Genomic DNA, 72089 nt, shown 5'->3' on the forward strand with positions numbered 1-72089 from the left:
ATACGTGCAATCTACGTATACTTATACATATTACTATCCTCGGTTGTGAAGGATACTTATACTTACTACTATCCTCGGTTGTGAAGGATACGCGCGTAAAACCTACGCGCATTTATACTTACTACTATCCTCAGTTGTGAAGGATACTCACGTAAAACCTACGTGTAATTATACTCACTACTATCCTCGGTTGTGAAGGATACTTATGCTTACGAATAGTCTAGTGGTTATACAACATGGGAAGCCCCCACCAATAGAACGTACTAACGGCCCAGTAGAGCCACCTGTTACAAACGAACTTACTATTACGCATTTACTTTCTGTGAACTCGCTCAACTAGTTGTTGATCCTCTGTTACATGCCTTGCAGGTCGTTAGGTATATGGAGCTTGCACAGGGAGAAGCTGGTCGTTGTGGGCTTGGATTGTGATTGTTTTCTTTAAACACTTATGACATTACATTATTAACTATGTTGGGTTTACGTACATGCTTCCGCTACTTAAACAAATGTTTGGTTTTGAACATCAATCATGTCTTATTGAATTACATTATCTATTTTTATTATTAAATGCTATGTTCGATATGGTTGATCGCTTGATCCTGGTCAGTCACGCTCCCAAGCGGTGATACTCCGCGTGTGGATTTTGTGGGGGTGTGACAGATTGGTATCAGAGCCATTGGTTATAGAGAACTTGGTTTTAATATGGGAAAACGTTTTCATTAAAACCAGACTATAACCAGAACAATGCTCTCAACGATCCACAACGACGCTTCGCTCCACGTGCAAGACTCAACATCCTAGGTAATATGGTCTATGTTTATTACCTGCTTGCTAGAATTTCATAGAACTTTGCTCGTAGTATGCTTAGATACACATGACACTATTACATGAGAATACCTATGTGCTTACACTCTTCTGTCATCGCACTAATCGCGAACCATTCACACTTATGCTACTTTTACTACTCGATCATGTTTGGGCGTGTTAACATGACTCAAGCCCAGTTGACGGCTCTCATTAACGAACAAGTTGCTGCGGCGCGTGCAGCCGCACAAGCAGGAGGTATAACCTGCTATTCCAAACCTATCCTAGGATGTTAGAATCCTACTCTCGTGACCCAACTCTCGCGCTTAACCTTGACCTATTTTCCTCGCACAACGGGTCAGAACGCACAGCAACCTATCTGCACATTCAATAACTTCATGGACTGTCGTTCAGGCACATTCAGTGGCACAGAAGGAGCGGTGGGACTCCTCCATTGGGTTGAGAAGCTCGAGTCGGTATTCGAGATGTGTGAATGCCCTGAGGCTCGCAGGGTGAAGTACTCCACTGGCACATTAGAAGGAATCGTGCTAACCTGGTGGAAAGCGCAAGTTCAGATTTTAGGGTTGGCAGCTGCTAACGCCACCCCTTGGAACGATTTTAAGGAACTCATTAAAAAGGGAACACTACACGCGTGATGACATCCACAAGTTGGAAGTGGAGCTTTACCATTTGAAAATGACGGGGTCAAAAATTGAAGCTTATACGAAACGGTCGAACGAACTATCTATCTTGCGTCCAACCATGGTAGACCCTCCAATCAAACGCATCGAATTGTACCTCAAGGGTCTAGCCTCAGAGATTCAGAGCCATGTGACATCGGCTCACCTCGACAATATCCAAGACATTCAGCGTTTTGCTCATCGCCTCACGGATCAGGCAGTGGAACAGAACAGGCAGCCTAGTTGTATCAGCGCTACTACTACCGCTACCACTTCTGCTACTCCCGCTACTCCTAGTGACAACTAGCGAAAATGGGATGGGTATTCCAGCAAGGGTTCTACTACCGTTCAGTCTCAAGCACAGCAGCAGCGCAAGAATAGCGATCACCAGGGCCCAGGTCAGCCAACTTCTGGTGGTCAGGGGCAGGGTGGATATCGGGGAATTCACCCACTGTGTAACAAATACAACAGACACCATAGTGGTTAGTGCAACGAGGGACATTCCCAGAGGTGTCTCAAGATGGGCCATGAAGCTAAGGATTTAGGAGCCCACGGCCTGCAGATCAGAATCGCCAGCAGCAACAGCAAGTAGAAATCCCATGCACAGAAAAGATTGTTCGCATTCCTCGTTCTGGTCAAGAACCTCTCGAAGTTCAAGGCGACAAGAGTGGTGCTGTGGTTGGCATCATCTCTTTCTTGAAGGCTCAGAAGTGTTTGCGTAAGGGCCACACTGCCATTCTGGCACTTGTCACCGATGCATCTGCAAAGGAAAAGAAATTGGAGGATATTCCAGTTGTATGGGATTTTCCTCAAGTGTTCCTGAAGATTTACCTGGTCTACCGCCTCATCGTTAGGTCGAGATTCAAGTCGAGCTAGCTCCAGGAGCAGCACCTATAGCTCGCGCGCCGTATCGATTAGCTCCAACTGAACTGGAGGAACTGTAAGAGCTCTTGGATAAGGGCTTTATTCGTCCTAGCTCTTCGCCTTGGGGAGCTCCAGTACTGTTTGTGTGAAGAAGAAAGATGGAATTTTCAGGATGTACATTGGTTACCGCGAACTGAACAAGGTCACAGTGAAGAACCGTTATCCTCTTCCTCGTATTGATGACTTATTCGACCAGTTGCAAGGGTCGAGCTACTACTCCAAGATTGATCTAAGGTCAGGTTACCATCAGCCGAGAGTCCTGGATGAGGATGTCTCTAAGACAACATTCAGAACTCGCTACGGCCACTACGAGTTCCTAGTTATGCCATTTGGGCTAACGAATGCGCCTGCAGTTCTCATGGATCTTATGAACAGGGTGTGCAAAACCCACTTAGACAAGTTCGTCATTGTTTTCATCGACGACATTCTGATCTACTCCAAGAGTCAGGAGGAACACGAGCAGCATTTACGTCTTATCTTGGAACTTCTTTGAAAGGAACAATTGTACGCCAAGTTTTCAAAATGCGACTTCTGGCTTTGTGAAGTCCACTTCTTAGGCCATGTGGTGAACAGGGATGGGATTCATGTCGATCCATCCAAGGTAGATTCGATACGGAACTGGCCTGCACCGCGTACACCAACAGAAATACGCCAATTCTTGGGTTTGGCGGGATACTACAGACGATTCATCAAAGACTTTTCTAAGATCGCACAGCCGCTTACGCTACCGACACAGAAAGGTGTCACCTACCGTTGGGGAGATTCCCAGGAAACCGCTTTCCAGTACCTAAAGGGTAGGCTTTGCAGCGCACCTATTCTCTTATTGCCAGAGGGCACGGGTGATTTTGTGGTCTATTGTGACGCGTCGATACAGGGACTTGGTTGTGTATTGATGCAGCGGGATAAGGTTATTGCTTACGCTTCTCGTCAACTCAAGGTTCACGAACGGAACTACACGACGCACGATTTAGAGCTGGGAGCTGTTGTTTTTGCGCTTAAGATATGGCGACACTACCTGTACGGTACCAGGTGCACTATTTACACCGATCACAGGAGTCTCGAGCATATCTTCAAGCAGAAGGAATTGAACATGCGTCAACGACGATGGGTCGAGTTACTTAATGATTACGATTGCACTATCAAGTACCATCCAGGCAAAGCCAATGTTGTGGCTGACGCTCTCAGCCGAAAAGACACTTTACCTAGGCGTGTACGAGCTTTGCAGCTCACTATTCAGTCCAGTCTTCCTGCACAGATACGAACTACTCAGATAGAAGCATTGAAACCTGAAAACGTCAAAGCTGAAGCCTTACGCGGCTCAAGGCAACGAATGGAACAAAAGGAAAACGGCGCATACTATGTAACGGGGCGTATTTGGGTCCCATTCTATGGCGGTCTACGCGAACTTATGATGGATGAAGCGCACAAGTCTCGCTACTCGGTACATCCAGGTTCGGATAAAATGTATCACGATATCAGAACTACATATTTGTGGCCTAGCATGAAGGCCCACATTGCTACTTACGTCGGCAAATGTTTGACTTGTGCGAGAGTCAAGACAGAGTACCAGGAGCCCTCACACCTACTCCAGCAACCCAGGATACCACAGTGGAAATGGGAAGAAATTTCCATGGATTTTGTTACAGGCCTGCCTAGATCTCAGTGGGGGAATGATACTATATGGGTGATTGTGGATCGACTCACCAAGCCTGCACACTTCCTGGCTATTATGGAAACGGATAAGTTCTCCACTCTCGCAGACGTTTATCTTAAAGAAGTTGTTTCGAGGCACGGGGTGCCCACCTCCATCATTTTAGATCGGGATGCACGATTCACCTCAGAACTATGGCAAGCGATGCACAAAGCGTTTGGCTCCCGTTTAGACATGAGCATAGCATATCACCCTCAGACGGATGGGCAGTCTGAGCGCACGATTCAAACCCTAGAAGACATGCTTCGGGCGTGTGTTATTGATTTCAGCTACAGCTGGGAAAAGCACCTCCCTTTAGTGGAGTTTTCGTACAATAACAGTTACCACATCAGCATACAAGCCGCTCCATTCGAGGCATTGTACGGGCGTAAATGCCGGTCACCTCTCTGTTGGGCAGAGGTGGGGGATAGTCAGATTACAGGTCCGGAAATGGTAGTTGACGCTACGGAAAAGATTGCGCAGATACGACAACGCATGGCGGCAGCACACGACCGTCAGAAAGCATACGCGGATAAGCGTAGGAAACCGTTGGAATTTCAGGTCGGGGACCGGGTTTTACTTACAGTCTCACCCTGGAAGGGTGTGGTTCGATTTGGTAAACGAGACAAGCTCAATCCACGGTATGTTGGACCGTTCGAAATCACTGAAAGAATAGGCAAAGTAGCCTACAGACTAAATCTACCAGCTGAACTCGGTGCAGTTAACAATGTTTTTCACGTGTCGAATCTGAAGAAGTGTCTGTCAGATGAGACCCTCATAGTTCCTTTTAAGGAACTCACTATCGACGAGCGGTTGCAGTTCGTCGAGGAACCAGCTGAAATCACGGACCGGGATGTTAAGGTCCTCAAGAATACTAGAATACCTCTTGTACGAGTTCAATGGAACTCCCGTCGTGGCCCAGAGTACACCTGGGAACGAGAAGATCCAATGGAACTCAAGTATCCCCAGTTATTCAAAAACCGTGCAACCACTACTGAGGCTGAAGCTACTACTACAGAATTTCGGGACGAAATTCCAAATCAACGGGGTGATGATGTGACACCCCAGGAAAACCAGTAAAAGATACAACTTACCTAGCTTCCTCAGTAACCGCATGCTAAATTTCGGGACGAAATTTCTTTCAACTTGGGGATAATGTGACAACTCGTATTTCCGAACCTTTCATGTATTTTGAAGTAACCGGTGTGAGCGCTATGTGATTAACTATTGTGATTGTTTGCGATAAAAATGTTATGTTTTATTATGATAAGTGTTATGAGATTATAGTGTGTTATGTTTATACGTGTAACATATGTGAATCGCACAATGAATAACCGATTTCACAATACACCTCCGAGTCACACAATATTCTTTCAATCATCTTGGGCTAGCCCTCGGCCCAAACGAAACCCGAGAATTGGGCTCGGCTCACAACCAGCGATTATGCATTGGGTTTTGTGAAAACCCTCTCATTAAAATAGGATTAGACATAATCGCAAAACCCTAAAGCTCATACTCCCTCCTTGAGATAGGGCGGCAACTGGAGAACCCCCCCCCCCCTCGTCGTGATCGCCATCATTATAGTTCCCTATATAAATCTCGGTTAGTGTTTGTTTCTTGTTGTGTTGTTTAACTTGTTGACCGAATTGATGATGATGTGATCTAGGGATAGCTTTTGTGGAAATAACATAAATATAGTATTGAACCTCATGTGATGCATGTGTAGTATCGATTGTTGTGATAAATCATGCTTGTGTCTATCTATGTTTGCATGTGAGGTTTAGATAGCCATCACATCTTTGTCAGCCACTATGCTTTAAATTGCATAAGGTGTCAAAATGTATGCATGTAAATGGCAGGCCACACACCACGACTTCACAATAAAATATATATATATTTATTAGATTTCACATTTGTCTACAATATGGGTTGAATGGTTGGATGCCATTGGTTCATTTGTTGGCTGAAACAAAAATGGTCCAATAGTCTCTTGAGGTGAATTACACTTGTCGGCCATGTTTGATTATTTTAATTGATTTACTGATTGAATGGAGGTGTTGGTCTTGCAATGTTTTGATAAATTATATGTTAATATATTGATGATCTACTGAATGATTTTATGACAAATTCGGTGTAACTGCTAGATGATTATTTAGAGTTCTGTGTGATTTGTGGATGTGAAATATGTCCGAGCTTTTGAAGTATATGAAGGTCCGAATGTCATAAATCATGAAAGGTCCAAATTTTTATATGATAGGCAAGGTCCGACTTTTTGCCAAGGGTTGATGTTGTCCGAGTTTTTTTAAGGGGGATGGTTGTCCGATTTTGTGAAAATGATACCTAGTCCGACTTTTACATGAGCAAGGGTAGTCCGAACTTTTTAGATGTCCCAAGGTCCGAATCTTTATGTGATATAGGGGATCCGAGTTGTTTACTATACAAGGTCTGAGTTTTTAGTATTGATTAAATGCATTACTAGATCTTATAGACTTACTCGTTTGATATTGGGCCGCAAGGGGGTAACAGGGCTGCATATGCTGGTTTCGGTTGCACATGTAATTAAAGATCACATGGAACTGTTGTCTTGGGCTATGGGATTGATCATGTGTGGCCGCCATTTTAGTTATTGAATCCAAGACACATTCTAATCACTTGAGTATTATGGACAAAGTCCTATTGAGTTTAACAATTTCATGTGATGTCTCTGACACGTTTTTATTATACTTGAATCAAATGATTGCTTGTGACAACCCACCAATTCATTCTAGTGGACAACTAAATCAACTAATGATTTTACATAATAGTGGCCATGCCATTAAATGGATATATGATGGCCCTAATATTGATGTCTACATAATTGTGCTACATGTTAAACTGTGACCGCGTGATAGACGCGAACCGTGTAGGATAAGTGACTGATGACTGATTGTATAATTGATATTGGTGGTAACCATTGTTGGAAACATGTGCTTGTGTTGTAAACGAGCATAAGATTTAAATGCTTACTATGTGATATGGGAAAATGGTATTAAGTGTGACTTATTGCATACATGAATTTGATACGTGATTGAGAAACTGACTACTCCTGGTAACCACTTTAGGATTTGGTTGATTAATATGGAACAAGTAGTTATCCTTACTGAGCAAATCAAGGTGAGTTCACACTCTTACTAAGGCATGGGATTCCCGGGGCTTGGGAATGGGTTTTAAAGGAATAAGGTTGAATAGATTCGTACTGACACTATTACTAGACTACCATACCATCGTCCTTGGTTGTGCAGGACACATACGTGCAATCTACGTATACTTATACATATTACTATCCTCGGTTGTGAAGGATACTTATACTTACTACTATCCTCGGTTGTGAAGGATACGCGCGTAAAACCTACGCGCATTTATACTTACTACTATCCTCGGTTGTGAAGGATACTCACGTAAAACCTACGTGTAATTATACTCACTACTATCCTCGGTTGTGAAGGATACTTATGGTTACGAATAGTCTAGTGGTTATACAACATGGGAAGCCCCCACCAATAGAACGTACTAACGGCCCAGTAGAGCCACCTGTTACAAACGAACTTACTATTACGCATTTACTTTCTGTGAACTCGCTCAACTAGTTGTTGATCCTCTGTTACATGCCTTGCAGGTCGTTAGGTATATGGAGCTTGCACAGGGAGAAGCTGGTCGTTGTGGGCTTGGATTGTGATTGTTTTCTTTAAACACTTATGACATTACATTATTAACTATGTTGGGTTTACGTACATGCTTCCGCTACTTAAACAAATGTTTGGTTTTGAACATCAATCATGTCTTGTTGAATTACATTATCTATTTTTATTATTAAATGCTATGTTCGATATGGTTGATGGCTTGATCCTGGTCAGTCACGCTCCCAAGCGGTGATACTCTGCGTGTGGATTTTGTGGGGGGTGTGACAGGTCATTTGAAGTTGATATTGGTCCAATCATCAATCAGTGGGAATTATTATAATTGTCGGCCACGAGATATAGAAAACAATTAACGTGAAAGTATTCTGCCCATATGATTGGTTCATATCAACGGCCCAATCAGTGATCGTTGCCGGTTGTAGTTGTTGTCTGCTTGTGAATCTAGTTACACCGCCCCATTTAATCCTTCGACCCAATAAACCAACTCTTGCACCGCCCCACTAATTTTAAAAGGATAAATCTTTTCCGTTGTGTTGAGTGTTATACCCAATCACTGTAGAGGCCCAATCAAAGTCCATGATTTGATGAGTTGTTCATAATATTTGGCTTAATCACAATTTGTTTGATAAAAGAATGTCAGGCCCATGAATTGTTGGTGACTAATATTTGTGTGACCCAATCATTGAGCTAGTAGCCCATGTGATAAAGAACAGGGGAATTTGAATTAAAAGTGTGCATTTATTGAAATGAGTTCGCAAATCTTCGACAACGAGTCTTAAGATTGATCTCATCAACTCACACTGTTACGTATTCAGTACGTTTAAACTGATTGTTTGTTCGTTTGAAATATCCATCAAGTCATTCAAAAGTCCGAAAGTTTGCACGTAAAAGAGTCAAGTCATCATATTTGATCTGGGTCAACCTTCAGTCTGCACAGAATAATCATCAGTTCGAGTACCAGTTCGTTTCTATTAACTGATAAATCTTTAAACTAATCATTTTGTTTGTGTGTTTCCAGGTATTTCCCGAAGCATCATCTGAGTTTTGAAACATGGCTGAAGAGTTCTACAATGCGTTCGCGACACCCGTTGCCCCTGTAACCCCTGCTGAAGCATTGTATAATGAGAATGAGACGGGCACTCACCAAAAACTGCCGAAACTCATGTACATTGAAGACTTTCAAGGTTGGAAGAACCGATTCGAGAATTGGGTTCAAGCCTACAGATTCGACGCATGGTGTTCTTTACTGAAAGACTACGAGAAACCAAAGAATGAACGTGGTTTGGAAAAGGGTTTCAATGATTTTACTGAAGCTGATAAGTTGAAGTACACTAGTGAGAAGATGATCAGCATCCTTCAGCAAGCAGTTAAAGAAGACATCTTTGTCTTAATTCAACATAACGGAACAGCTAGATCCATCTGGGAAGCTTTGATTTAGAAATTCAGAAGGAGTGCTGATATGATCAAAAACAAGAAGGCGTTATTGAAAAAATCATTTGATATGTTTACAGCTTTCGATCATGAAACTACGAAACAAACCATTGATAGCTATTGTCATTTGGTATTGGAAATGGGTAGGTTGGATATCAAGAAAGAGGACGATGAGTGGATCGACAAACTAGCTGAGGCGTTACCATAACATAGGTGGGGAACCTATTTGATAGTTGTGAAACTTATGAGAAAGTCCGAGAGCATGAATTTGGCTCAGTTTATTCAGAAAATCGAAGAACAGGAGCTAGATATTCAAAAGACAGCTATCATGACAAATCCAAATGCAAAGCAAGACGTTAGTCTGTACTATCGAGGGAACAAGTTTGAGACCACTCCCAGTCAAAGTCCAAAGATTAGTACTGCGTTCAGTGCTGATGGTTCTGCAAGTCCAAATGCAAGTACTACAACTCAAAGTGGTGGATCTACTTCATCATTCTCAAGCTTTGATCCAAACAACAACACACCTAGCCCTCAAAAGCAAAACTCTACAAATCTACAATGCAATGTGACACTGAACATCCAGAATGGTCAAAATCTTTCTCCTGAGGTGGCAAAGCAACACATGGCATCTCTTGTAGCCATGTTAAAGTCATATGAAAGCATGATAGCAGGAAGAATTGGTAATCTGATGCTCACAAAAGAAGATTTCGACCAAATCGATGCAGAAGAGCTAGAGCTGATGGATGTGAAGTGGTGCTTAGCTAGTTCCTGCAGGAGAGCTGAAAAATTTCAACAGATTACTGGCAGAGACGAGTTTCGAGGAATGGCTACCTCTCCACTTGGTTTTGACAAGTCAAAGGTAACCTGTTTCCGATGTAAAGGAAAAGGTCACTTTAAACGGGAGTGTAAAAACCAAGAGTCAACTGGAAGTCAAGTAAAGAGCAATTATTATCAGAAATCAATCTTTCATCAAATCGATCAAAAACCTCAACAAAAGGAACCGCAAACTGCTCATGGGAGAATGATTGAAGAAGCCAATAGGAAAGCTTATTATGGGATAATAGACCAAAGTGATGAGTTTGTTGCACAGGGGTTTAGCTGGGATAAGTATATACCCAGTGGAACTAAACCAGATGTGGCATTAGTTACCAGGATTTTTGATCAAAATGAGGATTGTCAGAAAAGGATTCCAATATTTCCAGATCTTGGAAGTGATGTTGATACGGATGATGAGGAAGAGTATCTTAACAAATGTAGAAAAAGCATTGATCCTGACAGTTTTAACTTTTTCTATGCAGATAAAGTTGAGATGCTGAATCAGAAGAAGATTGCTCGATTGCAGAGAGAGCTAGAAGCAGCTGTCACACCCCCAAAATCCACCTGCGGAGTACTACCGCTTGGAGGAGTGACTGACCAGGATCCAGCCACCAACCATATTGAACAAGCATATGAATAGTTATAAAAGTCTAACCAATACAATTGGTGTTCAAACAAAACATAGTTTAAGTTGCAAGCGGAAGCATAAATCTTAAAATTTAAAACATAAGTTCAATTGTTTTCAAGTTTAACATGGCACGCAGCTATCCATGTCCCACAACGACTCTCCTCCATGCAAGCTCCAGCTAAGTACCTATGGTCCTGCAAAGCATGTAGTAACGAGTCAACAACTAGTTGAGTGAGTTCACAGTTGGGTGTTCGTTTTAATTTATTTCGAAAACAGTTTCCTTTATCTGGCATCCTGCCCTGGGGGTTACCCCATAGTTGAAAACGTGACTTGTTTATTCCCAGTTACTCTGGATTCCAGCCGTGGGGGCTACCCCGTGTTAGTTATCTGGCATTTCGGCCGTGGGGGCTACCCCTTGTATGCACTAGACTTATTACCATATCGACTGCTGACTGTAGTCATGTTTATGTGCCCTGAAACTGTCAATGTCTATCATCATTGACGTGCCCCAGATCCATTAGTTCACGCCCGTCCTCTGCGGCACGGTGTGAGGTTTGTCAGACCTAAATAGCGCTATCTAACTAATGACCCGCTCGCCATTGGCCCGGCGATTAAGTCGATATAAAAGGAGGGACTTCGTGATAGAGTTTTGGTCTAGTATGAGTTATCTGTCCGTGAGGACGAGGAATTACATTCCTGAACCATTGCTGTCCTACCCAAGGAGGACGAGGAATCTACGTTCCTTAACCTCATTCCCAACCTAGGGAATCCCATGCTTTGTAGAGGGTGTGAACTCACCTTGGTTTGCTCGGCAGATACACAGAAAAGTCAATCAAGTTGTAAGTGGCCAACTACGTCCTAACATAGATACCATTCAAGTCAGGTTTGTATCCAAGTGGTGCACGTATGTTCTACACGTATTGTACACAAGTAACAATCATGGCATACATATCTAGTATGGCAGTTCAACAACAGTTCGCAACAAGTTCCATAGTAACATTCATGTAATAACCAAAGTCTAAGTGTGACCCAAACAGTTGGTCTCGTAATAGCACGCGATCCCAAAACACGCATTCAACAGTAACACAAGAAGCCCATAAGTTCGGCCCAATTACCCAAGCCCGTAGTAGTGTGGAAGTCCAAATAGTGTGTACATGCATATGGTCTCGAGTCGAGACTGTGTGGTCTCGAGTGTAGCTTACAAGATCTCGAGTCGCAACCGGACTCGCAAGCATGGTCTCGAGTCATGATGTTTGTGTGATGATCATGTGTGGTCTCGAGTCGAGACTAGGGGTTCTCGTCTCGCAATCTGTGTCGCAAACTGAGGTCTCGAGTTGTCATGTTCATGGTCTCGAGTCGAAACCAAAGGTCTCGACTGGACACCTGCTGATCCTTCACAGTGTACTATCCAATAGAATTTTGATTTCATGCAACAATTGTGTACTATCCACTAAACATGTTTTCTTGTCTAGTTATTAACCAAAATGGATCAAACAATCAGATTTCAAATATTCATAACACATTCATATCATACTCAACAAGTTCTTCATATATTCAAGTCATGTTCATGTTGATCATCAAACTTGTTCATCATATTTTAGGGTTTTTAGCATTAATCATAGTCATAACATGAATAACCATCAAAACACTTGAACATACTCATCTAATGGTTTCAAATCATCACATAACACCTCAACTCGACTCTACACTAATCCGATTAACATGATACTATCTAATACACATATGCAAGCCGGTTTCATGAACATTAACAACTAATGGTTTAAATCTCATTTAAACACAAGATATCATTAACCCATCATGCAATATATCCGAAATCAAGACATGTTAACCGATTATCATCATCATACACATTAAGAACATCATCATGCTATTTCATCAAGGCAAGTAGCATCATTTGTCACATAAACACCTAGTGAGCATCTAGAAACACTAACCGATTGTGAAAGGCACCGAGATGGTAAAGAAGATGGATAAAATGGAGTGTCCGAGTGTTGGTGATGAGCTTGACCGAGTTCTTGTTGATTCCGATTTGATCCGAGAGATAGGAGGGGAGGTGATGCTTGATTCTCTAGGGTTGAAGGTTTCTCTAGAGAGAGAGTGTGTAGGAGAAGGTGTGTGTGAGAGTGGGTGTGTATGGTTTGCCCAAGAAAATGGCAAGGATGGCTAGGAGTGTAATATATATACTAGTTCTACATGGTGCACCCTAATGGGTTTCGGGTGTGATTAAATGGCCCAACCGGCCCAACTGTTACTGTTCACTCGAGACCGCATGGTCTCGAGTCAGGTTCTTGGTTCTCGGCTCACTTATACATATATACATAATATACATACAAGCACACACATAATCACATAAAAGGTTCACTTCTATCATTTACTAAATTGACAAGTTAACTAGTCACATAATGTTCAAGCATGTTACATCGAGATACAATGAAGGGTTCTAAGTTACGAGTTGTCACATCATCCCCAAGTTGAAAGAAATTTCGTCCCGAAATTTGGTAAGCACTCACTGAGGAAGCTAGTTAAGTTGTATGGTTTTCCCGGTTTTCCTGGGGTGTCACATCCACCTCCCGTTGATCTGGAATTTCGTCTCGAAATTCCGTAGCTTCAGCCTCAGTAGTGGTTGTACTGTTTGCGAACAGTTGGGGATACTTTTGTTTCATCCGATCTTCGCGCTCCCAGGTGAACTCTGGCCGCGACGTGAGTTCCAACGAACTCGAACAAGAGGTATTCTAGTGCTCTTGAGGACCTTAACATCCTGGTCCGTGATTTCAACTGGTTCCTCGACGAATCGTAACTGCTCGTCGATAGTGAGTTCCTTCAGAGGAACTATGTGGGTCTCATCTGACAGACACTTCTTCAGATTCGACACATGAAAAACGTTGTGAACTGCACTGAGTTCTGCTAGTAAGTTCAGTCTGTAGGCCACCTTGCCTATTTTCTCGATGATTTCAGATGGTCCGACGTATCGTGGGTTAAGTTTGCCTCGTTTGCCAAAACGAATCACACCCTTCCAGGGTGAAACTTTGAGTAGTACCTGCTCCCCAACCTGGAGCTCAAGTGGTTTCCTGCCCTTATCGGCGTAGGCTTTCGGACGGTCTCGAGCTACCGCCATGCGTTGTTGTATTTGAGCAATCCGTTCAGTAGTGTCCACCACGTGTTCCGGACCAGTGATCTGACTATCCCCCACCTCTGCCCAACAAAGAGGTGACCGGCATTTACGTCCGTACAATGCCTCAAACGGAGCAGCTTTAATGCTGGTGTGGTAGCTATTATTGTACGAAAATTCCACAAGTGGCAGATGCTTTTCCCAGCTGTTGCCAAAGTCGATTACACATGCACGAAGCATGTCTTCTAAGGTCTGAATAGTACGCTCGGACTGCCCGTCCGTCTGAGGGTGATACGCTGTGCTCATATCTAAACGTGAGCCAAAGGATTTGTGCATTGCTTGCCACAACTCTGAAGTAAAACGCGCATCTCGATCCGAGATAATAGAGGTAGGCACCCCGTGCCTCGAAACAACTTCCTTGAGGTATATTTCCGCTAGAGTGGAGAATTTATCCGTTTCCTTGATCGCCAAGAAGTGTGCGGATTTTGTGAGTCGATCCACGATCACCCAAATAGTATCGTTACCTCGTTGAGATCTAGGTAGGCCGGTAACAAAATCCTGGAAATTTGCTCCCATTTCCATTGTGGTATTTCTGGTTGTTGAAGTAAACCTGAGGGCTTCTGATATTCTGTCTTGACTCTCGCACAAGTTAAACACTTGCTGACATAAGTTGCTATGTGGGCCTTCATGCTAGGCCACCAATACGTAGTTTTGATATCGTGGTACATCTTATCCGAACCAGGGTGCACCGAGTAGCGGGACTTGTGTGCCTCGTCCATCACAAGCTCTCGTAGGTTGCCATAGAGTGGGACCCAAATGCGTCCTGTTACGTAGTAAGCACCGTCTTCCCTCTGTTCTAAGCGTTGTCTTGACCCGCGTAGGGCTTCAGCCATGATGTTTTCTGGTTTCAGTGCTTCCATCTGAGCATCTCGTATTTGGGAAGGAAGACTAGAATGGATCGTGAGTTGTAAAGATCGCACGCGCTTAGGCGCAGTGTCCTTTCGACTGAGGGCGTCAGCCACAACATTGGCCTTACCCGGATGATACCTGATGGAGCACTCGTAGTCATTCAGTAGCTCGACCAATCGTCGTTGCCGCATATTTAGTTCCTTCTGCTTGAATATGTGCTCTAGGCTCCTGTGGTCGGTGTAGATGGCGCACTTGGTACCGTACAGGTAGTGTCGCCATAACTTAAGTGCGAAAACAACAGCTCCCAACTCTAAATCGTGTGTAGTGTAGTTCTTCTCGTGAACTTTGAGATGGCGTGAGGCGTAGGCTATGACTTTATCTCGTTGCATCAATACACAACCAAGGCCTTGAATTGATGCGTCGCAGTAAACCACAAAATCGTCTGTGCCCTCTGGCAGTGAGAGAATAGGTGCACTACAAAGTCTATCCTTTAGGTGCTGAAAGGCTAACTCCTGTGCATTTCCCCAGCGATAAACAACGCCTTTCTGCGTTAGCGAGGTGAGAGGCTGTGCGATCTTAGAAAAATCCTTAATGAATCTCCTGTAGTAACCCGCCAATCCCAAGAATTGGCGAATTTCCTTTGGTGTACGAGGTGCAGGCCAGTTCTTAATAGAGTCTACCTTGGATGGATCTACGTGAATCCCATCCTTGTTTACTACGTGGCCTAGGAAATGGACTTCTCGAAGCCAGAAGTCACATTTCGAGAACTTTGCGTAAAGCTGTTCGGTTCGAAGGAGTTCCAGAATAAGTCGTAGATGTTGTTCGTGTTCCTCCTGACTCTTAGAATAGATCAGGATGTCGTCGATGAAGACTATAACGAATTTGTCCAGATAAGGCTTGCACACTCGGTTCATCAAGTCCATGAAATCTGCAGGTGCGTTTGTCAGCCCAAACGACATGACCAAAAACTCATAATGCCCATAACGAGTTCTAAAGGCTGTCTTAGAGACATCCTCTTCTCGAACTCTCAGCTGGTGATATCTCGATCTCAGATCGATCTTTGAATAGTAGCTCGACCCCTGCAACTGGTCGAACAAGTCGTCAATACGCGGTAGAGGATAACGATTCTTCACAGTCACCTTGTTGAGTTCACGATAGTCGATACACATTCTGAAGGTACCGTCCTTCTTCTTCACAAATAGCACTGGAGCTCCCCAGGGCGATGAGCTTGGACGAATAAAACCCTTATCCAAGAGTTCTTGTAGTTGCGTAGAGAGTTCTTCCAACTCTGATGGGGCTAAACGATAAGGTGCACGAGCTATAGGCGCAGCTCCAGGAGCTAGTTCAATCTGAAACTCGACTTGGCGATGGGGTGGAAGACCAGGTAATTGATGTGTGTCGGTGTGTATATAATTTTTGATATATATTTTAGCCCCTTTTTACACTTTCAGCCAAGTTTTAAATTTATAAAACACGATATTTACTAACACTAAACACACATATGGGCAAGTGCACCCATCGTGGACGTAGTATAGTGTTGGTAAGATACCGAGGTCGTCCAAGGACACAAGAGCTTTTAATACCGGTTTATCCTCAACGTCTAATCAAATCAAAAAGTGAGAAAAATGTTTTAAACTAAGAAAAATAAAAACTAACTAAATGCTGAAAAATAAAAATAAAATAAAAACAGATAGACAAGATGAATCACTTGGATCCGACATGTGTATTAGTATAACCTTTGATTATTTTCGCACTTTTGCACTTGTTTAAGAGATTATCTTAGTTATTGTAGTAGGCCCCTCTTTTGAAGGCGACGTTACCCTCAACCCAGTAGTTTGAGTCAGCAAGGATAGAATCCTAAAGGGTCGGATTATTGAAAGATAATGAATTAAGTTATTAATGCAAATTGTGGTAGGCCCCGCTTTTGGCGGTGACGTTGCCCTCGGCTAAGTAGTCTGAGTCAGCAGGGATACAGTCCTAAATAGCCGGGTTATAGTATTAATAGTAGTTAACTTATGAGGGGGTCAAAGAGTTTGGATCCCCGCCATCCAATACCTATGGGCATTGAAGGAGATCCTACTAAAATTGACCCAGGTCCCAAGCAGGACCCCTAAACGCTGAACAAGGGCAAGACCCTTACCAAACCGTTCCCTTAACCCCCGACCAGGTAGCCAACATACCTCCATATAGACCGTGGAGATATGAATGGTGAAAATCTTTTATTTTATATAGACAGTAAAATAACGCCAAGACACCACGGACAAACGATAAGGAAAGATCACCTTCAACATAAGTAACTAATTATTAAAGTCATTAATACAAAACCAAATAAAAAGTGCAAAAGATTAAAAATAAAAAGTATTATACTAAACACTTGTCTTCACCAAGTGATGTAAGAGACTTAGGCAAACATGGCCTTGATTGTCAAGAACTCTTACTATCAATCTTGGATCCCGAGATGACTCACACACTCTACGATGGACAATGGATGATGGTGGTGGATGATGGTGTTATGGTGGTGGTGGGTGTTGGATGAAGTGTGAGAGAGGTGGTGTGCCAAGGGATGAGAGAGAATGAAACCAAGCTTCTCTATTTATAGGCTGAACAGAAGGCTGGACACGGCCCCGTGTCCGCTGGACACGGCCCCGTGCCCGTCTGACATTCTCTCTCTTCATTAATTGTAATTCGCAATTACAATTAATGCGCCTGCTGTACTTTCACCACGCCCCCGTGCCCGCTGGACACGGCCCCGTGGTGGGCAATGGAAGCTTCTACTGGTTTGTCTTTTCTGCTGCTTCCTGGGCACGCCCCCGTGTTCGCTGGACACGGGGCGTGTTCAAACTCTGTTTTATCTTCTTTGCCTTGGGAGGTGCCGTTGAGGGTCCGGGCAGTCTACTTTTGTTCCTTTTCTTGTATTTATGCTAGAATTAGTTGTCTTTTTGCTTCTTTTGTGTTTTTGAGCTCATTTCTTGAACTTTTGCTTGTCCTCAAGCAAAACTCTTTAAATGTGGCTTACACTCCCAAATGGAATAGGTAGAAGAGAAGTTTTTTTAGCTTGTCCTAGAGTGTCGGGAATCCAAGGTCTTTGTAAGCTTTATTTTTATTTATTTACAATCCTATTCGTTATGATTTATTTTGAACGTTTCATAAGATAAATTACTTATTTGGGCATAGCATGCCTTATTAAAATTCCATTTATATACAAGTTCACATACCTCACGGGGGATCACTCAACACTCGGCCGAAGGTGTATATTTTTAGTGAATCTCTCGAGAGCGGCATGGAACTTACGATGCCTATCAGATGAGACCCTCATAGTTCCTTTCAAGGAACTCACTATCGATGAGCGGTTGCAGTTCGTCGAGGAGCCAGTTGAAATCACGGACCGGGATGTTAAGGTCCTCAAACACAAGAGAATCCCTCTTGTTCGAGTTCGTTGGAACTCCCGACGTGGCCCAGAGTACACCTGGGAACGCGAAGACCAAATGAAAGAAAAGTACCCCCAGTTATTCGAAACCAATGCAACCACTACTGAGGCTGAAGCTACTACTGAATTTCGGGACGAAATTCCAAATCAACGGGGGGATGATGTGACACCCCAGGAAAACCAGTGAACAGTACAGCTTACCTAGCTTCCTCAGTGAGTGCGTACCAAATTTCGGGACGGAATTTCTTTTAAGTTGAGGATAATGTGACAACTCGAATTTCCAAGATTCTATTTCGCATTGATTGCACGTTCTTGTATTATTTAGTTGATTTATTTCACAGTTAGTTGTTATGGAATTGTATATGTTTTGATACAATGAAGTGTGTTGTGTGATTTTGCATCGTTACGTGCTAATTGTGATAAACTTGTCAAATATGTAAACTTGGTGGTGGAACTATGAAATGGTTATGAGGTGGTGTGCATGTGTAAAATATAATACTTAGGGAGGTAGAGAGTAATTAGTGAAATCCTAGATACTTAACCCTAATCTCATTTCACTAATCATTTGCACACAAAACCAAAACACGTACTTGTAACTCTCGAATTCCCTAGCAATCATCATCACCACCATCATTGGCACAAGGCACTCGATTCCTCTCTTTCTCTAGAACCATTCAAGGTCGCGATTGACTAACTGTGAGCGTGTGTATTCTTTAGCATACCGAGCAAACCAAGGTGAGTTCACACCCTTACTAAGGCATGGGATTCCCAGGGCACGGGAATGGGATTGAAGGAATAAGATGGAATAGATACGTATTGCCACTAATACTAGACTACCATACCACTGTCCTCGGTTGTGCAGGACACATACCTATGCTATTCACTGTCCTCGGTTGTGCAGGACACATACTTACCCTCTACGTAGACTTATACTTACTACTATCCTCGGATGTGAAGGATACCTATACTTACTACTATCCTCGGATGTGAAGGATACTTATACTTATTACTATCCTCGGATGTGAAGGATACTTATACTTACTACTATCCTCGGATGTGAAGGATACCTATACTTACTACTATCCTCGGATGTGAAGGATACTTATACTTACTACTATCCTCGGATGTGAAGGATACTTATACTTATTACTATCCTCGGATGTGAAGGATACTTATGCTTATTACTATCCTCGGATGTGAAGGATACTTATGTTTACGAGTAGTCTAGTGGTTATACAACATGGGAAGCCCCCACCAATAGAACGTACTATCGGCCCAGTAGAGCCACCTGTTACAAACGAACTTACTATTACGCATTTACTTTCTGTGAACTCGCTCAACTAGTTGTTGATCCTCTGTTACATGCCTTGCAGGTCGTTAGGTATATGGAGCTTGCACCCGGAGGAGCTGGTCGTTGTGGGGCTTGGACCATGATTATCTTGTTAAACACTTTTGATATTTGATACTTATTTACGATGGGTTTTTATTAATACGCTTCCGCTAAACAATGATAACTTTACTATGGTTTGGAACACCTTTCATATGGAATTGGTTTGGTTTAAATGACATTTACTTTTATTATATGTATTGTTCTGTATGATTGGTGGCTTGATCCTGGTCATGTCACGCTCCCAAGCGGTGGTACTCCGCGTGTGGATTTTGGGGGTGTGACACAAACAATCAGATTTCAAATATTCATAACACATTCATATCATACTCAACAAGTTCTTCATATATTCAAGTCATGTTCATGTTGATCATCAAACTTGTTCATCATATTTAGGGTTTTTAGCATTAATCATAGTCATAACATGAATAACCATCAAAACACTTGAACATACTCATCTAATAGTTTCAAATCATCACATAACACCTCAACTCGACTCTACACTAATCCGATTAACATGATACTATCTAATACACATATGCAAGCCGGTTTCATGAACATTAACAACTAATGGTTTAAATCTCATTTAAACACAAGATATCATTAACCCATCATGCAATATATCCGAAATCAAGACATGTTAACCGATTATCATCATCATAAACATTAAGAACATCATCATGCTATTTCATCAAGGCAAGTAGCATCATTTGTCACATAAACACCTAGTGAGCATCTAGAAACACTAACCGATTGTGAAAGGCACCGATATGGTAAAGAAGATGGATAAAATGGAGTGTCCGAGTGTTGGTGATGAGCTTGACCGAGTTCTTGTTGATTCTGATTTGATCCGAGAGATAGGAGGGGAGATGATGCTTGATTCTCTAGGGTTGAAGGTTTCTTTAGAGAGAGAGTGTGTAGGAGAAGGTGTGTGTGAGAGTGGGTGTGTATGGTTTGCCCAAGAAAATGGCAAGGATGGCTAGGAGTGTAATATATATACTAGTTCTACATGGTGCACCCTAATGGGTTTCGGGTGTGATTAAATGGCCCAACCGGCCCAACTGTTACTGTTCACTCGAGACCGCATGGTCTCGAGTCGGGTTCTTGGTTCTCGGCTCACTTATACATATATACATAATATATATACAAGCACACACATAATCACATAAAAGGTTCACTTCTATCATTTACTAAATTGACAAGTTAACTAGTCACATAATGTTCAAGCATGTTACATCGAGATACAATGAAGGGTTCTAAGTTTCGAGTTGTCACAGCAGCAAAGCTACTCGCTGATGAAAAGGCGAAGACTGAAGCTGTAGAAACAAAAGATGAAGAAATTGCTGAGATTGCACCAGAAAAGATTGTTGAAATAGAGAAAGTGGTCGAGAAAATTTTCGAAGTCGAGAAACTCGTGGAAGTTGAGAAAATTGTTGAAAAGATTGTCGAAATAGAAAAGATTGTCGAAGTTGAAAAACTTGTAGAAGTTGAAAAGACTGTTGAAGTCGAAAAGATAGTTGAAAAGGTGGTTGAAGTCACAAAGCCTTGTGAGAAATGTTCAGAATCTTGCAAAGAATGTAATGAGAAAGACAACAGGATTGCTGATTTAGAGAAAATGAAGGAAGATTTACTGTCTGATGTGAAGTATGTTAAAGAGTCATACGACGTATTGAACAAGACAGTTGACAGTTTGAAAAGAGCAAATGCAGAATTTGGAAAATCAAATGACAAGATGAGTACAACTTTGATGTCATTAATGACTACATTGAAGATTGTGCTAACTTGAAGAAGGAGTTGGAACTTGAGAGAATTGAGAGTGAAAGGATTAACCGATTACTTTTGAGTTATACTACATGTGATTATTTGATTGATCGGGTTTATCCTACTGTTGCAGGTCTTGAAGCGTTCAAGAAGAAAGAAAAAGAAGAGGATACTGGTAAGAAACCAAGTGTCAAGTATAACAGATGTCAGCCTCCTATCTTTGAGAGTTATTCCCCCAGGAAACCAAATGAGGAACTAGTAGACAAGGCTCTAAACATCAAATTAAAGTCTGAAATCACTGATGAATTACCAGACAATATTGATGTTACATTCACAGCGTCTGACACTGATCATGAGTCCGAGTTAGTTAAGAAAGTTGTCGATCAGGTGTTGGATATGGATGAAGAGTCAAAGTCGGAGTCTAAGTCAGATAGTTCGAGTTCGTCTGAGAAAAGTCCGAGTTCGCCGGTTAAGAGGGTTTACAATAAAGAATTCCTGTTATCAAAATCTAATTTGAATGACGAATCAACCAAAGTAGCATATACATTGAATGATTCAGACAAATTATATTCTGATGAGGAATTTCCAATAAGAAGTGTTAAAACTGAAATGATCAAAAAGGTTTTCAAATTAACAGAAATTAATATTTCTGAAATAAAAGATTTAATTCTTTCTGAAAAACCTAAACCTTACACTTCAAGGATTCAACAGAGATTGAACAAGAAAAAGGGTTACGGTTATGGTTCAGGTTATCGAAAGAAACCAAACCATAATGGTAATCTCAAAAAGAAAGGTTTTGGTTTCAATTCTTCAGAAAATGATAAAAATCAGAAAACTTATAAACCAAAAACAAAATTTGTTTCAGGAGGAAGTTTAGAGGATGAACAGAAGAAACCGTTCTGGAAGCAGTCAAATCAAGAGTTTCTTGCTAAAGTGAAGAAGAATGTGAGAAAATCTGCTCAAAAAGTTGACAGAAGAACTTGTTTCAAATGCTAGGAAGTTGGACACATAGCTTGGAATTGTCCCAAGACCAACTACCAAAAACAGGGAGTTTCTTCCAACTCTGTTTTGAGAAAGACTTGTGTTGATAAAAAAGAACAATCTGTAAAAATTGTTAAAAAGTTTGAAAATTCTACTTCTGAGGAAGGAGAAAGTTCAAAAAGGTTTTACAAAAGAAGTGGTGATTTAAGTAAACAAAAATGGGTTGTTAAATCTGAGGGTAATTCTGACAATGAATCTGATTCCGTTAAATCAGAGGAGTCATTGGTTGATAAAAAGATTGTGAATTCCGTTCCTGTGATGAACGATGAGAATTTTCCGTCACTGTCAAAGGAAAATTTGATGAAGAAAGTTGGAAAGGTTGAGATCTCAAATCAATTCTTCGCTGATAAAGGAGAATTTGATGTTGAGAAGGCTTTCAACGGGAAAGTCAAACACATTTTTGGGAAGATGGTTGATAAGAAGGTAAAGGGTGCTAAAGAATTTTATAAATCAAAATGTTGGTGGGACAGATGTGTTCCAAAGTCACCCAAGGCTGGTGAGGCTTGGGTGGAAATTATGTTTGAGTAAAACACCGGACTATGCCGGAGATCCCAAGTTTATATCGTGGATCAGGAATCGGCATCTTTCATGATTAATTAGGATGATTTGAAAATGTTTAAAATTGTAAAATTTTACAGGGTGAAGGACTATGCCGGAGCTTCCAGGTTGGTAAGTGAGGAGCAGGTATCGGCATCTTTTTTGAGGAATTTTCTACGGTAATGTCAATCATGCAAATGGTAAAAAGGTTTGTTTGTGTTTGTTTACAAGTGGTTAGAAGATTTGATTGTGCATAACTTGTGCATATGGTAAATCAAGGACATTAATTTGTACTTGCATTTTCCTACAAGTGATTGAGAGACAAGATGATGAACCACATCCCCGAACTTAATATTTCCGGAAAAATCATTTTGATTAAAACAAACTTAAGTGTTTTGAAATCTAAATGAGAAAATAGTTTGTTGATAGGGGGAGTTCTGATTTTTTATGCTAAGTGAATGGCGAATTGATGCGATTTGATATCGGTTGTCATGTTTCTGTACAGTTTGTTTTCAATTTTCGTTAATGTGTTTGCATTTTAGGGGGAGTAGAAAATTTTCAGAAAATCCAAAAACATTAGAAAATTTGAAAAAAAGCCAAAAACATGATAAAATAAAAAATGAGTTTTGTTGTGAAAAAGAGGAAATGATAGTACATCAGTGGACTATCACAACATGCTAAAGAATTGGAAAGTTTAAAAGTTATAAACAATCTTACTGCGGATGTGTCAGTAGGTTTTTGTACATTTAGTAAATTGAATCGAGATATAAACCTAATTCAAACTTGCTTGATTCGTGGGTAACTATTCTTGAATATATGGGTAACCCCTGAAATCTTGTTTGAAAGGTCCCGTATTCTGAGATACTAGGTCTTTATACTCAGTGATATCTGGGGTATTATCCCGGGACTTCTGCTGTATGGAAGTACTGACCTAGTCCCCGGATAATGCTTTCGGCAAAATGCTTGAAACATAGCATCGCCCTCAGCAAGCTGATGAAACAATAAAATTGATAGTCGCTGCTGTTGTAATCAAAAGATCCTCTAAAGGGGACCCACCAAAAGTCGAAGCCGTCATCTCTCTGCGTATACGGAAGTATCGACCTGAGCTCTCACGGGCCTCGCACATAACCCCTTTACAGATATCATCTGTGGTATACCCACCTGTAAGACTGAATATTGGGATCTGGATACATGAGTATATTCGAGTGGAGTGATACACAATTAAGTTTAAGTTTCTAAAACACTAATATCGTATCTCGAATCGATTGAAAATTGTGTGAAAATTTAAAGTGGACCAATATACTGACAATCTAGGTAAATTGTTTAGAACTGAGTATGTTTAAAGCTTAATGGTGTTAGTGATTTGTCACAAAACTGATATGATCCTCTTACACAAACTCACAAAAATATTATTTGTAAATATTTTGTTTTCTCTGCATTTCATTTTTATACATTCAAAAATCCAAAAAGATTTTTAGTGTGTTTTAGCATAAATTTTGAAAAATTCAAAAAGATTTTTGACAACTGATGTTGAAGAGCTAATTTTCAAAATTCCGAGTGCTAAACGTGATGAACAAATGGTTTGGGAGAGTGTGTTGTTTTGAAAATAAAAATGATATATCTTCAAGTGATTCTTCAAAGATTAACATTGTAAAATCATTCTTTGATTGTATTATTCCTGCAAGAGGTTCATAAGATGGTGAGACTGTTTTTACAAGTTATCACCAGAAAATTTATTTTTGGGTAGAGAATGTGCAGGTTATATGAAGATAGAGTGCCAGGTTCCGATACCTGAAGACTGTGTTGTGACAACTTGAATTTCCAAGATTTCTATTTCGCATTTATTGCACGTTATTGTATTATTTAGTTGATTGATTTCACAATTAGTTGCTATGGAATTGTATATGTGTTGATACAATGAAGTGTGTTGTGAGATTTTACATCGTTACGTGTTAATTGTGATAAACTTGTCAAATATGTAAACTTGGTGGTGGAACTATGAAATGGTTATGAGGTGGTGTGCATGTGTAAAATATAATACTTAGGGAGGTAGAGAGTAATTAGTGAAATCCTAGATACTTAACCCTAATCTCATTTCACTAATCATTTGCACACAAAACCAAAGCACGTACTTGTAACTCTCTAATCCCCTAGCAATCATCATCACCACCATCATTGGCACAAGGCATTCAATTCCTCTATTTCTCTAGAATCATTCAAGGAAAATGTTTATTGATCATTGTAATACTTGAAAACCCTAATTGATTGTTGATTGTATCCATCCTTGATTCCTGTGATTTTTGTAAACCCTAGTTTCTCATGATAGTTCTGTAATTGTTGATTTGTTCTAATGATTGTGAAATGATGTTGTATGTTGTGTAATTGTTGCCTGATGTTAAGATACATGAACTGTAGAATCGTGATTGACAATTGAGTTTCTATGATCGCACTGTATGAAGTTAGGGTTTTAAGCGTTATTACGTAACTGTTGTTTATGCGAACTATGTTTTGCTCGACGATTGAATTGCACATGATGTCTGAGTTTGTGATAATCTATGATCCGATGTTTATAATAAGTGTGGTGATCCGAGTTTGATGTTACCCTATAGTCCGACCTTTGAGCCTCGTCATGTCCGAGTTTCTTATATGAAAGCATGCCCGAGTTTTATCTAGTAACCAAGGCCCGACTTTGATTATCTCTAGTGGTTATACAACGTGGGAAAACCCCACCAATAGAATGTACTAACGGCCCAGTAGAGCCACCTGTTAGAAACGAACTTACTATTACGCATTTACTTTCCGTGAACTCGCTCAACTAGTTGTTGATCCTCTGTTACATGCCTTGCAGGTCGTTAGGTATATGGAGCTTGCACATGGGGGAGCGGGTCGTTGTGGGCTTGGATCGTGATTATCTTATTAAACACTTATGACATTTCGTACTTAATTATGTTGGGTTTTGATTATACGCTTCCGCTAAACAATGATAACTTACTTATGTTTTGGAAACACCTTTCATATGGATTTGGTTTGGTTTATATTGCAATTACTTTTACTTTGTACAATGTTCTATATGATTGGTGGCTTGATCCTGGTCAGTCACGCTCCCAAGCGGTGATACTCCGCAGGTGGATTTTGGGGGTGTGACAGATTGGTATCAGAGCCATTGGTTATAGAGAACTTGGTTTTAATATGGGAAAACGTTTTTATTAAAACCAGACTATAACCAGAACAGTGCTCTCAACAATCCACAACGACGCTTCGCTCCACGTGCAAGACTTAACATACTAGGTAATAAGGTTTATGTTTATTGCCTACATGCTAGAATTGCATAGAACTTTGCTCGTAGTATGCTTACATTACTTTGCTCACTACTTGTTATTGCTTAAGAACACCTATGTGCTTACACTCTTCTGTCATCGCACTATTCGCGAACCTTTCTCACTTATGTTGCCTTTGATGTGAAGATCAATGGCCAGACGAATCAACATGACTCAAGCCCAGCTAGAGGCTCTTGTTCAAGCTCAAGTTGCTGCGGCACTTGCAGCTGCTCAAGCAGGTAGTATACCCTGCAGATTAGACTCACACTAGGATCTTTAGATCCTACATTAACTCTCGTATTTAACTTTGTCCTATTCATACACAATAGGTCAACACGCGCAGCAGCCAGTGTGCACTTTCAAGAACTTTATGGATTGTCGTCCTAGCACATTTAGTGGCACTGAAGGAGCGGTTGGACTCCTCCACTGGTTTGAAAAGCTCGAGTCTGTGTTCGAGATGTGTGAATGCCCTGAGGCACGCAGGTTTAAGTATGCCACTGGTACTTTGGAAGGGATCGCGTTAACTTGGTGGAACGCGCAAGTGCAGATCCTAGGGTTGGCAGCTGCTAATGCCACCCCTTGGAATGACTTCAAGGAACTGATCAAACGGGAATACTGTACTCCGGAAGATATCCACAAGCTAGAGGATGAGTTTTATCATTTGAAGATGACTGGGTCAGAAATCGAGGCTTATACCAAGAGGTCGAACGAGTTGGCTGTGCTGTGTCCAACTATGGTGGACCCTCCATACAAGCGTATTGAGTTGTATCTCAAGGGTTTTGTGCCAGAAATCCAGAGCCACGTAACATCGGCTAATCTCGACAACATTCAGGCTATTCAGCGCCTCGCTCACCGCATCACAGACCAGGCAGTGGATCAGAACAGACTGCCAAAGCGTATCAGCGCTACTGCTACCGCTACCGCTTCTACTACACTTGCTACTCCCAGTGAAAACAAGAGAAAATGGGATGGGGACTCTAGCAAGGGATCAGCTTCAGTGCAGTCACAAGCTCAGCAACGAAAGACAGACAGTTACCAGAGTCCCAGTCAGCACTCTTCAGGCAGCCACAGACAGGGGGGATATCGAGGAAACCTCCCGAAGTGTAACACCTGCAACAAGCACCACAGTGGCCAGTGTAATAAGGGTCGCTGTCAAAGATGCCTCAAGATGGGTCACGAGGCCAAAGATTGTAGAAGCCCTCGACCTGCGAACCAGAATCAGCAGCAGCCTCAAGCACAGCAGAATCAGCAGCAGGGCAACAAAGGGTGTTTTCATTGCGGTGCAGAGGGTCACTTCAAACGGCACTGCCCTCAGCTGAACAGGAACCAGAACAACAACAACAACAACCATAACAACAACCAGGGCAACGGGAACAACAACAACAACAACGGGGGAAACAACAACAATGGCAATGATGCAAGGGGCCGTGTGTTTGTGTTGGGGCAGGGTGATGCCAGAAATGATCCCAACGTTGTTATGGGTAAGTTTCTTCTCGACGACATTTATGTTACTGTTTTATTTGATTCGGGTGCGGATACGAGTTATATGTCTCTGAAAATGAGTAAATTGTTAAAACGTACACCAACACCCCTAAACACCAAGCATGTCGTAGAACTAGCAAACGGTAAAAGTGTAAAGGCCACACAGATAGTTAAGGGTTGTAGCATTGTTTTAGCTGGTCAGACCTTCTCCATCGATCTTATTCCAATAGTTCTGGGAAGTTTCGACATCGTCATCGGCATGGATTGGTTATCCAAGCAGCAGGCAGAGATTCTATGTAAGGAGAAGATCATTCGTATTCCTCGTCCGGGAAAGGAACCTCTCGAAGTTCAAGGCGACAAGAGTGGTGCTGTGGTTGGCATCATCTCTTTCCTGAAGGCTCAGAAATGTTTACGAAAGGGTCATACTGCTATTTTGGCACTAGTTACTGATGCAGCGACGAAAGAGAAAAGAATAGAGGATATTCCAGTTGTACGAGAATTTCCTCAAGTGTTTCCCGAAGACTTACCTGGCCTACCGCCTCATCGTCAGGCCGAATTTCAAGTCGAGCTAGCTCCAGGAGCAGCACCTATAGCTCGCGCACCGTATCGTTTAGCTCCAACTGAACTGGAAGAACTTTCAAAGCAACTACAAAAGCTCTTGGAAAAGGGCTTTATTCGTCCAAGCTCTTCGCCTTGGGGAGCTCCAGTGTTATTTGTGAAGAAGAAAGACGGTACGTTCAGAATGTGCATCGACTACCGTGAACTCAACAAGGTGACGGTGAAGAACCGTTATCCTCTTCCACGCATTGACGACTTATTCGACCAGTTGCAAGGGTCGTGTTATTACTCCAAGATAGACTTGAGGTCAGGTTACCATCAGCTGAGAGTCCGAGATGAGGACGTCTCTAAAACTGCATTCAGAACTCGCTACAGTCACTACGAGTTTCTTGTCATGCCATTCGGGCTTACGAACGCGCCTGCAGTCTTCATGGATCTTATGAACAGGGTGTGCAAACCTTATCTTGACAAGTTCGTCATTGTCTTCATCGACGACATTCTGATCTACTCCAAGAGTCAGGAGGAACACGAGCAGCACTTACGTCTTATCTTGGAACTTCTTCGAAAGGAGCAACTGTACGCAAAGTTTTCAAAATGTGAATTCTGGCTTCATGAAGTCCACTTCTTAGGTCATGTGGTGAACAGGGATGGGATTCATGTCGATCCATCCAAGGTAGATTCGATCAGGAATTGGCCAGCACCGCGTACACCAACAGAAATACGCCAATTCCTGGGTTTGGCGGGATACTACAGGCGGTTTATCAAAGACTTCTCCAAGATTGCGCAGCCGCTTACTATGCTGACACAGAAAGGTGTTGTTTACAGATGGGGTAATACGCAGGAAACTGCTTTTCAGTACCTGAAGGATAGACTATGCAGTGCACCTATTCTCTCACTGCCCGAGGGCACGGATGACTTCGTGGTTTATTGTGACGCATCGATACAGGGGCTTGGTTGTGTATTGATGCAGCGGGATAAAGTTATTGCCTATGCCTCTCGTCAGCTCAAGGTTCATGAACGGAACTACACGACGCACGATTTAGAGCTGGGAGCTGTTGTTTTCGCGCTTAAGATATGGCGACACTACCTGTACGGTACTAGGTGCACGATTTACACCGATCACAGGAGTCTCGAGCATATTCTTAAGCAAAAGGATTTGAACATGCGTCAACGAAGATGGGTTGAACTACTGAATGATTACGAATGCGCCATCAAGTACCATCCAGGAAAAGCCAATGTTGTGGCTGACGCTCTCAGCCGGAAAGACACTTTACCTAGACGCGTACGAGCCTTGCAGCTCACTATTCAGTCCAGTCTTCCCGCACAGATACGAACTGCTCAGATGGAAGCATTAAAGCCCGAAAACGTCAAAGCTGAAGCCTTACGCGGCTCAAGGCAATGCATGGAACAAAAGGAAGACGGCACCTACTATGTAACGGGGCGTATTTGGGTCCCACTTTATGGCGGTCTACGAGAGCTTGTGATGGACGAAGCTCACAAGTCTCGCTACTCGGTACATCCAGGGTCGGATAAAATGTACCACGACATCAAAACAACATACTGGTGGCCAAGTATGAAAGCCCACATTGCCACCTATGTTGGCAAGTGCTTGACCTGTGCGAGAGTCAAGGTTGAATATCAGAAACCCGCAGGCCTACTTCAACAGCCTAAGATACCTCAATGGAAATGGGAAGAAATTTCCATGGATTTCATTACGGGCTTACCTAGATCCCAGCGTGGGAATGATACCATATGGGTGATCGTGGATCGACTCACCAAGTCTGCACACTTCTTGGCTATCAAAGAAACGGATAAGTTTTCTACCTTAGCAGACATCTACTTGAAAGAAGTTGTTTCGAGGCACGGAGTGCCAACCTCTATTATTTCGGATCGGGATGCACGATTCACGTCAGAACTATGGCAAGCGATGCACAAAGCGTTTGGCTCTCGTTTAGACATGAGCACAGCATATCACCCTCAGACGGATGGGCAGTCTGAGCGCACGATTCAAACCCTAGAAGACATGCTTCGAGCGTGTGTTATCGATTTCGGCAACGGCTGGGAAAAGCACCTCCCTTTAGTGGAGTTTTCATACAATAACAGTTACCACACCAGCATTCAAGCCGCTCCATTCGAGGCATTGTACGGACGTAAATGCCGGTCACCTCTCTGTTGGGCAGAGGTGGGGGATAGTCAGATTACGGGTCCAGAGATCGTAGTGGACGCCACAGAAAAGATTGCACAGATACGACAACGCATGGCGGCAGCACGCGACCGTCAGAAAGCCTACGCGGATAAGCGTAAGAGGCCATTGGAATTTCAGGTTGGGGACCGGGTTTTACTTAAAGTCTCACCCTGGAAGGGTGTGGTTCGATTTGGTAAACGAGGCAAACTCAATCCGCGGTATGTTGGACCGTTCGAAATCACTGAAAGAATAGGCTCAGTAGCCTACAGACTGAACCTACCAGCTGAACTCGGTGCAGTTCACAATGTATTTCATGTGTCGAATCTGAAGAAGTGCCTGTCAGATGAGACCCTCATAGTTCCTTTTAAGGAACTCACCATCGATGAGCGGTTGCAGTTCGTCGAGGAGCCAGTTGAAATCACGGACCGGGATGTGAAGGTCCTCAAACACAAGAGAATCCCTCTTGTTCGAGTTCGTTGGAACTCCCGACGTGGCCCAGAGTACACCTGGGAACGCGAAGAGCAAATGAAAGAAAAGTACCCCCAGTTATTCGGAACCAATGCATCCACTACTGAGGCTGAAGCTACTACTGCGGAATTTCGGGACGAAATTCCAAATCAACGGGAGGATGATGTGACACCCCAGGAAAACCAGTGAACAATACAACTTACCTAGCTTCCTCAGTGAGTGCGTACCAAATTTCGGGACGAAATTTCTTTTAAGTTGGGGATAATGTGACAACTTGAATTTCCAAGATTTCTATTTCGCATTTATTGCACGTTATTGTATTATTTAGTTGATTGATTTCACAATTAGTTGCTATGGAATTGTATATGTGTTGATACAATGAAGTGTGTTGTGAGATTTTACATCGTTACGTGTTAATTGTGATAAACTTGTCAAATATGTAAACTTGGTGGTGGAACTATGAAATGGTTATGAGGTGGTGTGCATGTGTAAAATATAATACTTAGGGAGGTAGAGAGTAATTAGTGAAATCCTAGATACTTAACCCTAATCTCATTTCACTAATCATTTGCACACAAAACCAAAGCACGTACTTGTAACTCTCTAATCCCCTAGCAATCATCATCACCACCATCATTGGCACAAGGCATTCGATTCCTCTATTTCTCTAGAATCATTCAAGGTAAATGTTTATTGATCATTGTAATACTTGAAAACCCTAATTGATTGTTGATTGTATCCATCCTTGATTCCTGTGATTTTTGTAAACCCTAGTTTCTCATGATAGTTCTGTAATTGTTGATTTGTTCTAATGATTGTGAAATGATGTTGTATGTTGTGTAATTGTTGCCTGATGTTAAGATACATGAACTGTAGAATCGTGATTGACAATTGAGTTTCTATGATCGCACTGTATGAAGTTAGGGTTTTAAGCGTTATTACGTAACTGTTGTTTATGCGAACTATGTTTTGCTCGACGATTGAATTGCACATGATGTCTGAGTTTGTGATAATCTATGATCCGATGTTTATAATAAGTGTGGTGATCCGAGTTTGATGTTACCCTATAGTCCGACCTTTGAGCCTTGTCATGTCCGAGTTTCTTATATGAAAGCATGCCCGAGTTTTATCTAGTAACCAAGGCCCGCCTTTGATTATCTCTAGTGGTTATACAACGTGGGAAACCCCCACCAATAGAATGTACTAACGGCCCAGTAGAGCCACCTGTTACAAACGAACTTACTATTACGCATTTACTTTCCGTGAACTCGCTCAACTAGTTGTTGATCCTCTGTTACATGCCTTGCAGGTCGTTAGGTATATGGAGCTTGCACATGGGGGAGCGGGTCGTTGTGGGCTTGGATCGTGATTATCTTATTAAACACTTATGACATTTCGTACTTAATTATGTTGGGTTTTGATTATACGCTTCCGCTAAACAATGATAACTTACTTATGTTTTGGAAACACCTTTCATATGGATTTGGTTTGGTTTATATTGCAATTACTTTTACTTTGTACAATGTTCTATATGATTGGTGGCTTGATCCTGGTCAGTCACGCTCCCAAGCGGTGATACTCCGCAGGTGGATTTTGGGGGTGTGACAGTGTGATTTCAACAAGCCAGGCTGCGATCCCAACATATCGAAAGGGGGAGTCTGAAGACATCCGAGTAGAGATTGTTCGTGAAGAGTCTATTGATGATGATCAAAAGACTGATAAAGACTGAAGTCGTTGAAGACTCGACACTTAAGACTCGTCAACATCTGAGGGGGAGTCTGTTGGTGCAGTCATCTGTCGTCTTCGTCTTAATATCGAGTCTCGGGTTCGTTGCGGTTTTGGATCAAACATGATGTGATCATCTTTGATGATGACATCATATGATGACTTCATCACTACATCATCATTACATGTCCATATAAGACAAAATCAAGAATGGTCCAATAAGAAGCCATTCATATGATGGTCCAATGAGAGTAGCCGTTTGAAGAGATCCAATCGTTTGAGATTTACATGTGTAATATGTTAACCGTTTGTAATATTCAAGTTGACCGTTTGAAAGGTGGTCGCTTGAATTGTTGTAACCGTTTGAATAGGTAACCGTTTGAAAGGTTGTCCGTTTGAGAAGTTTCAAACGGTTAGGCTTCTACTATAAATAGCTGTCATATGTTGTCATTTGTAACGGTCAGACAAATTGATACCGAAGTGCTGCCGGTATTTCCTCTCTTTGTAATCACTGTTAAATGAATGAACAAGAGGTTTAAAGTGTAGTTCAGGCTGTTTTGTAGTGCGTTTCTTAGTTTCCGTCTCTGAAACGTACAAGAGCTCTTCCGAACGACTCATTCAGGTCGAAACCGATCCTACAGTGGTCAACTTCCTGCAGGCGCATTTATTGTAATTGCGAATTACAATTAATGAAGAGAGAGACAAGGATGGACACGGGGCCGTGCACAGCGGGCACGGGGCCATGCCCGAGCTTCTGTTCAGCCTATAAATAGGAGTGTTTGGAGCCATTTCAACTCATCCCTTGGCACACCACCTCTCTCACACTTCACCCACCACCCACCACCACCATAACACCATCATCCACCACCATCATCCATTGTCCATCATAGAGTGTGTGAGTCGTCTCGGGATCCAAGACTGATCGTAAGAGTTCTTGACAATCAAAGGCCATGTTTGCCTAAGTCTCTTACATCACTTGGTGAAGACAAGTGTTTAGTGTAATACTTTTTATTTTTAATCTTTTGCACTTTTTAATTGGTTTTGTATTAATGACTTTAATTACTAGTTTCTTGTGTTGAAGGTGATTTTTCCTTATCGTTTGTCCGTGGTGTCTTGGCATTATTTTACTGTCGATATAAAATAAAAGATTTTCACCAGTCATATCTCCACGGTCTATATGGAGGTATGTTGGCTACCTGGTCGGGGGTTAAGAGAACGGTTTGGTAAGAGTCTTGCCATTGTTCAGTGTATAGATCCAGCAAAGGACCTGGGTCAAATTTAGTAGGACCTCCTTCAATACCCAAAGGTATTGGATGGCGGGGGTCCAAACTCTTTGATCCCCTCATAAGTTAAACTACTATTAAAACTTTAACCCAGCTACTTAGGACTGTATCCCTGCTAACTCAGACTACTTTGCTGAGGGTAACTTAATTAATTATCTTTCAATAATCCGACCCTTTAGGATTGTATCCTTGCTGACTCAAACTACTGGGTTGAGGGTAACGTCGCCTTCAAAAGAGGGGCCTACTACAATAACTAAGATAATCTCTTAAACAAGTGCAAAAGTGCAAAAATAATCAAAGGTTACACTAACACCTTCATATGAGTATTATGAACCTTCATACTCATACTTTGAAGAGTCAAGATATGATCCACCACCTTCATATACTTATTATGAGGAACCATGGCATGAACAACCCACCTCATAAAATTTTGACCCTTATCCATCATATGCTTACAATGAAGAACAATGGTGTGAACCATCTACTTCATATGGGTACTATGAGGAATCAAGGATCGAACAACCGAATTCAAGCTTTGAGGATCCCGATCCTTACTCTATTACCGACATAGCCGATAGGATAATAGAACACATTAAAACTATCGAACGTTGCATAAAAGAATCTCGCGCAAGGGAAGAGGAGTCCCGCGCAAGAGAGGAATTAAATTGTAATAATAACGTAGAGATAGTTGAAAATGTAAAAATGGAAGAACAAATAAATGAAAAACCGACACATGAGTTAAACGATGAAATAGGTGAAGCCGATAACGTTAAAATTCAAGAAGAGTCTAATTTTGAAGAAATTAATCTCTTGTCGCCTTCTTTTGAAAATCATTGTTTAGTGTCAACTCATGCTAAGTTTTTAAAGGAGCTAAACACTAACGCAAAAATTGAGGAAATGGTAAGTGTTAAGTTAACTAATGATCAAACTTCGCTAATAAAAGAAGACCCTTTTGAAATTAACATTACACCGGTTCCATGTTTTTTTTTCAAAATTCATTTATTAGTAACGTCACCATTGATAAGGATCTTTGTGTTAACATAATGCCTAATTACCTTTTCAAAAAATTGAGTATTAGTGATTTTGCCCCACTTCAAATACCCATTTTTCTATCCAATCGGAGAGTAATTAAGTCAATCGGTGTAGTGGAGGACGTCTTAGTTCAAACGAATCAAATGGTTATTCCAACCGACTTTGTCATCCTCGATGACGCTCCTCTAATGTTGGGAAGACCATTTGTAAAAACTCACGAAGCTTTGAAAAATTGGAAGTTTAATAATCTACCTCTTCAATTAGGGGCATTCAAAAGGAGCATAGATCTTGAGCGTTCAATGAAATATCCTTTTAGCAACAACGACCCCCTAATTGAAGATGAAGATGAGCCACCTGATATAATGAAAAAGATTGACCACTTTGTTGAAGAAGAGGTCGCCATAGAACAAACCTTTAAAGTTCTTAATCTAGATGAGCACCAGAATAAGGAGTCTCCTAAAGACCCACCCCTTGAGCTCAAAGAACTTCCAAAAGGTTTGGAATATGCTTTTCTAGACAAAGATGGTGGTTCTCCTGTAATTATTTCGTCTAAATTAAATAGTATAGAAAAAGAAAAATTAATTAAACTTTTGAAAAAACATAAAAATGCGATTGCTTGGAAGCTTGTAGATATAAAAGGAATAAGCCCTTCCATGTGCACGCACAAAATTCTAATGAATGATGACTACAAATCAGTGATACAACCACAAAGGAGAGTAAATCCAAATGTCCAAGAAGTGGTTAAAAATGAGGTCATCAAACTACTTGACGCCGAGCTTATTTATCCTATCTCCGACAGTCCATGGGTAAGTCCAGTCCAAGTAATCCCAAAGAAGGGAGGTATGACGGTAATAACAAATGAAAAGAATGAATTAATACCAACGAGAACCGTCACAGGATGGAGAGTATGTATAGATTACAGACGATTAAATGAAGCAACAAGAAAAGACCACTTTCCTTTGCCCTTCATTGATCAAATGTTAGAATGACTATCCGGTCATAAATTTTACTGTTTCTTTGATGGTTTTTCAGGTTACTTTCAAATTCCAATAGCACCTGAAGACCAAGAAAAGACAACTTTCACATGCCCCTATGGAACTTTTGCTTATCGTCGCATGCCATTCGGTCAATGTAATGCCCCCGCAACATTCCAACGTTGCACGGTGGCCATTTTCCATGATATGATAGAAAAGATAAGGGAAGTCTTCATGGATGACTTTTCTATCTTTGGAGATTCATACGACCAATGCCTCGATAACCTCGAACGAATGCTATCCCGATGTGAGGAAACTAACCTCGCCCTTAACTGAGAAAAATGCCATTTCATGGTAACAGAGGGAATAGTACTTGGTCACAAGATCTCGAGCGAAGGAATGGAAGTTGATCGAGCAAAAACAGACACAATTTATCGATTACCTCCACCATCCTCCGTTAGAGCAATCAGAAGTTTCTTAGGGCATGCCAGATTTTACAGATGGTTTATCAAAGACTTTTCAAAAATTTCAAGACCTCTGACAAAATTACTTGAAAAAGATGCGCCTTTCATCTTTGACAAGGATTGCAATCAAGCATTTCTAACCCTCAAGGAAATGCTAGTCAATGCACCTATCATGATAGCGCCCGATTGGAAAATACCTTTCAAAATCCTGTGTGATGCAAGTGACTTTGCCGTTGGAGCAGTCTTGGGACAAAGAAAAGAAAAGCATTTCCACCCAATCTATTATGCTAGTAAAACGCTCAACGATGCACAAGAAAATTACACAACTACTGAAAAAGAATTACTAGCTGTGGTATTTGCTTTTGATAAATTTCGTTCTTACCTTGTTCGTTCTAAAACTGTAGTCTATACAGATCATGCAGCTATCCGATACCTCTTCAAGAAACAAGACGCCAAACCCCATTTGATCAGATGGATTCTACTCCTCCAAGAATTTGAGATCGAAATCAAAGACAAAAGAGGAGCAGAAACACAGCAGCAGATCATCTTTCGCGCCTAGAAGACCCAGCTTTGGAGGCAACCAGGGACGAGCAAATCAACGAAAAATTTACAACAGAATCCCTGGAAATGGTGGAATACAGACAAGAACCATGGTATGCCGACTATGCTAATTACTTAGCTAGTGGTATAGTTACCAAAGGATGGCCACATCACCAAAGAAAGAAATTCTTTGCTTATGTAAAGCATTACTTTTGGGAAGACCCTTATCTTTTCAAAATGTGTGCTGACCAACTCATCCGAAGGTGCGTACATGGGAACGAAGCATGAAGAATTCTCCGCCATTGTCATGAAGGTCCATATGGAGGAGATCATGGTGCCGCTAGTACAGCACGGAAGGTATTTGATTCAGGATTTTATTGGCCGACCATTTACAAAGATGCGAAAAATCTTGTCAAGACATGTGATGCTTGCCAAAGATCAGGTAATATTTCTTTCAAAAATGAAATGCCACAAATGGCATTCTCGTTTCTGAAATTTTTGATGTGTGGGGACTCGATTTCATGGGACCTTTCCCACCGTCAAAAGGAAACAAATATATACTTGTGGCAGTCGATTACTTGTCTAAATGGGCCGAGGCCGAGGCACTTCCAACAAATGATGGAAGAGTTGGGGTAAAATTCCTGAAAAGATTATTCTCTCGTTTTGGAACACCTAAAGCATTAATAAGTGATAGAGGTACCCATTTTTGTAACCATCAACTCGAAAAAATCTTAACAAGATATGGGGTCTATCATCGGGTCTCAACAGCATATCACCCTCAAACAAACGGACAAGCCGAAGTGACTAATAGAGGTTAAAACGAATACTTGAAAAAAACCGTAGGTTTAAATAAAAAGGAATGGGCCGATAAATTAGATGATGCTTTATGGGCTTTTCGTACTGCTTATAAGACCACTATAGGCACAACCCCATACAAGCTCGTCTATGGAAAACGTTGTCATTTGCCGGTAGAAATAGCTCACAAAAAAAAAACTTTGCTCGGCACGGGGTCGTGTTCGCACAACTGTCGGGATAAAACCCCCTTTTCACAACAGTTTCATATTCCACACGCCCCGTTTCCCCGAAAAACGCTCTGGTCCAGGCGATTTTCCGCTGATTTTCGACGTCTCCCCTCATTCTAACAACATCAAGGTATGATTCTATCATCATTAGTAGTTAGATTAGTTACTTGCATGTAGTTAAAACATCAAAAATTTGGGGAAAAATTTAGGGTTCTTGAAGTTCATCCGGATCAAACCTCAAATCTTTGTTATAATTTGTTACCATTAGTTTAGATTAGTGTAATAGGAAGTAAATACACTTGTATTGTTGATAGAATTGCCCGATTTCACATGAAAACCCCAAACCCTTGTTTTTGAACCGAAAAAGATAAAATTGAAGGGGTAAACGGTTTAATTCGGGAAAAAAGGCACTTGGGGTTTCATTTTCGGGGGAAACCGCACCTACTTGGCCAAAAATTTCCAGATTTTCGGGACCAGGACGAAAAATGCAATTTTTGAGTAACAGACGCCTGGACACGGGGGCTGCCCACTGAGCACGGGGCCGTGTCCAGCTCACTGTTTGCAGTTTTTTCCGAAAATCTCACTGTTTCGTGCTAACTTTTGGTGTATTCTTTTAGATGTCGAAGAAGTTCACAAAATTCAACGCTAATGAGCTCGAGGCTAGGTCCAGATATGATATACTTCAAACAAGACCGGAAGAATACCCAAGGCAAGCTTGCACGGACCTCTTAATTATGGTGAACCAACTTGACCGTTTCAACAACCTCGTTAGAGGCCCACTAAGGGTTGCCTTAGCCACTCGACTCCGATCGATACACGAATGCACCATGGAGTTCTACAGCACCTTCACTTTCAATTCAAGGACTGACCCTTTTGATGACAATGGGGTTGAATTTCGTTGTGGGGGAACAAGATACTCTATATCCATGGCGCAATTCGGGGCAGTAGTGGGGCTGTATACGGAAGAGGATGCGGGAAATGAGGAAAACACTGGGGGAATGCAAGAGATTGATGAGAATGAATGCCAGGCTGCATGGGCTCAGCTTGGTGATGGGTTTTACAATCCGAGCAGTACTAAGAGCACAAAGCTAAGGGATCCGCTCTATCGCTACATTCACAAGCTCCTTACTTACTCTCTTAGTCAGAGACATGACAGCAGCGGCGTTGTTGGGTTGAGAGATTTGGTAGTCCTCCACTGCATTCACACCCGCAGACCCCGCGATGTTCCATTTTTCCTACTCCGGAACATGCATCTGAACCGGCTTGCTCATGCACCAACCCCTATCTTCTACGGGGGATGGGTGTACCGCCTCTTCAAGCACTTCATGAACATCCCTAGGTCCTTCGAGAGGAGCCCATGGTCAGGACGGGTCGATGTGCACATTTGTCGCGCTATGAACCTAATCTATGAGGCGGAAGACGGATCCGTAAGCTTTCATAGGATGCAAGGCCATGCATGGAACCCACAAGAGGCGCTAGTCCTTCACACTCCACCTCCCCAATACCAGTACCAACCCCATGGTGATCCGGGCCAGTCCTCCTCACAAGGAGGTGGTTTTCCTAACTTTCAATGTTTACATGATCTTTTGCAGGAAAACCTTATGTGCACCAGGAACACCTACAACCTTGCCAACAACACATACCACCAGGTCGGAGCCATTGAAAGAAATATCACCGATATCCAAGATGACATCGGAAGCATCCGGGAGTATATGGCGGGTCATGGGGGAGGAGGTGATGACAGTGATGAAGACATGGACTAGGTGGGTGAAGAAGGAGTAGGAGTGACGGTTGGTGAGCCCACATGTTAAATTCCCTTTCTATCGAACAATTCCCGGCCTGCGTGCCGAAGTGTTGAACAATTTACTTTTCCTAACTTATTTTTATTTTCTGCTTTTGTTTTTATTTTTAACTTGATGGTTTGGATGCTTAACTTGGTAATTTAGGACGTTTGGTATTGTTTGGTGTGGTATTTACTTATAAAACAGGTACAAACGAGGCTTAGAGTACTAAACTTTGGTACTACTAAGGCCGGGGCAGGAAAACCGAAGAAAGAAACCTGTTTTTCAACCATGCAGATTGTCCACACGGGGTCGTGTCCGGCCGACACGCCCCCGTGCCCACCTCCCAAACCTCCTGTTTGTTTAAGTTTCTGCAGATTTTTACCAGACACGGGGTCGTGCCCAGCCAACACGCCCTTGTAAGTTTTTGTTACTGGCACCTGAACACGGGGCAGTGTCCAACGAACACGGGGCCGTGTCCAGACTACCAGTAACATACAATTTTGCTTTTAACACCGTTTTACACATTGAATCAACCTAAAAACTTATTTTTGGGACACATTGATGACAATGTGTAATTTAAGTGTGGGGGGATGCTAAAACCTTGAATTTTGCAAGTCCTAATAACAAGCCTTACACAAAACTCTATTGGAACCGCTAATCACCCCAAATTTTTTCCAAAAATTTTCATTTTTTTTACCTGTCCAAGTTTAAGTTGGGAGTTCAAGTCTTAACAAGGTTATATTTTTACAAGTTTACAACCGATAGCGTCGTGATAAAAAGAACCAACATAAGAAAATTATGAAAAGGCATGACAAACGTAGTTAAAATTTAATTATATATACTTGATCACATAAAAAAAAACCTTTTCCCACAAAAGTGTGTTTTGAGCCTTTAACGAGCATACAAATATATATCTTTACACTAAATGCTCATTTTTCGTTTCTTGTGTGAATAGCCGCTTGGTTCGTACGACTCTAGAACTTGCCACAACAATACATTCCCGGTCCTTACCAACTTAAACCCGAGTAAGTAAATGATGGAGGCATTAGGACTAACCCTTTTTCATTCTACACCATTATTTTTCATTTTTTTACCACCTACCCAAAATCCCCCTAGTTAACCCCTCTGAGCCTAAACCTTTCCATTTCTTAACCCAAAACAATCACCCTTTTTACCCACCTAAACCTTTTTATTTTTAACTTTTTTTTAGTAAATAACGTTCGGTTCTCTTATGACTTCTTCCAAAAAAAAAGAAGAAAAAAATTTTATATATTTTGATGAGACCAAACAAACAAACAAAGTTTATCAAAAATAACTTTGTTTGAACAATTCATCAAAATAAAATAAAAATATAAAAAATAAAAGTCTTTCAAACCGACGTTTGTTATGCCTTTCGCCTTTTTTACTAACCACTAACCCAACCACCCACCTTTAGCCCAAGTCTAACCCTTCACCCAGAAAGTCCTCTTGATATTTACAAAGGTATATAGTTAAAAAGGAGGAGGATTGATTGCTTGGCAAGCTTATGGTAGGAGTAAGTTCCATGCCGCTCTCGAGTGATTCACTAAAAATACACCTTCGGCCGAGTGTTGAGTGATCCCCCGTGAGGTATGTGAACTTGTATATAAATGAGATTTTAAAAAGGTATGTTATGCCCTAATAAGTAATTTATCTTAAGAAACGTTCTTAATAAATCATGCCGAATAGGAGTGTAAATAAATAAAAATAAAACCGCAATAAAGAATCTTGGAAATCCCGACACTCTATGACAAGCCTAAAAACCTTCTCTTCTACCCATTCCATTTGGGAGTGAATAAAGCCACATTATAAAGAGTTTTGCTTGAGGACAAGCAATGATTCAAGTGTGGGGGTATTTGATACGCACAAAATGCAACATATAAATTATATCAATTGTGGCATAAAACTAACCCTTTTTTAGTACTAATGTTGGAAAAAGTTTGCTTTTGTCTTCCTTTTGTATTTTCAGGATTAAATGAGCTCAAAATAACAAAAGAAGCAAAAAGACAACAAAATCTAACATAAATACAAGAAAAGGAACAAAAGTGGAATGCCCGACCCCTCGACAGCATCTTCCCAAGCAAAACTGAGAAAACAGAAGACTGAACACGCCCCGTGCTCAGCGAGCACGGGGCCGTGCCCAAGTAGCAGCAGAAAAGACAAACCTTTAGAAGCTTCTACTGCCCACCACGGGGTCGTGCCCAGCGGACACGGGGGCGTGGTCAACTTCCTGCAGGCGCATTTATTGTAATTGCGAATTACAATTAGTGAAGAGAGAGACAAGGATGGACACGGGGCCGTGCCCGAGCTTCTGTTCAGCCTATAAATAGGAGTGTTTGGAGCCATTTCAACTCATCCCTTGGCACACCACCTCTCTCACACTTCACGCACCACCCACCACCACCATAACACCATCATCCACCACCATCATCCATTGTCCATCACAGAATGTGTGAGTCGTCTCGGGATCCAAGATTGATCGTAAGAGTTCTTGACAATCAAAGGCCATGTTTGCCTAAGTCTCTTACATCACTTGGTGAAGACAAGTGTTTAGTGTAATACTTTTTATTTTTAATCTTTTGCACTTTTTAATTGGTTTTGTATTAATGACTTTAATTACTAGTTTCTTATGTTGATGGTCATTCTTCCTTATCGTTTGTCCGTGGTGTCTTGGCATTATTTTACTGTCTATATAAAATAAAAGATTTTAACCATTCATATCTCCACGGTCTATATGGAGGTATGTTGGCTACCTGGTCGGGGGTTAAGGGAACAGTTTGGTAAGAGTCTTTCCATTGTTAAGTGTATAGATCCTGTAAAGGACCTGGGTCAAATTTAGTAGGACCTCCTTCAATACCTAAAGGTATTGGATGGCGGGGGTCCAAACTCTTTGATCCCCTCATAAGTCAAACTACTATTAAAACTTTAACCCAGCTACTTAGGACTGTATCCCTGCTGACTCAGACTACTTAGCTGAGGGTAACGTCGCCTTCAAAAGAGGGGCCTACCACATTATGCATTAATAACTTAATTAATTATCTTTCAATAATCCGACCCTTTAGGATTGTATCCTTGCTGACTCAAACTATTGGGTTGAGGGTAACGTCGCCTTCAAAAGAGGGGCCTACTACAATAACTAAGATAATCGCTTAAACAAGTGCAAAAGTGCGAAAATAATCAAAGGTTACACTAGCACACGAGTCGGATCCAAGTGATTCATCTTGTCTATCTGTTTTTATTTTTATTTTATTTTCAGCATTTTAGTTAGTTTTATTTTCTTAGTTTAAAAATATTTTCTAACATTTTGATTTGATTAGACGTTAAGGATAAACCGGTACTAAAAGCTCTTGTGTCCTTGGACGACCTCGGTATCTTACCAACACTATACTACGTCCACGATGGGTACACTTGCCCATATGTGTGTTTAGTGTTAGTAAATATCGTGTTTTATAAATTTAAAACTTGTCTAAAAAGTGTAAAAGGGCTTAAAATACATACCTAAATTATATTACACCTAACGCACATCACTAGGAAACATGATAACTTAGGAAACACTAGGAGTTCGCTGTAGGCGAACGTATCATAATCGAAAGTTTCACCCTGGGAGGGTGCGGTACACTATGGAAAACATGACAAGCTTAACTTACGATACGTTGGGTCATTCAGAATCTTGGAAAGAATGGGTTGCATGGCCTACAAACTCGAGTTGCCCGACGGATTGGGTAACGTGCACAATGTCATTTATGTCTCGAACATAAAACGGTGCCTGATGAAACATTTGTGATGCCTTTATTAGACAAGTTGCAGTTGTCGAGACATAGACGAGGAGCTCTAATATCTCCAGTTGTTCGAACGGTTGAATAAACTCTTGATATCATCGAGGAATTTCGGGACGAAATTCCCTTTCAAGTTGGGGATGATGTGGCACCTGGGAAAATCCACAGTCATCCTGATCTAACACCGTGTTGTTTTGAATTACTAATCAAATTTTGGGACGAAATTTCTTTCAAGTTGGGGATGATGTGACAACCCGAACTTTCAAGGTTAACCTCGTGACTCGTAGCTTCGTATTGTTTCTTTTCACGTTTCAATGTATTAATGGTTCGGCGTATGATTATATTAAACTTATTATTGTGCATTCGAGTGAATGTGGAAGTTTGTGGGTCACGTTTATGAAAACCGAACCGCACATTTCATAGGGCTTACATCACTCGCACACTTACACACCCCATCCCCCTTTTACACCCTCGACCTAACTCCTTGAAGCCCAGTCCGAACAGAACCCAAGTGGGTTCGGCCCATTTGTGTGATCACAAAAGATAGTACACGGTTCCCATGCATCTTTCATCCTGCACTTAGAAATAAAACACTAGAACTGCATCCTCTCTCTCTACTCGACGGCAACCTAACGGTTCGAAGTCTCATTCCCCTCGAAGCTTATCCTTCGTATCTAGCAACCACTATCTCTCGGTTAGTATGAATGCGATCGTTTTAATTTAGTTGTTATGCTCGGCTATGTGTATTTAGTGGATGGGTGCAACGATGATATTGAACAATGTCGATCTAGGGTTGTTGTTAGATAACTGGATTCATAATATGAGCAATAGTACTTGTTAACAGATTAGGGGTGATTTATTAATGTTCTTGGTGCAAATTGTTATTAATCAATAACTAGGGTGTATGCAAATGATTGAAATCGTTATGCTATTGATCTGTTTTAGAGGAATCTCGATCTGTAACTGTTAAGGTTAAGGGTGTGACGAGGGATTGGGTTCTGGTGAATTAATGTTCGACGAAACTTAGCACTTCGTCCATGCTCTTAACCCGACGAAACCTGACCCGACGAAAGAAAGCATGTGTCGATGAAACCTTAATGTTTCGTCAAACTCTTCATGGTGAAAGTCCATGATGTTTCGTCGTCAATCTTGTTGACGAAATCCTTTGTGTTTCGTCGTGGTCATGGCTTGCTTGTTGGGCTGGAAACTTATTAAACGATTATGGTTTATCATATGAATGTGATATAGTGAAACAATAGGATGTGTATGATATATGAAATGAAACGGTATGATGAGTATGTTGATAAATGTGTTGGATCGTTCCGGTGACCCTAAACAGTCAAGTTGAGTAGTTCATCATCATTTACAAAGGCGGAATCAACGCAAACAATGTCAAACAGCTTGTTCCTTTTCAATTCTTTTCTATTACTGATTTCCTGAGCTTTTACACGTTCAAATGACAAACAGACAGCACCTCGACTCAGAACTAATGACCTGATTCCGCTCCAAATGACACACACATATCTTATTTATAATCTACCTGATTCCGCTTGAAACCTCCCCAAGCGAAACCTCTGTTTTCGCTTTAAACACATTCAAGCGAAATCACCATGTAATGTTCAAGCGGAATTATAATAAATCTGATTTCGCTTGAAATGAACAATGTCACTTTCAAGCGGAATCACCTCTAAAAACCACTTTCTAGATTTCCATGCACTGATCTATCCTATCTAGACATAAGACTCGATTAAGACGAAGTTAACTGACACTAGATGCACCAACAGACTCCCCCTTGGATGTTGATGAAGTCTTCGGCGTCGAGTCTTCAGTCTTTGTCTCTTTCCAATTTGTCTTCACATTGTAAAAACTTCCTTCAAATCTTCTCTTCAAACTTTAATCTTCAATCTCCCCTTTGAGTGTTGATCTAGAATCTGGACTCCCCCTTTCACAGACTCCCCCTCTCAATATGTTGGGATCTAGGATCGTGATCTGGTTCAAACTTTGATATTTCCATTGCCATGGGGATTTTGCACAACCATATCCTGTTTCTCAAACATATAACATTACAATCTATCGTTTCTCAATAAAAATCTCATAATCTATCAGTTCTAGAAATCCACTCAAGTATTCAGGTCCAAGTTAATGACCCTGATTACTCAATTAATCTACCAAGTCCAACTTAATGACCTTGGTTGATTTCAGACAAAATAAACTGATTTTTGTTCAAGTATTTACAAACATTTTCAGAAAATAACAAGTATCAAGTTAATGAACTTGGTTTGGACTTTTCAACAATCAGATTTTATCAAGATAAGCTCTCCTCATCCTCCAGTCCAAAAACTTCCTACATCTGCTTCAACTTTGAGAATCTAACCATCAACTCACCACTTTGGTTTGTCAGAAAATAAAGCAGAAATGAAAAATCTTTCTGGATTTCCTATAAAGTTTCTAAACTAGAAACGAAATACAAAAACTTAAATGCAGAATGTAATGAAAGTAAACTATTTACAAACATATTTTTGATGGGCGTGTTAGGGAATCATATCAGCTATCAGACAATTCACTAGTATCGTTAAGCTTTAATTTCATACTCAGAATTAAACAATTCACTTAGATTGTCGATATGCTGATCCACTTAAATTCTTACACAATTTTCAATCTGTTCAGGATACGAATTAGGTGTATTAAGAACTTATACTCATACATGTGTCCCACCTCTTGAATATACTCCCGTATCCAGATCCCAATATTCAGTCTTACAGGTGAATATACCACAGATAATATCTGTAAGGGGTTAGATGCGAAACCGTGAGAGCTCAGGTTAGAACTTCCGTTCAGCAGAGAGATGACGGTTCGACTTTAGGTGTGTCCCCTTTAGAGGATCTTTTGTTTCAACAGCACACGATTATCATTTTGCAATGTTTCATCGTTTTTTTATGCTGAGGGCGGTGCTATGTTTCAAGCAATGCGGAAAGTATTATTCGGGGACTAGGTCAGAACTTCCATTCAGCATAAGTCTCGGAATAATACCCCAGATATAACTGAGTATAAAGACCTAGTATTTCAGAAAGAGGGACCTTTCAAACGAGATTTGTTAGAACCGCTTTTTCATCTTTATTAATTAACTTACAAGGGTAATTAAAAGACTTCAAAATAGTAACATTAATACATACTTTTGACAAAAATTGGGCATGAGCCGTCCGTAAAACGGATATACCCCTGTTTTAAAGATAAGTGAGACAAGTACCATTCTACAATTCGTTCAACAAGACACTACCAAAACCTAGACATCAAGTGTTAAAATGTATGTCTACAAACAAATTGTACAAAATAGGAATTTTGACACAAAACATTAGTTTAATTAGCGGAAGCGCTTGGTATGACATATCATGAACATGTGCTCGCTCCAATTCTCCAAGTCGCCTAAGTTGAGGATTTACCTACATTCAACAACCAAGCTTTAAAAAGTTAGTCTTTATACTTGTTACTCCTTCAATATCATCATTTTAGTTCCATTCATTTATGTACTTTCATTCCTCTTACGCATTGATCGACTTCCCAATCAAATCGGTATGGCATAAACTCTCATAATGAGATTCAGGCATACACTTACGACCCAGTAACATCGGGTTAATAACTTTCAACATAAATCTTTCGTTCTATCCGCATAACGGATTGAACTTCATACATTCGTTATTGCATTCGTGACCACCCGTTCTAACGGATGGTACCTTATTCTTACTCGACTTGTTCAACTCGAACCGGTCGACTTGCATAACCTTTTATAATCTCATTAGCATAACCAAATCCGCAAGGGATTTGCTGTCTACTTACTAATCACCATATTCATTATAACGAGGGTTGTTTTCAAAATTATTAACAAAATTTAATTAAAGTTTTGTATGTAAGGGAACATACCTCGATCTTGCGCGTCTTCCGTTTTCTTGGTGCTTGTACCTTCTTCCTTTACGCCTACATTACAACATTCATTCTTTCATTTAGTCTATCAATTCTTTCTATCATTTTCCATATACATTCATCTTTTAGGCATTTCATCGAACACTTGGTAAGCATCATAATTTAGGTACAAGGTACAAGTCTATAAAGCATATCTCTACTAGTTCATCATCACACAACAATCACATTTATTCGAATTTACATAGCTATTTCATCCTACATCAATTTATCTAGCATTCAAGTGTTAGAAACAAAATCATATATCAAGCTAACATATAATCATAATCATTATGAGTTTCCTAGTCATAACACAATTTTCACAAAGTGGGTTTTCACTACAACCTTTCATACAACCTAAAATCAAGCATGATTCTTGTTCTAGAAAGCAATTCTAACTCAGATTTCCCATATTTGATACAAGAAATCGAGATTGGGTAGAACCCCTCTTTCTACAAATCATAATTTCAGAAAATTAAACTCACCACTTCACTAACTAGGGTTAGATTTTCGAAAAAAAAGGGCTCATGCACTGGATTATCTTGTGATTTAGGCTTCAATTGCTTGATTTCTTGAGTTTAGGGTTTCCCCCTTCTTGCCTGTTCTTGGTCGATCGTTCCCTAGACACATTCACTGTGTTTTTGGGGTTTAATTTGTTTTAGTAATTTAAGTTTAATCATTTTGCACTTTACCCCCTACAATTAGTTGCTAATTACAACTCTTAATCTTAAAACCACATTTAACTACCATCGTACCATAAACCCTTAATTATGTTAAGTCTATTATTTATCGTCACTTATTTTATTGTGTTATCACTTTTGGGGCGTTACAAGTCTACCCCCCTTAAAAGAGGTTTCGTCCCTGAAACCTGGACATATAACAAATTTAAGCATGTACATACCAAAAAGAAACAGATAGTGCTTCCTCATTTCATCTTCCGCTTCCCATGTGAGTTCTGACCCCTTTCGGTGCTGCCATTGTAACAACACTTGGCTAACAGCTTTGTTGCGGAGATTCTTTACCTTGACTTCTTTAATGGCTATTGGTCTTTCAACATAATTCAACCCCTCATCCAACTCAATGTCATCGAGAGGTACCAATGCGGTTTCATCCGCAATACACTTTCTTAACTGTGACACGTGGAAGGTATTGTGAATCCCGTCTAAGGTAGGCGGTAATTCTAATCGATATGCAACCCTTCCAAGTCGAGCCAAGATTTTAAACGGTCCGGTATAACGAGGACCTAACTTACCCCGTTTGCGAAAACGGATTATACCCTTCCATAGGGACACCTTCAGCAGAACGTAATCTCCAACTTGGAATTCAATAGGATGCCTTCTCTTGTCTGCATAAGCCTTTTGCCGATCCTGGGCTGCTTTCAGTCGAGCTCTAATCAATTCTATCTTTTCATTTGTCATAGCTATTAAATCACTTGGCGCAAGCTCCCTTTGCCCCACTTCACCCCAACATACGGGAGTTCTACATTTTCTCCCGTATAGTAGTTCGTAAGGTGCCATTTGAATACCACTATGGTAGCTATTATTATAAGAAAATTCCACTAGTGGTAAATGGTCATCCCAACTTCCCCCAAAATCTAAGGCACACGCCCTCAGCATATCGACAAGTGTTTGAATGGTTCTTTCTGACTGGCCGTCAGTTTGAGGGTGGTAAGTAGTGCTTTCGTGTAACTTCGTGCCCACATTCTCATGAAATTTTTGCCAGTAGCGGAAAGTAAATCTAGTGTCCCGATCCGAGACGATTGACACGGACACCCCGTGTCGAGATATGATCTTGTTCATATAAATTTCTACCATCCTCTCGGAAGAGTAAGCTTCTTTGATGGGTAAAAAGTGAGCGCTTTTCGTAAGTCGGTCTACGATCACCCATATTATATCATGCCCCTTCTTCGTTTTAGGAAGCTTGGTTACCAAGTCCATTGTTAGTTCCTCCCATTTTCATACCGAAATTTCCAAAGGTTGCAATTCCCCGTATGGTTTTCGATGTTCGGCTTTCACTTGGGAACATGTTAGGCATTTCACAACATACTTAACAATATCACGTTTCATACCCGGCCACCAATAGTTGGTCTTCAAGTCCCGATACATCTTTGTAGCCCCGGGGTGGAGCGAATATCATGACTTATGAGCTTCTTCAAGTAACGCAGTCTTAACTTCACAGAAACGAGGTATCCAAATTCGGCCGAATCTCGTCTCGAGTCCGGTCGAATTTTCTTCTAGCTTATCGACCATGTCACACCCCCAAAATCCACCCGTGGAGTACTACCGCTTGGTGGCGTGACTGACCAGGATCAAGCCATCAATCATATCAAACATAGCATTTAATTTAAAAGTAATTAATGTAATTCATCATGACATGATTGATGTTTCAAAACCAAACATTGTTTAAGTAGCGGAAGCATAGTAATAAAATCTTGAAATAATTATAAGTTCGAATATCGTTCATGATCCAAATCCCACAACGACCTGCTCCTCCCTGTGCAAGCTCCATAATGTACCTAAGGTCCTGCAAGGCATGCAGCAAAATAATCAACAAACTAGTTGAGCGAGTTCACAGAAAGTAAGTTCATAACATAGTGCGTGAGTTTAACTAGTGGGGGCTTCCCATACTAGTGTGTACTAAAGGTGGGGGCTTCCCAAACCTTGTGTTTATATTACCGGTGGGGGCTTCCCACGTTTATCCTTACTAATGAGGGATTCTCATCAGTGGTACTTACTAGACTAACTTCCAACCATGTGTTCTTCTTTACCGAGAACAGGAATACGTACTGGGTCACGTAGGCTTTACGTGACGTGCCCTTCCCCGAGGACAGTGGTACGCGTGGGGGCTACGTAGGCTTTACGCAGCGTGTCCTTCCGACCCGGAAGACAGTAGAAGGTATTGGGTTACGTAGGCTTTACGTAACGTGTCCTCCCGACCCGGGAGACAAATGGCAAATACTGGGTTACGTAGGCTTTACGTAACGTGTCCTGACTATCCTGAGGACGATGGTCTATAGTCTAGTGAATGCGTAAGTACGAGTAACTCTTTCAATATCAACATATCCAACCCAATTCCCAACCCGGGAATCCCATGCCTTGGCTGTGTGAACTCACCTTGGTTTGCTCGGCAGATACACAAAGAGTACGAGTAAGCTAGTAAATGGTCAACCACGTCCTATCACGGTTTGTATACAAGTCAGGTTTTGACTTCACGTAATGCACGTATAAAACATACAAGTTAACATGTTTCGAGAACTCTTAGAACATGGTAACACTTAGCAGTCAAGAGCATAACTTGTGCGTTTTAATCTCGGCCCAACATAACCCGGCCCAAATAGTATTCACCCAAATAACATGTCGGCCCATACAGATAAGCAGTCCAATAACATAACAGTCATAGGTTAAATCATTTGGCCCAATAGATTGGGCTCGTGACAGTGTAGGCCCAAACAGTGTACGTGCAAAGGTGGTCTCGAGTCGCAACCGGCGATCTCGAGTCGCAACCGAGAGTTACGAGTCACAGCAGGAGATTACGAGTCGCAACAGGAGGTTGCGAGTCGCAATGTTGATTTCGGCTCATCATGGTCCGGTTACGAGTCGCAACAGGACTCGCAACCATGGTTCCGGCTGATGTTGTTGTGTGGTCTCGAGTGGGGTACCGACTCGCAATTAATGATACCGAGTCGCAACCGTGTGTGTGTAACTGGTTTCCATAATTCCTGCAACAATCATTCCGTGATTCTAGCAAACAACTTAGGCAGTTTCGGAAATCAGATCAAACAATGTTTATTCAGCATTCAATCATATTCATAACACCTTCACAATCATCATCATTAGCATGTTCATAACAGCATCAAACAACTAATCGGATTAGCACACAAATCTAAACCGAGTCATAAACATATCATCGGACTAGCATGCAACCTAACCGATTATCATTCATACAAAACCTGATTATATCTATCATCATACAATCAATCCGAAGACCAAGCATAAACAACATAATCTAATCGGCCAACATAATCTAATCGGCCCTAGTTTATTATTATGTGACTCTAATCGGTTTAACCTAAACATAGAGTCATAATATCATACCAAATCATCATCAACATGCCGAGCATATACAATACACATCAATGGATAACATACTAACCGGGAGATAGGATCAAACACAAGAAAAGTGAGCCGAATGGAAGAGCAAGATCTCCGATCCTCTGAGTTGTTCGCCGTCGGTTCTAGGCTAGCCGAGAGAGAGAGAGAGAGCAAGTAGGGTTTGTGTGTGTGTTATGTTTTGTAACAACAATGAGAATCAAACCCTTACCAAAGGGTTTAGTGTTTGCGAGTGGGGAGTGGGCCGAGCCGACTCGGCTGCCTAATGGATCCGTATACAAGGTGTGGCCCAAAAGGCTTGTGTGACCGGTTCTAATGTGCGGTTTGGGTTTGGCTCGATTAACATGCAAACATATATCACACAATGCACATAATAACACACGTACTCACATAATTATATAATCAAGTTCACATAGTACGTAACATCATAACATTCGTTAACTCAAAGTGTCGTATAAGCACGTAACGTTACATCTAAGCAAGTCTAAAGTCCGAGTTGTCACAGTATCCCCAACTAATTGGAAATTTCGTCCCGAAATTTGGTATGCACTCACTGAGGAAGCTAGGTAAACTGTATTGTTCACTGGTTTTCCTGGGGTGTCACATCCTCCCCCCGTTGATCTGGAATTTCGTCCCGAAATTCCGAAGTAGTAGCTTCAGCCTCAGTAGTGGTTGCATTGGTTTCGAATAACTGGGGGTACTTTTCTGTCATCCTGTCTTCGCGTTCCCAGGTGTACTCTGGGCCACGTGTGGAGTTCCAACGAACTCGAACAAGAGGGATTCTCTTGTGTTTGAGGACCTTCACATCCCGGTCCGTGATTTCAACTGGTTCCTCGACGAACTGCAACCGCTCGTCGATAGTGAGTTCCTTAAAAGGAATGATGAGGGTTTCATCTGATAAGCACTTCTTTAAGTTCGACACATGAAAGACATTGTGAACTGCCCTGAGTTCAGCTGGTAGATTCAACTTGTAGGCTACCTTGCCAATCTTTTCTATGATTTCGAATGGTCCGACGTACCGCGGATTCAGTTTGCCCCGTTTGCCAAAACGTACCACACCCTTCCAGGGTGAGACTTTCAATAAAACCCGGTCCCCGACCTGAAATTCCAAAGGTTTTCTACGCTTGTCCGCGTAGGCTTTCTGACGGTCGCGTGCTGCCGCCATGCGTTGTCGTATCTGTGCGATCTTTTCCGTGGCGTCCACTACAATCTCTGGACCCGTAATCTGACTATCCCCCACCTCTGCCCAACAGAGAGGTGACCGGCATTTACGCCCGTACAATGCCTCGAATGGAGCGGCTTGGATGCTGGTATGATAACTATTATTATACGAGAACTCCACCAAAGGGAGGTGCTTTTCCCAGCCGTTGCCGAAGTCTATAACGCATGCCCGAAGCATGTCTTCAAGAGTTTGAATCGTTCGCTCAGACTGCCCATCCGTCTGAGGATGATATGCTGTGCTCATGTCTAGTCGTGAGCCGAAGGATTTGTGCATCGCTTGCCACAGCTCTGACGTGAATCGTGCATCGCGATCCGAAATGATGGAGATGGGCACCCCGTGCCTTGAAACAACTTCTTTAAGATAGACGTCTGCGAGAGTGGAGAACTTATCCGTTTCCTTTATAGGTAGGAATTGTGCAGACTTGGTGAGTCGATCCACGATCACCCATATGGTATCGTTCCCACGCTGGGATCTGGGTAGGCCTGTAACGAAATCCTTGGAAATTTCTTCCCATTTCCATTGCGGTATCTTAGGCTGCTGAAGTAAGCCAGCTGGTTTCTGATATTCAACCTTGACCCTCGCACAGGTCAAGCATTTTCCAACGTACGTAGCGACGTGGGCCTTCATGCTAGGCCACCAATAAGTAGTGCTGATGTCGTGGTACATTTTGTCCGACCCTGGATGTACCGAGTAGCGAGACTTGTGAGCTCCATCCATTACAAGTTCGCGTAGGCCGCCATAAAGTGGGACCCAAATACGCCCCGTTACATAGTAGGCGCCGTCTGCCTTCTGTTCCATCTGTTGTCGTGAGCCGCGTAGGGCTTCAGCCTTGACGTTTTCGGGCTTCAATGCTTCTATCTGAGCATTTCGTATCTGTGCAGGAAGGCTAGACTGAATTGTAAGCTGTAGCGCTCGCACGCGCCGAGGTAAAGTGTCTTTCCGACTGAGGGCATCAGCCACAACGTTGGCTTTGCCTGGATGGTATTTGATAGCGCATTCGTAATCGTTCAGTAACTCAACCCATCGCCGTTGACGCATGTTCAAATCCTTCTGCTTAAGGATATGCTCGAGACTCCTGTGATCGGTGTAAATCGTGCACCTGGTACCGTACAGGTAGTGTCGCCATATCTTAAGCGCGAAAACAACAGCTCCCAGCTCTAAATCGTGCGTCGTGTAGTTCCGTTCGTGAATCTTGAGTTGACGAGAGGCGTAAGCGATAACCTTGTCGCGCTGCATTAACACACATCCAAGTCCCCGAATGGATGCATCACAATATACCACGAAGTCATCTGTGCCCTCTGGCAATGAGAGGATAGGTGCACTGCAAAGTCTATCCTTTAGGTGCTGAAAAGCAGTCTCCTGGGGCTCTCCCCAGCGATAGGTGACACCCTTCTGTGTCAGTAGCGTAAGCGGCTGAGCAATCTTTGAGAAATCCTTGATAAACCGTCTGTAGTAACCCGCCAAACCCAAAAATTGGCGTATTTCTGTCGGCGTACGCGGTGCAGGCCAGTTTCTGATCGAATCCACCTTGGATGGATCGACATGGATCCCATCCTTGTTTACTACGTGGCCTAAGAAATGGACTTCACGAAGCCAGAAGTCGCATTTAGAAAGCTTGGCGTACAGCTGTTCCTTCCGAAGGAGTTCCAATATAAGGCGAAGATGCTGCTCGTGTTCCTCCTGACTCTTGGAGTAAATCAGAATGTCGTCGATGAAAACAATGACGAACTTGTCGAGATAGGGTTTGCACACCCTGTTCATAAGATCCATAAATACGGCAGGCGCGTTCGTTAACCCGAACGGCATGACAAGAAACTCGTAGTGGCCGTAACGAGTTCTGAAGGCAGTCTTGGAGACGTCCTCATCCCGGACTCTCAGCTGATGGTAACCTGACCTCAAGTCTATCTTCGAATAATAACACGACCCTTGCAACTGGTCGAATAAGTCGTCGATGCGCGGAAGAGGATAACGGTTCTTCACCGTTACCTTGTTGAGTTCACGGTAGTCGATACACATCCTGAACGTACCGTCTTTCTTTTTCACGAAAAGTACTGGAGCTCCCCAAGGCGAAGAGCTTGGACGAATGAAACCCTTTTCCAAGAGCTCTTGCAGCTGTTTAGACAGTTCTTCCAATTCTGATGGAGCTAGACGATATGGTGCGCGAGCTATGGGTGCTGCTCCTGGAGCGAGCTCAATCTGAAATTCGACCTGACGATGAGGAGGTAATCCAGGTAAATCTTCAGGAAACACCTGAGGAAAGTCACGTACAACTGGTATATCCTCCAGTCTCTTTTCCTTCGTCGATGCGTCCGAAACAAGAGCCAAAATGGCTGTGTGACCCTTACGTAAGCATTTCTGAGCCTTCAAGAAAGAGATGATGCCGACCACTGCACCACTCTTGTCACCTTGAACTTCTAGAGGTTCTTGACCAGAACGAGGGATACGAATTATCTTCTCACTGCATAGAATTTCTGCCTGGTGTTGGGACAACCAATCCATCCCAATCACGACGTCGAAGCTTCCCAATGTCACACCCCGACCACGTAGGACAACAAACCGTGGCGGAAACATCGGGGAGTGTTGTAACAGAAGCAATCGTTTCACAACCATGGATACAAAAAGTGTTTCGTTTTATTGATAATATTAAGCATTGCATTGTCTTAACATAGAATAAACCAGTTTTATATTGTCTATCATAGTTATTATGTCACTAAGGCCTCGTCCAGATCCTATGTGACGCATGCATCCTAGCAGTCATTCAAGCATCAACACCTGAAACATATGTAAAAACTTAGTCAGCAAAGAAATGCTGGCGAGTACATAGGTTTTAAAGGAGTGTCGAATTCATGGCTAGTTTAAGTGTTGCAATACTTTAGTAAAAACTTTGTTTTGAAAAGAGTATAATATTGCAACTTAATTGTCCAACTCGAATCAAGCGGGTTATAGTTTATAAAACCTCGTAGCCATGATTCTTAACCCAAAAACATTTGCTTTCGAAAATCAACTTGTAAAACATCTCGTAAAAATTCATATAATTTATATCTCTTAGAAAAACATCGTTGTGTGACATTGTTTCAAAATCGTTTCCTCGATGAGCTAAATAACGACACGCAATGTAATATGATAGGAGCACTTATATATTTAAGATGTACCAGCGGCGCATCTACCACGATACTATCATACTACACCCGCCCCATTAGCTAATTATTGCCCAAAACCAATCGTTTAATTCGTTTACTCGTTTCACCTCGTGTATCTCGTTTCAAATCGTTTAACTCGTCTCAAAATCGTATTTGTTTTAATAGTGAAACTACTTTTGGTCGTCTCGTTAACAACATTCAAACCTGTGTGACTCGTTTATTGTTCAACTCGTTTCGTATTAACAAACCACCAAAGGGTAAGTTAACAATCATCAGATTTAGTCGTTACCCACAACCCCCACACATAACCATGGGTGTAGTGCAATAACGGGATTTGTCAGATCCTATGGTACCATAACCTAATACTGGTCGGCTTGATCAATGCTAATGAATGTCATTCGTTATGTAATTACAACCAACAAGTCGTGTACACCTTATCGAAATCGTTATTAGTTTTGCATAAACCACCTTAATCGTTTTTGAAATCATCGTTTAAACTTTGAAATTCGTTTGGTACATATGAATCACCCCAAAACAATTGAAAATAGTAAAATAGGGGAACTATGTACTCACCTTGGGTGCGTTTTTAAATGATAACACAATCCCTCAAATTGTTTATGCGTCCTAAATAAAGTAAGGATGATTTTTAATAATCAAAGTTCACATAAATACCGAAGTTTCTCCGATACTTAGGATTTCCACATAACTTTGAGTTTTCTCGAAAAGTTATTATTTTTGATTATTTTAGTGTATTTGTATATATACATATACTCAAGCGTAAAACGCATAACCTTGTCAACACTAACACATCCTCATACACATATTGTAAAACACATAGCACATTGTGACACATTAAATTTACTCATGAACAACCCATTATAGTTATGTCGAAAAACACTTATTTTAGCGTTTCGGTAACATTTTTGAGCGTCGGAAGCCACGTATGACTAACCGAACACAAAGTAAACTTAATATAAGTTAAAATACTTATTTTTATACCAAAAATATCAGTTTGGTTACTGATCTAAAACAGTTTAATAAAAATCCTCCAAAAAGGCGATTTTTAACCGTTTTACCGCATAGTTTTGCATCAAACGTTACCCGAACCATCCCAAATCGAAACGACTTGAAATTTTGACACAACCCATGTTATTTACTGAATAAAATGATGGTTATACTCACAATAGTGCAGGTCTTAAATAGAGCATATAAATCATGCAAATTTCACCTATTTCACCACTTTTTAAGCTATATGTACAACATGCAAAGCTATCAACCTTATGTCAAAGTTTTATGCCATTATATTACACCAAATAATGTCATTTTTAGTGTTTATAATCTGTTCAAAATCACTTTTGTCATACAACCATTTTTTATCACTTCTTGAGCTTTTAAATCAACACATTCCTTCATGTACAAGTGTCTAAAGCACACTATCATATCATCATCTTTTCATATGAGTTTAGATGCATCAAACATGTGATTTATTCATGTTTACTTGCTGATTTAATTGATCATTTATCATATCTTGCACAAATCATCAAATACTTGCATTTAGACTATTTTTCTAGAACATGCAATAACATAAACATGTACTTAACAAAAAATCAAACTTCAAGACTCATCCACACATATATATATACGGTTATACATACATATACATCACCACCATTTTTTTTTTTATATCAAGACCCATTTCATTTTAGGCTTCAAGTTTAGTGAAAATCCCAAGATTCATGAGAAACTTCAAATCATCAAGAATCATCCAAGAATCTAAAGTATGATTTTAACATAAATGTTATACCTTCAAGATTCAAGTAGGTTGTTGATGAGATTTTGATGATATGGAGCTTGTAATCACTTGAATGGATCTAGGAACACCCTTGGATCTTCACAACCACTTGAAACATGCTTGAAATGGAGTTGAAATTGGATGAAGGAAGCTTGAAGAAGATGAAGATAGAGAAAGTAGGTGGTGGACGGTTGGGAGGGAGAGAGAGTGAGGAAGATGGAGTGTTGTTGAAGTGTAGTGATCTTTGGTAGATATATAAGGATTTTGCAAGATATGGAATGAAGCATGCAATTACAAGTGTCCAACAAAGATCAAATAAAATATTTTGTAGATCTTGCAAATATTTGATGGGGTCCATACCCTATTATGACCGTATAAGCATATGGGGGGGGGTAAAGTGTAAGTTTTTTTATATAAACATGTTAAATGTAGGCTAAAACGGGTGTTTAATTGGATACCGGGTATTTTATCTAGCGTTTAAACCCCGGTTTATGGCGTTCTAGATTATTTTTAATATTCTAAAAAAAATAATCTTGCCAAAATATTACTGAAATAAATTTTCAGTTGCCAAGACTGGCTGCGTTGTCCGCGTTTCGCAGTAAAAGCACTGTGTCGCGCAGAAACACACGGTACGCGCTTAAACTAAAAAAATAACGTTTTAATTTATTTTTCAACATGGACCTGATTAAAATAAATTTTTAATCATAACAGAATATTTTTTTTTTTTGGATTTAGATATTATTCGGGCGGTCACCAACGTTCGCTTCGCAGTTTTGTCGTAAATAGTTCTTTAGTTCATATAAACATGTTTTCGCCATACCAAATCCTTCGAAACTTATTTCTAAGTTCTAAAATGGATATTTAGGGTATGTTTAGCTTACGTCACAGTTCCGGAGTGTGTATGTTGCGTTAAACTGATTGCGTTTAAGCACCAGTTTGCGTATAACCTTCCAGAAGGTGATCTAAAGCTTGAAATTGGAATCGAATCAATTGTAAAATTGTCAAACACAAATACACATATATTAACACTAAAACACATAATAACACCAAAGCATATTGTTTTATTGATTAACGGACATTGATTTACATAATACGATGATTACAGATCACAGTTGTCACAGTCTCCCCTACTTTAGGAAATTTCGTCCCGAAATTTTACTTAGGGGAATCTTGTGAAAACAAATGCGGATATTTCTCCTTCATCTGGTCCTTATGTTCCCAAGTAAACTCGGGTCCACGTTTGGATTCCCAGCGAACTTTGACCAAATGAATCCGCTTGCCTTTCAACTGTTTGTATGAACGGTCCACTATCTCCACAGGTTTCTCGATAAAGTGCATCGTTTCATCGATTTGAATCTCGTCGAGAGGGACGTGAAGATCAGCGTCAGCTAAACACTTTCGCAGATTGGACACGTGAAAAGTCGGATGAATATTTCCAAGCTCTGGAGGTAGCTCTAGTCGATAGGCAACCTTCCCAACTCTTTCCATGATCTTAAATGGTCCTACATATCGTGGTGCAAGTTTTCCTTTCTTTCCAAATCTCACGACTCCTTTCCAAGGTGAAACCTTGAGCAGGACACGGTCTCCGACTTGAAGTTCCAAGGGCTTGCGTCCTAAATCCGCATAACTCTTTTGACGGCTTCTAGCTGTCACGAGATTATCGCGAATTTTCTTGATTTTGTCTGTTGCTTCCAGAATGATCTCAGGTCCAGTAAGCTGAGCTTCACCGGTCTCATCCCAACAGACAGGTGAACGACATTTTCGACCGTAGAGAGCTTCGAATGGTGCCATCTTAATGCTAGTATGATAACTATTATTGTATGAGAACTCGATCAATGGTAAATGAGAATCCCAATTACCGCCAAAGTCCATCACGCATGCTCTAAGCATATCCTCCAAAGTTTGAATCGTCCTCTCAGATTGACCATCTGTTTGGGGATGATAGGCAGTGCTTAGATTTAGTTGGGTTCCCAAAGCAGATTGCATGGCCTTCCAAAAATGAGATGAAAATCGAGCATCACGATCAGAAATGATATCCAAAGGAACACCATGTCGTGATACAATCTCATCAACATAAATCTTTGCAAGTTTATCAGCAGATAGGTCCTCGCGAATCGGGAGAAAATGAGCTGACTTAGTTAATCGATCGATAACAACCCAAATAGCATCATGACCCTTTGAAGTACGCGGTAGCTTAGTGATGAGATCCATCGCAATGTTCTCCCACTTCCAAACCGGTATCTCTGGTTGTACAAGCAACCCAGAAGGTCGTTGATGTTCAGCCTTGACTTTAAGACATGTTAGGCATTTCGATACGTACAAGGCAACATCTTTCTTCATACCAGGCCACCAGAACGTAGTACGAAGATCCTTGTACATTTTATCAGCACCAGGATGGATAGAATATCGGGACTTGTGAGATTCGTCCATCACTAGGGTGCGGAGATCGTCTTGTTTCGGGACCCACAAACGATCCTTGAAATAAAGCAAACCATCGCTTTTTGCTTCGAGTTTAAGCTCAAGTTGATGTGGTAATTCCATACCCATCAAATTCTGTGAAACACAAAATTGCTGAGCTTGAAGAACACGAGTTTGAAGATCTGATAGAGTTTGAACGGAATGAAGCTTGACTCGCTCTTTTCGACTAAGCGCATCGGCCACGACATTCGCCTTACCAGGATGGTAGCGAATTTCGCAATCGTAGTCGTTCAAGAGTTCCACCCAACGTCGTTGCCTCATGTTCAGCTCTTTCTGATTAAGAATATACTGGAGGCTTTTGTGGTCTGTGAAAACCACACACTTCGTGCCATAAAGATAATGTCTCCAGATTTTAAGCGCGAAAACCACAGCTCCTAACTCGAGATCATGAGTCGTGTAGTTCTTCTCGTGGATTTTCAGCTGTCGAGATGCATATGCAATAACTTTACCTCGTTGCATGAGGACGCAACCAAGGCCTAAGTTGGATGCATCGCAATAGACAACGAAATCATCGTTTCCCTCGGGCAGAGATAGAACAGGAGCATTACATAACTTTTGCTTCAGCGTTTGGAACGCTTCTTCTTGCTTGGGTCCCCACTCAAAAGGCTTATTCTTCTGAGTCAAAGCAGTGAGTGGAACCGCAATCTTCGAGAAATTAGAAATGAATCGACGATAATAACCGGCAAGACCAAGAAAAGATCGAATCTCTGTCGGCGTTGTCGGTGTATTCCACTCCTTAATAGCAGCAATCTTGGATGGATCCACATGAATACCCTGCTCGTTGACTATATGACCAAGAAACTGAACTTCTTTAAGCCAGAATTCACACTTGGAGAATTTAGCGAAAAGTTGTTCCTTCTTAAGGAGTTCCAACGTTAAGCGAAGGTGTTGCTCGTGATCGGCTCGAGTCTTCGAATAAATGAGGATATCGTCGATGAACACAATAATAAACTTATCTAAATAAGGTTTACAGACCCTATTCATTAAGTCCATAAAGATAGCTGGAGCATTCGTCAAGCCAAAAGGCATGACTGTGAACTCGTAATGCCCATATCTCGTGCGGAAAGCAGTTTTGGGAATATCTTCTTCGAGAACACGAAGTTGATGATACCCAGAACGCAGATCGATCTTAGAAAAACATGAAGCGCCTTGCAGCTGGTCAAAGAGATCATCAATTCGAGGTAGGGGATATCGATTCTTGATGGTAAGCTTATTAAGCTCACGATAATCGATACACATTCGAAAAGACCCATCTTTCTTTTTCACGAAGAGGACAGGAGCTCCCCAAGGTGAATAACTCGGACGGATGAATCCTTTATCAGATAACTCTTGAAGCTGTTTCGATAACTCTTGCATCTCTGACGGTGCAAGACGATAGGGTGCTTTCGCAATTGGGCTGGCATTAGGTACAAGGTCGATATGAAACTCAACTTGACGAACTGGAGGCAAACCAGGCAGTTCATCGGGAAACACCTCTGGATAATCCCGAACAATCGGAATATCCTGGATACTCTTACTTTTGCTTCTCTCCTCGGTGACATGTGCTAGAAAAGCAACATATCCCTTTCTTAAATATCTTTGGGCCTTTGTACACGACATAAGCTTCAAACCGCCAGATGGCTTCTCTCCACGAACTTCCAAAACATCGCCAGACGGAAGAGGAATACGAACAATCTTATCGAAACAAACCACCTCAGCATGATGTTTGGTTAGCCAATCCATCCCCACGATAATATCGAAACTCCCAAGTTGCATCGGCGTGAGGTCGATGGGAAAAAGATGGTTATCAAGGTTTAATTGACAATCACGAATAACATAATCGAGAACAAGAGGTTTACCAGTAGCAACTTCGACAGATAAGGGTTTCCTTAATTTAGTTCTAGGTATCGCAAGCAAAGGTTCAAAAGATAGCGAAACAAAACTACGATCGGCACCAGAATCAAAAAGAATAGATGCGGGTTGATTATTAACAAGAAACGTACCATTGACAACCTCGTTGTCGGCCCTCGCTTCGTTTGCATTCAAATTGTATGCTCGCCCTCGAGCAGGATTCACATTGGCGTTCGCATTCGGATTTGCATTAGCATTTGCCAGCCTTGGGCAGTTGTTGCGGAAGTGGCCAAACTCTCCACAATTAAAACATGAACCTGGTGGGAATCTAGCAGCATTCCCTTGTGCCGGAGCTTGAACCTGGGCAACTTGATTTTGCCCTGAACGACAAACATTGGCCAAATGCCCAAATCTACCACACGTCGTGCATTGCTTACATGCTTGTTGTGCAACATGATGACCGTTGCAGCGAGCACAATGTGGTGCGGTACCAGCATATGCTTTCTTTGCAGGAGGTTGAGTCGGTGGGTTCTGAGGGTTCTGAGCAGTCTGTGCTGTAACAGCAAAGTTATGTGCACCCTTTCGCTTCCTTGATTTCTTCGACGACTCACCTTCTTTACCTTTACCCTTCTTCTTGTCTTTCGCAGAATCAGATGATTTCTTCTTGTCACCCTTGCGGGTGAGTTTACCCTTTCTGACTTGGGATTCAGTCAAGGTAGCAGATAACTCGATCGCTTGACGAAGGGTAGTGGGATTCACAGCGGTCACAATATCCAGCATAGAATCGGGTAGACCATCGATATATCTTTCTATCGCTTTGTCTGGTGGGGTAACCATGGTGGGACACAATAGACTGAGTTCCTCAAAGCGATCCGTGTACGCACGATGTTCAGCCCCATCTTGTTTTAGATCGTCAAACTCTCGCTCCAAGGCTCGAATCTCGTGACGGGGACAAAACTCTCTCATCATGAGAGCCCGGAGCTCATCCCATGTTTGTGCCAACGCCACTTCGGCACCCCTATCGCGCATAATACCATTCCACCAGGTAAGCGCTCGCTTCTCCAACACGCTTGAAGCAAATTCAACCTTACGTGCATTCGGACACTGCACATGCCTGAATGTGTTCTCAATACTCTCGAACCACTGTAGGAGCGCAGTTGCTCCTTGCGACCCAGAAAACTTTAGAGGTTTAGCGGAATTGAAGTTCTTGAAATTACACTGCGCATTGTTGTTGTTATTATTGTTATTGTTGTATATTTCGTGAACTTGAGTTACAACACCGGGAAGCACAGCAGCTACTTGTTGAGAGACTAGGGCTGCGATCTCTTCAATGGTGAAAGACTGTGCTTCACGTCGTGGAGGCATTGTCTAACAAGGAAATATGAGAAACGAGTAAGGTTGATAATTAGGAAAAGCGAAAGATGTATCGACAAAACACAAGGAATGCGATCATTTGTTCGTTACCTAGAACAAACAAACGACACGCAGTGACTAGTCAAAGTAAATGAATCAAAATAATGCATCACGAAGACATGCTCGCCTATAAGTGAACACTCACCCCAAGAGTTCCCAGGTAAGAGTGACTGGTCCGATTATGTGGATTTGTACGAACACTCTAGCCTTAGACAGAAAACTCAGGGTACAGGCATTCACCCTTCCAGTTTGCACGTGTTCACATTATTTCAACCCAAACTTCGACGAGATTTTGAAAATTAAAAAAAAAACACTAAGCCAAATATGAATTAAATGGGAAGGGTTCAAAACCATAGAACAGAGGGTTCAAAACCTAGTAATCAATCATCCTAGAACAGATGATTAATTTTCGAAGCAGATTCGGATTTGTGTTCTTGTTGTGGTTATCACCTAAGGATAGGTGATGGTATTGTTTTAAAATCTAAACACAAGTAAACTTGTGTTAGGGTCCTAAAGTTATAGTCTAGGTCAAGCATTACTAATAACCTAATTCCCTATAACCATTGGCTCTGATACCAACTTTCTTCTGTCACACCCCGACCACGTAGGACAACAAACCGTGGCGGAAACATCGGGGAGTGTTGTAACAGAAGCAATCGTTTCACAACCATGGATACAAAAAGTGTTTCGTTTTATTGATAATATTAAGCATTGCATTGTCTTAACATAGAATAAACCATTTTTATATTGTCTATCATAGTTATTATGTCACTAAGGCCTCGTCCAGATCCTATGTGACGCATGCATCCTAGCAGTCATTCAAGCATCAACACCTGAAACATATGTAAAAACTTAGTCAGCAAAGAAATGCTGGCGAGTACATAGGTTTTAAAGGAGTGTCGAATTCATGGCTAGTTTAAGTGTTGCAATACTTTAGTAAAAACTTTGTTTTGAAAAGAGTATAATATTGCAACTTAATTGTCCAACTCGAATCAAGCGGGTTATAGTTTATAAAACCTCGTAGCCATGATTCTTAACCCAAAAACATTTGCTTTCGAAAATCAACTTGTAAAACATCTCGTAAAAATTCGTATAATTTATATCTCTTAGAAAAACATCGTTGTGTGACATTGTTTCAAAATCGTTTCCTCGATGAGCTAAATAACGACACGCAATGTAATATGATAGGAGCACTTATATATTTAAGATGTACCAGCGGCGCATCTACCACGATACTATCATACTACACCCGCCCCATTAGCTAATTATTGCCCAAAACCAATCGTTTAATTCGTTTACTCGTTTCACCTCGTGTATCTCGTTTCAAATCGTTTAACTCGTCTCAAAATCGTATTTGTTTTAATAGTGAAACTACTTTTGGTCGTCTCGTTAACAACATTCAAACCTGTGTGACTCGTTTATTGTTCAACTCGTTTCGTATTAACAAACCACCAAAGGGTAAGTTAACAATCATCAGATTCAGTCGTTACCCACAACCCCCACACATAACCATGGGTGTAGTGCAATAACGGGATTTGTCAGATCCTATGGTACCATAACCTAATACTGGTCGGCTTGATCAATGCTAATGAATGTCATTCGTTATGTAATTACAACCAACAAGTCGTGTACACCTTATCGAAATCGTTATTAGTTTTGCATAAACCACCTTAATCGTTTTTGAAATCATCGTTTAAACTTTGAAATTCGTTTGGTACATATGAATCACCCCAAAACAATTGAAAATAGTAAAATAGGGGAACTATGTACTCACCTTGGGTGCGTTTTTAAATGATAACACAATCCCTCAAATTGTTTATGCGTCCTAAATAAAGTAAGGATGATTTTTAATAATCAAAGTTCACATAAATACCGAAGTTTCTCCGATACTTAGGATTTCCACATAACTTTGAGTTTTCTCGAAAAGTTATTATTTTTGATTATTTTAGTGTATTTGTATATATACATATACTCAAGCGTAAAACGCATAACCTTGTCAACACTAACACATCCTCATACACATATTGTAAAACACATAGCACATTGTGACACATTAAATTTACTCATGAACAACCCATTATAGTTATGTCGAAAAACACTTATTTTAGCGTTTCGGTAACATTTTTGAGCGTCGGAAGCCACGTATGACTAACCGAACACAAAGTAAACTTAATATAAGTTAAAATACTTATTTTTATACCAAAAATATCAGTTTGGTTACTGATCTAAAACAGTTTAATAAAAATCCTCCAAAAAGGCGATTTTTAACCGTTTTACCGCATAGTTTTGCATCAAACGTTACCCGAACCATCCCAAATCGAAACGACTTGAAATTTTGACACAACCCATGTTATTTACTGAATAAAATGATGGTTATACTCACAATAGTGCAGGTCTTAAATAGAGCATATAAATCATGCAAATTTCACCTATTTCACCACTTTTTAAGCTATATGTACAACATGCAAAGCTATCAACCTTATGTCAAAGTTTTATGCCATTATATTACACCAAATAATGTCATTTTTAGTGTTTATAATCTGTTCATAATCACTTTTTTCATACAACCATTTTTTATCACTTCTTGAGCTTTTAAATCAACACATTCCTTCATGTACAAGTGTCTAAAGCACACTATCATATCATCATCTTTTCATATGAGTTTAGATGCATCAAACATGTGATTTATTCATGTTTACTTGCTGATTTAATTGATCATTTATCATATCTTGCACAAATCATCAAATACTTGCATTTAGACTATTTTTCTAGAACATGCAATAACATAAACATGTACTTAACAAAAAATTAAACTTCAAGACTCATCCACACATATATATATACGGTTATACATACATATACATCACCACCATTTTTTTTTTTTTTATATCAAGACCCATTTCATTTTAGGCTTCAAGTTTAGTGAAAATCCCAAGATTCATGAGAAACTTCAAATCATCAAGAATCATCCAAGAATCTAAAGTATGATTTTAACATAAATGTTATACCTTCAAGATTCAAGTAGGTTGTTGATGAGATTTTGATGATATGGAGCTTGTAATCACTTGAATGGATCTAGGAACACCCTTGGATCTTCACAACCACTTGAAACATGCTTGAAATGGAGTTGAAATTGGATGAAGGAAGCTTGAAGAAGATGAAGATAGAGAAAGTAGGTGGTGGACGGTTGGGAGGGAGAGAGAGTGAGGAAGATGGAGTGTTGTTGAAGTGTAGTGATCTTTGGTAGATATATAAGGATTTTGCAAGATATGGAATGAAGCATGCAATTACAAGTGTCCAACAAAGATCAAATAAAATATTTTGTAGATCTTGCAAATATTTGATGGGGTCCATACCCTATTATGACCGTATAAGCATATGGGGGGGGGGGTAAAGTGTAAGTTTTTTTATATAAACATGTTAAATGTAGGCTAAAACGGGTGTTTAATTGGATATCGGGTATTTTATCTAGCGTTTAAACCCCGGTTTATGGCGTTCTAGATTATTTTTAATATTCTAAAAAAAATAATCTTGCCAAAATATTACTGAAATAAATTTTCAGTTGCCAAGACTGGCTGCGTTGTCCGCGTTTCGCAGTAAAAGCACTGTGTCGCGCAGAAACACACGGTACGCGCTTAAACTAAAAAAAATAACGTTTTAATTTATTTTTCAACATGGACCTGATTAAAATAAATTTTTAATCATAACAGAATATTTTTTTTTTTTGGATTTAGATATTATTCGGGCGGTCACCAACGTTCGCTTCGCAGTTTTGTCGTAAATAGTTCTTTAGTTCATATAAACATGTTTTCGCCATACCAAATCCTTCGAAACTTATTTCTAAGTTCTAAAAGGGATATTTAGGGTATGTTTAGCTTACGTCACAGTTCCTGAGTGTGTATGTTGCGTTAAACTGATTGCGTTTAAGCACCAGTTTGCGTATAACCTTCCAGAAGGTGATCTAAAGCTTGAAATTGGAATCGAATCAATTGTAAAATTGTCAAACACAAATACACATATATTAACACTAAAACACATAATAACACCAAAGCATATTGTTTTATTGATTAACGGACATTGATTTACATAATACGATGATTACAGATCACAGTTGTCACACCCAAAGCTATGGGAATGAGGTCGATAGAGAAAGCTTGACCAGCTAGGATAAGATCACAACCCTGAACTACGTGCGTGGCTTCTAGACTTTTACCGTTAGCTAACTCTACTACATGTTTGGTGGGTAAAAGTGTTGGTGCACGTTGTAGCAATTGACACATTTTCACAGACATAAAGCTTGTATCCGCACCCGAATCAAACAAAACAGTAACGTAAATATTGTCGAGGAGAAACTTACCCATAACCACATTGGGATCGTTCATTGTGTCGCCTCGACCTAGCACAAAAGCGCGTCCCCTAGCCTCGTTGCCATTATCGTTGTTGTTGTTCCCACCGTTGTTGTTCCCGTTGCCCTGGTTATTGTTGTTGCGATTCTGGTTCAACTGTGGGCAGTCGCGTTTGAAATGACCTTCAGCCCCACACTGGAAACATCCCCGGTTTCCACGCTGTGGCTGCTGCTGCTGGTGCTGGTTTTGTGGAGCTGGTAGCTGAGGCTGCTGATTCTGATTCGCAGGCCGTGGACTCCTACAGTCTTTGGCCTCGTGACCCATCTTAAGACACCTTTGACAACGACCCTTGTTACACGGGCCATTGTGATGTCTGTGGCAGTTGTAACACTTGGGTTGACTTCCCTGATATCTCCTCTGTCTGTGACCACCAGAGGATTGCTGACTGGGACTCTGATAGTGGTCGATCTTCTGCTGCTGAGCTTGTGGCTGAACGGATGCTGAACCTTTACTAGAATCTCCATCCCACTTTCTTTTACTGTCACCGGTAGTAGCGGGAGTAGCCGAAGGAGTGACTATAGCAGTAGCGTTGACACGCTTAGGCAGTTTATTCTGATCCACTGCCTGGTCGGTGATGCGATGAGCGAGGCGCTGAATTTCCTGGATGTTATCGAGGTTAGCCGAGGTAACGTGGCTCTGGATCTCTGGCGCCAATCCCTTGAGATACATCTCAATGCGCTTGTATGGAGGGTCTACCATAGTTGGGCATAGTACGGCCAGCTCATTCGACCGTTTAGTATACGCTTCGATCTCTGACCCAACCATTTTCAGGTTATACAACTCGTCTTCCAGCTTGTGAATATCTTCACGGGTACAATACTCCCTCTTGATAAGCTCCTTAAAATCGTTCCAGGGTGTGGCGTTAGCAGCTGCCAACCCCAGAATTTGCACCTGCGCGTTCCACCAGGTTAGCGCGATTCCTTCCAAGGTGCCAGTGGCAAACTTGACCTTGCGAGCCTCAGGGCACTCGCACATTTCGAATACTGATTCTAGCTTTTCAAACCAATGGAGGAGTCCCACTGCCCCCTCGGTGCCACTGAAAGAATTTGGACGACAGTCCATGAAGTTCTTGAATGTGCAGACAGGCTGCTGCGCGTGTTGACCTATTGTGTACGAATAGGACGAAGTTAAATACGAGTGTTAATGTAGGATCTAAAGATCCTAGTGTGTGCCTATACTGCAGGATATACTACTTGCTTGAGCTGCTGCAACTGCCGCAGCAACTTGAGCTTGAACGAGAGCCTCTAACTGGGCTTGTGTCATGTTGATTCGTCCAGACATGATCTTCATAGTAAAAAGTAACATAAATGAGAGTGGTTCGCGAGTAGGGCGATGACAGAAAAGTGTAAGCACGTAGGGATTCTCATGCTATAGTATCATGTGTATCTAAACGTAATGCGAGCAAAGTTCTAAGCAGTTCTAGCAAACAGGCAATAAACATAAACCTTATTACCTGGGATGTCGAGTCTTGCACGTGGAGCGAAGCGTCGTTGTGGATCGTTGAGAGCACTGTTCTGGTTATAGTCTGGTTTTAATAAAACGTTTTCCCATATTAAAACCAAGTTCTCTATAACCAATGGCTCTGATACCAATCTGTCACACCCCCAAAATCCACCCGCGGAGTACTACCGCTTGGTGGCGTGACTGACCAGGATCAAGCCATCAATCATATCAAACATAGCATTTAATTTAAAAGTAATTAATGTAATTCATCATGACATGATTGATGTTTCAAAACCAAACATTGTTTAAGTAGCGGAAGCATAGTAATAAAATCTTGAAATAATTATAAGTTCGAATATCGTTCATGATCCAAATCCCACAACGACCTGCTCCTCCCTGTGCAAGCTCCATAATGTACCTAAGGTCCTGCAAGGCATGCAGCAAAATAATCAACAAACTAGTTGAGCGAGTTCACAGAAAGTAAGTTCATAACATAGTGCGTGAGTTTAACTAGTGGGGGCTTCCCATACTAGTGTGTACTAAAGGTGGGGGCTTCCCAAACCTTGTGTTTATATTACCGGTGGGGGCTTCCCACGTTTATCCTTACTAATGAGGGCTTCTCATCAGTGGTACTTACTAGACTAACTTCCAACCATGTGTTCTTCTTTACCGAGAACAGGAATACGTACTGGGTCACGTAGGCTTTACGTGACGTGCCCTTCCCCGAGGACAGTGGTACGCGTGGGGGCTACGTAGGCTTTACGCAGCGTGTCCTTCCGACCCGGAAGACAGTAGAAGGTATTGGGTTACGTAGGCTTTACGTAACGTGTCCTCCCGACCCGGGAGACAAATGGCAAATACTGGGTTACGTAGGCTTTACGTAACGTGTCCTGACTATCCTGAGGACGATGGTCTATAGTCTAGTGAATGCGTAAGTACGAGTAACTCTTTCAATATCAACATATCCAACCCAATTCCCAACCCGGGAATCCCATGCCTTGGCTGTGTGAACTCACCTTGGTTTGCTCGGCAGATACACAAAGAGTACGAGTAAGCTAGTAAATGGTCAACCACGTCCTATCACGGTTTGTATACAAGTCAGGTTTTGACTTCACGTAATGCACGTATAAAACATACAAGTTAACATGTTTCGAGCACTCTTAGAACATGGTAACACTTAGCAGTCAAGAGCATAACTTGTGCGTTTTAATCTCGGCCCAACATAACCCGGCCCAAATAGTATTCACCCAAATAACATGTCGGCCCAAACAGATAAGCAGTCCAATAACATAACAGTCATAAGTTAAATCATTTGGCCCAATAGATTGGGCTCGTGATAGTGTAGGCCCAAACAGTGTACGTGCAAAGGTGGTCTCGAGTCGCAACCGGCAATCTCGAGTCGCAACCGAGAGTTACGAGTCACAGCAGGAGATTACGAGTCGCAACAGGAGGTTGCGAGTCGCAATGGTGATTTCGGCTCATCATGGTCTGGTTACGAGTCGCAACGGGACTCGCAACCATGGTTCCGGCTGATGTTGTTGTGTGGTCTCGAGTGGGGTACCGACTCGCAATTAATGATACCGAGTCGCAACCGTGTGTGTGTAACTGGATTCCATAATTCCTGCAACAATCATTCCGTGATTCTAGCAAACAACTTAGGCAGTTTCGGAAATCAGATCAAACAATGTTTATTCAGCATTCAATCATATTCATAACACCTTCACAATCATCATCATTAGCATGTTCATAACAGCATCAAACAACTAATCGGATTAGCACACAAATCTAAACCGAGTCATAAACATATCATCGGACTAGCATGCAACCTAACCGATTATCATTCATACAAAACCTGATTATATCTATCATCATACAATCAATCCGAAGACCAAGCATAAACAACATAATCTAATCGGCCAACATAATCTAATCGGCCCTAGTTTATTATTATGTGACTCTAATCGGTTTAACCTAAACATAGAGTCATAATATCATACCAAATCATCATCAACATGCCGAGCATATACAATACACATCAATGGATAACATACTAACCGGGAGATAGGATCAAACACAAGAAAAGTGAGCCGAATGGAAGAGCAAGATCTCCGATCCTCTGAGTTGTTCGCCGTCGGTTCTAGGCTAGCCGAGAGAGAGAGAGCAAGTAGGGTTTGTGTGTGTGTTATGTTTTGTAACAACAATGAGAATCAAACCCTTACCAAAGGGTTTAGTGTTTGCGAGTGGGGAGTGGGCCGAGCCCACTCGGCTGCCTAATGGATCCGTATACAAGGTGTGGCCCAAAAGGCTTGTGTGACCGGTTCTAATGTGCGGTTTGGGTTTGGCTCGATTAACATGCAAACATATATCACACAATGCACATAATAACACACGTACTCACATAATTATATAATCAAGTTCACATAGTACGTAACATCATAACATTCGTTAACTCAAAGTGTCGTATAAGCACGTAACGTTACATCCAAGCAAGTCTAAAGTCCGAGTTGTCACAGACCACACCTTTTAATCTTTCTTTCTTTAAATCTTCCGCCTCAAGCGACTTTATTTGGGAATCTCGTATCATTTCAAGCAAACTTGGTGTAACTATCATCTTCATGGATCTCACTCGAATTCAAAGTGGAAACTCTTTTCGGCTTAGTGCATCCGCCACCACGTTCACTTTTCTTGGGTGGTAAAGGATGTCGCAATCATAATCTTTAATCAGTTCTAACCATCTTCGTTGCCTCATATTCAGGTCTTTCTGTTCGAAGAAATATTTGAGGCTTTTATGATCCGAGTAAATTGTACATCTCGTACCTTTGCATCAAAACA

Source organism: Helianthus annuus, chromosome 7 (assembly GCF_002127325.2).
Source record: "Helianthus annuus cultivar XRQ/B chromosome 7, HanXRQr2.0-SUNRISE, whole genome shotgun sequence".
NCBI lineage: Eukaryota > Viridiplantae > Streptophyta > Magnoliopsida > Asterales > Asteraceae > Helianthus > Helianthus annuus.